Source organism: Sinohyriopsis cumingii, chromosome 10 (genome assembly GCF_028554795.1).
Source record: "Sinohyriopsis cumingii isolate HCF-2022 chromosome 10, ASM2855479v2, whole genome shotgun sequence".
NCBI classification, from domain to species: domain Eukaryota; kingdom Metazoa; phylum Mollusca; class Bivalvia; order Unionida; family Unionidae; genus Sinohyriopsis; species Sinohyriopsis cumingii.
In genome coordinates, this window is record NC_142970.1 from 1,812,391 (window position 1) to 1,884,479 (window position 72,089).

At 36.7% G+C, this 72,089-nt stretch overlaps 1 protein-coding gene across 1 annotated transcript; it reads right to left on the reverse strand.

Moving 5' to 3' along the window:
• Window positions 1-2,737: 2,737 nt before the first annotated feature.
• Window positions 2,738-58,215, reverse strand: LOC149789486 (uncharacterized). The gene is made up of 7 exons (XM_089971500.1): window positions 57,961-58,215; window positions 41,149-41,295; window positions 15,906-16,026; window positions 12,136-12,281; window positions 9,894-9,995; window positions 9,200-9,304; window positions 2,738-8,741 (listed from the first exon to the last, which is right to left on the reverse strand). Exons 1-6 carry the CDS (start codon window positions 58,064-58,066, stop codon window positions 9,222-9,224), a joined length of 705 nt encoding a protein of 234 aa, XP_089827626.1. The 5' UTR covers window positions 58,067-58,215; the 3' UTR covers window positions 2,738-8,741; window positions 9,200-9,221.
• Window positions 58,216-72,089: the final 13,874 nt, after the last annotated feature.

Here is a 72,089-nt window from a genome sequence, read left to right on the forward strand (position 1 = left end):
AAGATGGAAGACGACAACGTATACTGCAATCTGTAGTGTTGAAGTCTATAGTTCCTTGTAGAAACAATTATTATCACTCCGGTTTCTGATAGCTGAATAATTTTTTATATAAAAAGCTGTTCTTGTTTCCACAATATTACATGAGCACACGTATTTTCCAGAAAAACAACAGAAATTATCCTTTTGAATCCAAGAAATTTGAAATAACTCCAAACAGCACAAAATACAACTAACAGTTTAGCAACCCAGTTTCTACTGAAAACAATTCTCCCAAACATGGTTATATCGTATTATTAATGTAAACAATGGGTCACGTGATCATCTTCTCGAAGGTTATAGAAGGCAAGTACTTGTTACAGATCACGTTTACCCAGTGTGACCCTGACGAAAACTAATCATTTTAGTCTAAGAAATAAAAAATATAAAAAAATTGTTTACATCTTAAGCATGAAGTCCCATCATGACCTCGAGAACAACCAATCATTTTAAAATAAAATAGAACTTGTTTACGATGGTTGCTACAAATTTTGAAACAAGGTCAGGACTTAGATCAACACCTGGTGTTTATAAACTAACAGTGAAGGTCAAACTATTTTCTGACAAAATAATCATCTTTAGTGAATAAATTTACATTACAATATCATGTAATTGAAAAAAAACTGACAAACAATTAAATTGAAAGAAATATGTATTAAATCAGATATAATTAAATCAAATATACATAACAATACTTTCTCCTCGATATTTCCCAAATAGAACTGTACAAGCGTAAACAATTATGCCATATCCTCACTTCACGTGCAAAAGGAATGAACAACGTTCTCTGTAACTTATAGGTATCATTTAGTTCAAGCCATTTGTCAAATTTGGAAATTACTGTCAATATAATGCTGTCATTCCCATGCCAAATCCTCATCGGAGCCTCTCACACCACGTTTAGCGAGGCCTCAGAGGGAGGGAAACTATACCAGTCATTCAACTGCTGAACATTTTGAGAACTGCTCATCAACTGATATAGCCCGCTGCCGCCATGAGATTATGATTTCGTGTTACTAACACTGATCACAATAAAAAAATAGTGATTGTTGTTTCACGCTGTAACATTGTGAATTTTGCAGATGGATGTCAATTTTGCACATAATACTATTAAATTAATTTGTGTGAATTAAATCACGGAATCAAGTCCATGGCATGTTTGAGGATCCAGGACTTGAATTCATTTGGTATGGACATGACTGATTCTCAATGAGGTTCAATTTGAAACGTGAGTCAGGAGAAACTGGACAAGGGTAAATCTCTGGTTTTGTTGATCGAAATGCTAACGATTGAAATGACTGCTGAAATAATTGCATAAGTTGAAATTTTTAAGAGCCAGTTTTATTGAGGGAAGCGGGAAATATGTAAAAGAAATTCAAACCTAGAGGGGCGCATGTTAAAAACGGCGGTTAGATAAACCTAAATTCTGATTGGAGAAGTTAATCGTCTGGGGTTAATCATGACTGCTTCCATCATATCGTTATAAGTGTTAAATTTATTGAGGAAACTTCAAAGCTTACGATATAATAATTTCTGCCTAATCATCACAACAGGCCATCATGTCACCGCACCCTTACATCCGTCCCCATTCAGGAAAGGTATGGGTATGGAGTGGAATGGAGAGATGGTACAATAAAAACGAATTCCTTCAGTCCGTACGCGATATTGTTTCCGCGCGTTAACTTGAGTTTGATGCACATGTTTATGATTTTTTGTTCTTATATAGTGATAACCTGTAGTTAACATTTCCCTAATGGTTCTAAAGTTAGAAGAGTCACTGACGTTTACCCTAACGTTTTTTCTTTGGCTTGAAAATTTAAGCTTTTTTGCGATTACGTTTTCTTTAACATCCAAGATACGATTGCGTGCGCTTTGTGCACTTGAGTAAAAAGACCTGACTTTTAATTGTGGGCAAAAGGTCATGGTCACATTGGCGATATTGTAGTTTTGAGCAAATTCTAGCTTATTTCATGCAATTCACTCCAGATTAAATAGGCCGGTTCTTCTTGTGTATAGAAAGTACATAATAATATGGGAGTCAAAAAGAGACAACTTCCTGATTTATCTGATCGGGATGTGGGTAAAATGTTAAAAGTCATCAGTAACTATAATTGAAATTTTCATTTTGATTTTATCATGACCTTCAAATCATATTGGATGTGTTTTTTTCCATCATGTGTTTTATTCGCACTGCATCTGGTTCAAGAAAGTAGTGTTGATTCGTGGATCATACAGTTCAAGGTCAGGGGTTTGCTGGTTGGTCGAGTATCTCATCTGTTCACGGTTATTTTCAATACAAAGAAGTTCTTTTATTGACGACTGATTCTGTTCTTTCGGGGGCCCCGAGTGGCCGAGTGGTCTAAAGCGCTCTCCGTTACGGATCACTGTCATCTCACCTCTGTCTGCGTGGGTTCGAGTCCAGGATTCAGCCAATGTGGGTATGTGAGAAAGTTTGCCAGTGGCTTCTCGTGGGTCGGTAGTTCTTCCCGGGGTTTTCCCGGGTTCTTCCTCCACCATTAATACTGGCCGCCATGCATAGCCTATCGTGTGCTGAAATATGGCGTTAAACCCAACAACAACAACTGTTCTTTCGATTCTTTAAAGTTATTTTTGTCAAAAAAGGACGGAATTAGAAAAGATTTTAATTGAATTTTATCTAACTCGATTAAAACGCCAAAATAAATAAGAACGGAAAAAAAAATCAACATGTACATCTATTTAATTCTGATTTTTTAAAATACAACAAATGCATGCATACAAATTGAGAGTAAACATCGGCGCAATATATAAATACAATAGCATATAAAAAGGTAAAGGGGCCCCGAGTGGCCGAGTGGTCTAAAGCGCTCTTCGTTACGGATCACTGCCATCTCACCTCTGTCTGCGGCGGTTCGAGTCTAAGATTCAGCCAATGTGGGCATGTGAGAAAGCTTGCCAGTAGCTTCTCGTGGGTCGGTGGTTCTTTCCGGGGTTTTCCGGGTTCTTCCTCCACCATTAATACTGGCCGCCATGTATAGCCCATCGTGCTGAAAAATGGCGTTAAACCCCACAACAACAACAACAATAAAAAAGTAAAATATACATTCACTTGTTAAAAAAACAACTTTTCACCTGTATAAAAATAAGATGTGATAAACATGGATGATTTTGGAGAGGGAATTACTAATATATAGTTATCCATATGTTTTCCAAGAATATATGTACAGGACAGGGTATTAAAGGCTTACGTTTTCAGATATACGTGAATAATAGTTATTGAGATACATGACAATAAAAATAATGATACAAGGTAGCTATTAACCTATAGGAAGACGATGACGAAAATTTTATAAAGATGCAAGCGAAACGAACAACACAAACGAGCTATCCGTCATCAAACCCCCTCCCCCTGACACCAGGCCGACCAGTCCTAGCACTAACCTCTTAATGCTGAGCGCCAAGCGAGGCAGCTGTTAGTACCATTTTTGTTTTTGGTATGACTCTGCCGGGGATTGAACCCACGACCTCCCGCATCCGAGGTGGACGCTCTAACCACTAGGCCACCAGAGCGGTGGGTAATGTGACTGGGTTGGACATAATGCTACATGTCTGCGGCATGATGCCCCATTGCTAGACATCATTATAAACTGCCACACTGCAGATATCGTACCAATGTGACAAAAAAATAAAGCTACGTTAAAAAGGTGCAAAATCTAAATCCAAGTTGTTGAATGCAAATGAGCTATGACTTTATTTTGCATCATTACCCTATTTGTTGAAGGCACACGATGAGATATTTGTCTTATAATGTGAATGTTAAGCCATTACGTTGGAGGAACAAATATCTATGAATATGTCTAATATTTTAGCCATTACAAAGAAACAAACGAACTATGTCCGGTATTTTAGCCACTACAAAGAAACGTACGAAATACCTGAAATGCGAAAAACAAGTGTGTGATCACTTCTGCTGAAATGGCGAAATGGATGACATAATACCCTATGAAAGGTATATTATACATCACATTTGTCAACAAAAGCACACCAAACCAACAACAACTATAATAATAATAATAATAATAATAAATTAAATGTTGTCATAGGTTACAAACTATTAATGTTTACGAAACTGTTGATAATATAAAATAAGACACTAAATTTAGAGTTGGTAAAACTTACAGTCCACTACTGTTTGGTTGTGTTATGTCTAACGGCGAACATCACTGAACCTGGTGTGCCGTGGCATTTGCACCTCTGCGACACGCACTCTCGCCCATTTGACCTTTGGGTCACAGTCACATAGAAAATTGGCATTACATTTTAGTTAAATTTTAAATTTGCTTAATTTTTTTTTAATTTTGTTTTTTGTTGCTTAAATTATTATGAAGGTAAGATAATTAATACTGGAACATGCTCGCTCCACATTTGGGGAATGGGGTCAGGGTCACACCATTTACATCACTGTGTTGATCGTGATATCAAAATGCAAGCCCCGCCCTTGTGTTTAGTCGAGTTTATCAAGGGCTTTATGCGTCATACGCACCCTACTTTGTGTTGAGATGAGTCTTTTTGAGTACAATACACTAACACCAAGTATTTCCTTTCAATGGAAGACTGTAACAAAGGTGTGACAAACAAATAAGTACAATAGAATTGTACGCAGCAAAAATGTACAACATTTTGGTGCCATGAGCGGCACATCTCTGGCTCACTTAATTAATGACGTCACCCCACCCCACCCCCACTACGAGATTAGCCATTTTAGAATGGCGTCGCAGGCTTTTCTTTTTTCTTCTTCCTTTTACTGAACCAAGCCATTACATTTATTTTTGTATTTTACAATGTGCCAAGGGTTTTCCCAAAAATTTACCATTTCTTCAGCTGCAAAATGTCCCTTTTATTTTTCACAAACGTAAACATGAATTTTCTTTCCAATGGAATAACCACATATGCAACGTTGGATTTTTGAAATTGTAAATCAATGACTCCTTTATACATTATTCAACAATAATAACAACGACGACGACAATAATAATAATAACAACAACAACAACAACAATAATAATAATAATACCAATAATAATAATAATAATAATAATTATTATTATTATTAGTAGTAGTAGTAGTAAAAAAACAGCAACAATTCAAAGACAAATGGGATTTAGTAGCCAGCGACACTAACGTCCCTGTCCCCCCCTCCAAAAAAAAATTAAAAAATGAGCGCCTGGCAACTGGAATGTTTTCTATAGCACGTGTCTTTTACAGTTAGATGGCTAAAATTATGTCATGGAAACGCTTAAAATACAGAAGCTCCCCGAAACTATTTTTCTCGATCAGCCCCTTAATCCTAAAATGAGTTGTACTTTTTGATCATGAAATAAAAGTTTAAAGAGCCCTTTGGGGAGGATAATTCCCCTGCCCTGATTAAATCCAGGTGGAAATACTGTTGACTCACACTACATTTGTATTCCTCGAAAGGGGCGACAAAGTAAACATTTCGCCGCACGCACGCAAAAACGTTACAACGATTCATTTTTCCAACATTATACTACTATCAGAACCCTTTAATTGTAATGGTATACAAACATAAAAAGACAACATTTGTAATTGATATTTTGGTGACAAAAATTAACTCTGCAAGGACATAACTTAGAAGACATTTATGGACAAAAATGTCTTTAAATACATATGTATCAATGCAATAGCGGCCTTAGAAAATGCGAAAGTTGCATCGCATCGAGCTCGCATGCTAGGGGGTCTCTAAATTTTGTAATTCGTTTCAAACGCATTATAATTAAAGCAGATTATTTTGTTTTAAAAAACTTGATTTTCATAAACAAAACATTCATTTTTCCATGAATAGTTGACAGAATTTCTTCAGTGATATAGGAGTTATAATTTGGGACCCCATCGTCCTCATTTCGCCCTTTAGCATGTGAAATTGCATCTTCGCTAGGCAAGGTTTCGGTGTGTTAACCCTATCTACACCTTGGCAGATCGTTAAGATATTTCGGTGATTCGGGTCTGTGAATTTCATTCGATGCGGCGGCAATCCACTGCATCCAATCAAAATCAAGTTGTTCACATTTGAACACTGTTCCTACAAGATGGAAACAAGTTGAGCAAACAACCGGAATGTGTTTGTGCAAATACACATGTAATGGCTTCTCTCTGGTATATAATTATACTTTCGACATTAAACTTGCAAAGTATCCGTTTGAAGTCAGTTACCTCCATCATTTTCAGACGACGTACAACGCACCCTTGTTGCACGCTATTGGTTAATTGGCATTACATACTAAGGAAGACAACTCATGAAATCCAACAGTTGCCTTTACGACAAAGCTCTGAAATATATATACGAGCCGCCAAGCATTAGAAAGGGTTAACACATCGGAATCTTGGCTAGGGAAGATGGTGAAATTGGAATTATCGACGTAGGGAATGGAACTTCCAACTACCGCTGTGTAACTGTACAGATTAAAGCTAAAACATCGATATAGGAAATATAACTTTCAACCATTGCAGTGTAACTGAACAGATAAACTTCAACTCGACCAATAAAACGAAACTTTCAGCACAAACCGTTTGATTCAGCAGATGAAGCTGGAATTTGCATCATTCAACATTGCAATTTAAACCACACCTGAGTAATTACAAAATTAAAATCTAAAAACTGGACATAGGGAATAGAATCTTCCACCACGGCTGTGTAAATCAACATATAACATGTCAAAACAGACATGTGAGATAGAACTTTCGTTGCAAACAGTTTGATTGAACACGTGAAACTGAAGTTCCCAATACTTAATTTAAACACCACTGTGTACTTCAACCGTTAATGTAAAAGCTCCATATAGAAATGTAACCTTCATCCACCGCTATTTACGTCAACAATTAAAATTTCAAAAAATTAGCAACATCAACAATGGCAATCAACACGTATTACTGGAATTTCAACTGCTACTTTCTCGTTGGACCGACGTTTGTCCCCTACGGCGCCTCGTAGTAAAACTTCCACGTTCCAACTGTAATTAAGGAATAAAACAAGGTAATTTACAAGATACAAATATCCCCGCAATGTGGAGCTATATTTAACATACACGACTGTGTAAAAGTGCTCTGTGATTATGTTTATGGTGCTAACTCCATTTTTAGACAATGTTCAGTTTTCTCTCAACTTGATATCAAATCAAGTTTTCTCTCAACTGAATATCTATAACATATTATCGTGTATTTGTTACGCGATCAAAGAGAGCATATTTCATTAATTTTTTTTAGTCATTGTTCCTCCAACAAGCCCCCGTTTGTTGCTTTAAAAACATGTGACATCATTCGATCATCTTAACGGTACCATTGTGATTCTGCTTGGACAAAACTATACACAAAATATAAATTTAGCAATTTGAATTTCCCAAAAAGATATCTACCATATATATATATATATATATATATATATATATATATATATATATATATATATATATATATATATATATATATATATATATATATATATATATATAACTACCTCCAGAATGCAATTGTTACATATCCATAAATGCGACAAATAATGCACGTGAGTCAATGTCGTCTGCTAGGGATTCTAAATATAAAGAACATTTTATATTCTGAGGTGACGGCACATTGACTGCAGTTCCTGGTCTGTGATATCTGCAATTGATAACATACGGTGTACTGTAAAGTTATGGATTTTTCGACATAATGTAAGATGATTTGATTGATAGCTCCTCTGAGAACCATATTTCATTTGGTCAAATCTCCTGATACAGAATCAAATTGAGAAGCCGACCATGACTTAACTGTGTCATTTGTTTGATTCTTCATCCATGAATCTACTATATGTTCTCGATGCGTCAACGCCGCTTCCCTTTCTTAAGTCTGATGACAACCTGCTTTCACAGTCGAGCTCTTCAAAACTCAGCATAATGAAAGATTCTGTTGGATATGCATATGTTTCTTCAGTTGGTATTAAAACATAAGAGTGTCATCTGAAGGTGAGGACATAGTTGAAAGGCTTTGGTACCAAAAAGGAAGATCATAATCATGAATAATGAATTCAAGTGTAACAGTATCCGAATTCATGATCGTAAATGATCAGCATCTATTTCAACTAAGTGTCCCCAGCAATCAATAGTTGCCTTTTTCGTACGTTAGATTAAGCTTTTACCCATAATGCATTTGGACGACTCTGTGAACTCTTTCATACAAATATGTTTGGTTGTATAGAAATATATAGAATGTTTTACACAAGATATTAAAAGCCATAAAACAAACATGGATTTATACAAATTAATTCTGAAATTTTCACACACCACATCTATTTTCAGTTCAAGTAATAAAAATAAAAAATTACAACAAAACGTTAAAAAAATATAGGCCTAAGCATACAATGGGGAACTCTTTGAGTTTATGGGAAAGATAAAACACAACTAAAGAAAAATGTATACATCAAACTCCTGTATGGAGTTCGAAACAAAAAGAACATATAGTTCAAACGGATGCACAATTACACAAAGTCGGGGCTGACATGGCAGTAGAATTCAAAATAAAACTCTCAAAATTCAGGTCCGCTTTCCACCAGTTTTTGTTCCATAGCTGTCTCATTGTCTTGCGATATTTCGTTTAAAGACTTCTGGTTAAAAATCTCACAACCTTCTTCTTACAAGTAAAACTTTCCTCCATTCGTCATTGATTTGTTTCTTCTGAAAAAAAGAAGTATCTCGAGTAGTTTTTCAGAATACTTTTAAATAATTGATCCTCAAATCGTGTAAAGCCAAATATTAATTCATATTGTGGATTGACGTAAAAGAAAAGAGAAGAAAAGCAGTTATCTGACATTCTTTTCAAAGTTTCGCAATGAAGATTATATATATATATATATATATATATATATATATATATATATATATATATATATATATATATATATATATATATATATGTGTGTGTGTGTGTGTGTGTGTGTGTGTGTGTGTGTTTGTGTGTGTGTGTATGTATGTATGTGTTGTGTGTGTGTGTGTGAACCAAGTATCTCATGCTAAAGTGTACGCCATTAAAAGCACATCCGATTTTCTTTCTTTTCATTCATTCTTTCTTTTCTTTTTTTCTTTTCTTTCTCTCTGCTCTCTTTTTTCATCCGCTGCATTCAAACCTGCTTTACCTTGTTTCCTTGTCTCCAACAGTTACTGGTCAGCATTAATGTGTTCATTTGAAGGATTCGTGATAGTTATTTTCACCAGATTTAGTCTATCTTCATTTTTATCACCTGTCAACATATAATTATTAGATATGAAGGTAATGTTGAAAATCTTTAGGGTTGAAGTATGTTATAAAAGAAAACTCTACCATCTGATCCCAAAGGCAATATGATCTCGATGGCAATATGATCTCAAAGGCAATATGATCTCGATGGCAATATGATCCCAATGGCAATATTCAATCTAAAATAAGATTCGTAGCTCTGAACATGGATTGATAGGGCTCACATTTGATGAAATCATGAACATCCTCCAGAAAATCAAATTTTAGTGGAAAAAAGGCGATGATCTGGAATAAGATGCCTCAATGCTGACTTTATGTTCATATAATCTATCAAATTTTTTACCTAGTGACAAAAGGGACACATCCAAGTAAATGTCAATAATGGTAATATGCAAACTGTTCATGTAGACTCCTTGAATATATTTCTATCGGCAAATGTCTGCCAATAACTGCTTACAACAGACTGGAACGACCGCGAATTAGCTGCCAGTCATTTAGTAATGAAATCCGTCCGTTTGTCTGTCCAAGCCGTTTGAAAAAGCATTTCAACACCTAGTCAGTTTTCACCATATAATATATATGTAAATTCATACCTTTTTTCGTTTCTTTGCTTCCTTGATCTTCCGTAGGACTGTTTCCATTGCTACTGACCAGTAGGGTGCGATGCGTCCCAACCATATGGTTGTTTCTGTCCACTGAACAAAAACCAACACTGATATTACACACATTGAGAGAGAGAGAGAGAGAGAGTGAGTGATCCCAAAGTTGCAGTTCAAAGACGGTGAAAATGCACGGTTTTGTAGACTATATGGACATTCCAGATGGAATAAACGGGATAAGCTGCACCAGCCGGATAAATCGTTATTGCACTCTGCTGCTATTTTTAATAGACAGAAATAAACACCTAAATTACGGAAAATGAATAAAGGTTTATATTCAGACCATGTGGATGATGACATGATGTGGCCACTATTGCTTCGTCCTACATTCCTCTTACCTTCCAACCCTGTAACAGCAAAATATACCAAGTATCTATCACAGAGTAAGAAGGCAGAATAAAAACACGGCTGTCATACGTGTAATATGGCTGAAATTTCTCTGGATATTGTACTTGTGGAAAAATGTACATGATCTAAGCACACAGCTAACTAAAATGACTGCTCTCTTGTGCTAAATAATCAGCCTGAATTGGTATAAAGCAACAATCTTTAGCAGTTATTACCTTATGGAAAAGGAATTATGCCAGACAAGACAATACCAGCTTATGATAATGCCGCGAATGAATTATGAAATATCCTAAATGTAATAAAAAGGTTATCGGCTCTTTTTTACAGTTTACCTCTGAAGCCCAGGAAGTGAAAGTGACCAAACAGAGCTAGCATTTTTTTAAAGATGCACATTTGAAGTAAGGTCATGATGTACCCTCTATATCCATGTAACACACATCAATCATACACCACAATAAAGAGAATTAAGAGTTCCTTGCCTAAGATATACAAGGGCTTTGATACATAGCCAGTATCACCATTGAGGAAAACTGGGAAATTCTTTTCCTTAAACATCTAACTCTATGCAAAATACGAAACTGCAGAGCGCCACGTTAATGGAGAGTTCCTAGAGGTAATTCCTAATCAAGTGTATATGTTTAGACAGTAGATTCCTAAAGGTCATTCCGAACGAAGTGAATATTTTTAATGGTAGGCTCCTTAAGGTTATTCCGAATCAAGTGTACATTTTTTGTTATGGTGTGCTCCTAAATATAGCACAGTGAAAAGTAAGTTACTTGTATATTATTTCCATTTTTTATGTTGTTGATGAATTCCAACTCGTCTGTTGAGATTCATATACTACCTTACTTATGTTAAGTACTACCTTGGACAAAACTTATGAAAGATCAACTAAGGTTTGGTGTCATTTTAAGAAGATCCGCCCGGGTTAGGTGTCATTATAAAATAATCAGCTCAAGTAAGATGTCCTTTTCTGTGAATAGTTACTTCTGAACGAACTGACTTGAAATTTTTTAGAGCCAATGACTTTTCTAAAAATGACCGAATTAAATTCGTTTGCTTTGTCACCCTTGGCAAAAGCAAACATGCTGAAATCAATAGACATTCTCTCTTCTGTTTAGATCTTAATTAATGTTGCTTTCTGTTGAGTGTAAATTACATTCCTCACATGTTCGCTAATCTCCAGGAAACTCCAGGTAAAAGTTATGATTTTCTTAGGGAGTAGAAAAAAAAAATGCAATCGTGGGCGATTAAATCTGTTCGTGAGAATTTCAAATGTGCCATATTTTACCTTGATACAATTTTTTTCATGCAACCATACATTGACAATTTTACACCGCTCCGGTGGCCTAGTGGTTAGTGCGTCCGCCTCGGACACTGGAATTCGTGGTTTCGAACCCCGGCCGAGTCATACCAAAGACTTACAAAATATGGTACTAATAGCTTCCTCGCCTGGCGGTCAGCATTAAGAGGTTAGTGTTAGGATAATGTGACTGGGTGGGACATAATGCTACATGTCTGCGGCATGATGCCCCAGTGCTAGACGTCACTATAAACTGCCACACTGCAGACATCGTAGCGATATGACTGAAAAATTGTAAAAGCTACGTTAAAAATCCTAATCACACACACACACACACACACACACACACACACAGAGACAATTTTATGAATCGCAGCGAGGTTTCTTTTAAAAAAGAAACGCCTTAACATAATTGAGGCGAAAAGATGTGGTGAAAACCCAATTTTATTTCAATAAAAAAAGTGAGGACTTGGTAAGGCATTCCTTCTGATATGAGACCTAAAGTTCCAAATGTAGGTTACCTACACTGCTTGCCGAGAGACCGTCTGATCCACATGGTCTTGGCTCTAGAAGGATGCGACTCCCGTTTTTTCCGCTGACAGCAGCAACAATACAGGGTGAGGCACACTGTCACCGCTACTGCGCATGATACCGATATACTGACCGCCGTCCTGCAAAATAGGACAGGAAGAAACCACTGCCGAGCAAACAGTAAAAGAAATGTATTTATACACACTGCATAACCGGAAAGATTATTGAAAAACACGCTGGAATTTTGAATTGAGACTTAAGCTTTGATTCGATCATAATTGAGTCGATTTCAGTTCGTTTCAAACGTGCAGTTTTGTGACGTTTTCAAGGAATGGCTTTTAACAATGATCCAGTGGACAAAAGTTGTGCATATAGGCAATAATAGACGCGAGACAGGTCACTATGCCTAGCCCCTTGACCATGCCTACTCCAGGCATATATATATATATATATATATATATATATATATATATATATATATATATATATATATATATATATATGGTCCATTTATTACGTGGCGGTGGTTTAGTTTGGTTATCATTATCTAGGAGATGGTCGACCACGGTGTTATTCTCAAATCGAGTAAATAATAATATAACGTATGAAATCAATGGATGTAATAATGGATATCTAAGCAGATATACAGAATAGAACAACACAGTCCTCCGTATGTAAAATATAATAGCTTAATAAATTAAACAAATAATATGAAATTGAAGATGAGATTTGAAAGATAGACTTTCTCCTAGAAATGAAATTACAAAATTTATAAGAAATGCAATTAGCCGTTCTGTTACATCGATAAACCAAATTTCATCATAAAATCGAGTGAATGATCGAATTTATTTGCTCAGCATTCCTGCATAATCTGGTTGTTTCCGGTCCTTCCAAATTCAGCGTTGGTGACATGTCCTTTTCCTCTTCTCCCTCTTTTTCACTAGCCTCTTCTGGGTCATCTGCTATATGGTTGTCTGCTCTCATTTCCCATTGCGTGATGCACATATATAGTCATTTTTCCACTTTAACTTTTTTTTTTTAGATTTGCTGTCTTTTCCATGTTTCTCAGCATCCATACACCCGTCCCTTGGACAATTTTAAAGAGAAAATGCTTGTTATTTTCTCGGAGTTGACTTCTTCGCTCTCCGCTGAAACTTTGTTCAAACTTTCGGGAACAATGCTTAAAATAATGACTTTCGACTGGGAAACACCCTCTCATTTAGCTTAGCCAATTAGAATCAACTTTATCTAATCGCCAAAATTTTAACACGCCCATCACAGTTAGAATAATTCTCTCTATTCCGCTTTTATTAACAACTAATTTCTTTTGAAACACATTTTATGACACTTATTTTCAATGGCGCAATTTTTTTCCCAGGATTATTTAAACTTTGAGATTTTGCCGCTACTTAACCCCAAATTAACCTTACCTTATCTATGCCTTTAACCGTTATGTCAATTTAGAAATCAATCATGCCCCAAACAGGAACATAACCCCCATCGCAGGCTAGCGATTATTGTGGCCTAGGCCATACGTCAAAGTTAACTGTTATGTGTCACGCTGACCGCGACAAGATTTCCTGTTATGGCACAGTAATCATCTCTCAAAAAGCACCCTGTTATACAATGAATATATGATAATATACATTTGTATTTAGTATTTGACCTTGTCCAAAATCAAATTCACTTACCAGGAACATTTATTTTGTAAACAACATAATACAAAGCTAATATTTCTCTCTGAGTGTTGATTAAATATTAAGATCATTATTAATGTAAGTATGTTTTCCTGAATTTGAATTAAAAGATACAATCTTGATTCTGATCTCAGAATCTTCTAGAATAGAAACTTCCATAAAGTGATAGAGTATCTTCAGAAAAACGTTATTGCGACCTAGATCAAGCAGAGGGCTTTATCATCTTGTTTATCTAAACGTTACGCATTCTTGCCTTATCGTCTTGAAGCAGAATCAGTCTTAGTGTTGTGTTCAGTTTTCATACGGGTGGATTTATTTACTCAAATTATTAGTCACATAAAATGCAAAGTCTCATCGATAATATTCTTTGACTGGAACATTAATTTGGAATTATTGTAAGTTCAGAACATTTTTGCCTATATTATTGTGATGCATCAAAAAAGACTCTTAGCACGATCCTTTAGTTCAAAGTCTTACTATACAACACAACCCTTTAATTCGAAGTCTTACTATACAACACGAACCTTTAGTTCAAAGCCTTACTATACAACACGAACCATTAGTTCAAAGTCTTACTATACAACACAACTCTTTAGTTCAAAGTCTTACTATACAACACAACCCTTTAGTTCAAAGCCTTACTATACAACACGAACCTTTAGTTCAAAGCCTTACTATACAACACGACCCTTTAGTTCAAAGCCTTAATATACAACACGACCCTTTAGTTCAAAGTCTTACTATACAACACGACCCTTTAGTTCAAAGCCTTACTATACAAGACGACTCTTTTAGCCTTACTATACAACACGACCCTTTAGTTTAAAGCTTTATTATACAACACGAACTTTAGTTCAAAGCCTTACTATACAATACAAACAATTAGTTCAAAGTCTTACTATACAAAACGACCCTTTAGTTTATACAGCCTAGGATGTCCCGCTAAGTAATACCAAAGACATAAAATGGTACTAACAGCTGTCTCGTTTGGCCCTCAGCATTAAGAGGTTAGTGTTTGGACTGGTTGGCCTGGTGTCCGGATAATGTGACCGGGTGGGACATGATGTCATATGTCTGCGGCATGTTACCCCAGTGCTAGACATCACTAAACACTGACACAATGCAGACGATGTAGCGATGACTACAAAATTGTTAAAGCTACGTTAAAAATCCAAATCACACATACACACTATTCAGCACGACCCTTTATTTCAAAACCTTAACATACAATACGACCTTATTTAAATCCTGGATCATATAATATACTGCACGAATGTTTAATTCAAAGCACAGATCACTTACTATATAACACGAATTACAAAATATCCACTTCTGGTTCAGGTTTTGCCGTGGACGTTGTTTTCTCTGTGGTTTGTCCTTCCAAATTCAGCGTTGGTGACATGTCCTTTTCATCTTCTCCCTCTTTTTCACTAGTCTTTTCTGGATCATCTGCTATATGGTTGTCTGCTCTCATTTCCCATTGCGTGATGCACATATAGAGTCATTTTTCCCCTTTTACTTTTTTTGACTTGCTCTCATTTCTATGAAGCAGTGTCTCTCTTTTCCTTTAAGTTCCTTGTTCCTCAACATCCAGACACCCGTCCCTTGGACAATTTTAAAGAGAAAATGCTTGTTATTTTCTCGGAGTTGACTTTATACAGCCTAGGATGTCCGGCCAAGTAAAACCAAAGACAGAAAATGTTACTAACAGCTGTCTCGTTTGGCCCTCAGCATTAAGAGGTTAGTGTTTGGACTGGTCGACCTGGTGTCAGGATACTGTGACTGGGTGGGAAATGATGCCACATGTCTGCGGCATGGTACCCCAGTGCTTGACATCACTAAACACTGACACACTGCAGACATTGTAGCGATGACTAAAAATTGTTAAAGCTACGTTAAAAATCCAAATCTCACACACACACGCACACACACACACGCGCGCGCGCACACACACTATTCAGCACGACCATTTATTTCAAAACCTTAACATACATCACGACCCTTATGTAAATCACGGATCATGTAATGTACCGCACGAATGTTTCATTCAAAGCACACATCACTTACAAAATATCCACTTCTGGTTCGGGTTTTGCCGTGGACGTTGTTTTCTCTGTGGTTTGTCCTTCTTTAGTACATTTGAACGAGGGAGTAGTGCCATTTCCCAGGGTTCCATTGCACATCGTACCTGTCAGATGCAAGTGAACAAAGTTAGATCTCAGTTCTGCATACACTTGTAATCCATTATTTATCCACTTACATCATCTTTTAAAAAAACAAGGATCGGTCTCAGTCATTTCAAGTCTAAGGTTTGTTTGCGAATTGTGCAGAGTCGAAATAAACGAAATACCAATCGAGCAACGTATACCAACTGTTCCAACCATGGAGATAAGAGAAAAGGATGTACCTGTATTCTGACTTCTTCAAGATATTGTTGTCTTTCTCGATGACTTATCAACGATACAATTGCATTTCAAGAGAAAATAAGTTATGGTATCACTGCTAGATATCAGTTAAAAATGGTGATGTTAGTGTTATATTTAAATACATCGAATATATTGTGATATCGCTTGTGCAGTCGCGTGTCAAAGACAATTCATCGAAAAAAAAAAGAAAGAGATTAGAGTCTCATTTCTGTACTTATTTGCCATAAGTTAAGTAATAATTTTTTGGGTCATTTATTACACAAGAATACAAAATTCCAACTATCTACTTTACATACAGACAACTTCTGGAATAAATGTCTCCCTTGTGAAATAAAACAGACAAAAGCTTGTAGATTGAGCTGGAAGACAGGAGTCTTTATGAGTTTCATCAATTTGAATATATCGAAATAAACTGGTTATCACAAATGGCTTGTTTCTTGTAACGTGCTTAATTACATATTGTTCCGTGTTTTGCCTATTTCTGGATCTCTTGCCTGATTATTTACTATATTTTCAGTGAATATTTTACTTATAAAGATTTAAACTAAAAATATCTCTAATTATTTCAACTGCTGAAATACTTTTGTTTACCAGTATGAATTTATCGTGCATGCTCAGTATGTACAATGCATGTGTACAACTATATCTTTTTTCTGGAGTGGCCACTGCCTTGATATTGGTGTTTATGAAGGTCAATACCACCTAGACTAGGTTTAAGCTTTATCGATCCATCAATTCAACAGAAATATTGCCTTTTTCAATATATATATATATATATTACCTTTTCAATACTCTTCATCTTTTTTCAATATGTACTACGCCTGCTTACAAATTCATGTTCATTTCTCATATACTTCTTAAATCTTTCTCTTATGAGCTGTCATTTCTGGTTTTTACAAAAAAAGTTTAATTATTCAAATGAAAACATGGGCATATATCGAACTTAAGTCCGTGGGTGACAAGTCAGTTACCTTACCAACCGAGGTGCCGCTATAAGAGACAAAGAGATAACTAGGTGAAAATGGAGAGATCATGTTTGCGATTCACAATTTACAGTAATACATTATTTTAAAAACATATTTTGACAAAATATTGGACACTACATGTCTGTGGAAAACGCCAGAAACCCAGCGCCTTGACAGCACCGAGGTTTTCGAATTTATCAAGTATAATTTAACTAAACGAGTATAATTTAATTACAGATTTATACATACCATTTCCGGCTTGTTATTGGACTTATTAGGTTAGTAATTGGGACTAGCTTATTAATCATTGGGACTAGCTTTTTAGTAATTGGGACTAGCTTATTAGTAATTGGGACTAGCTTATTAATAATTGGGACTAGCTTGTTAATAATTGGGACTAGTTTGTTATCACAATTACATGCAAATCTGAAAGAAACACTAGCTGCAAATTGTGACAACTCAAAGTGAATCTTTTTATCTGATCATTTATTTACTGTCAAATATTTCAAATTTATAACGTGTATAAAAACTTTAAAGTTAGCTTTATAGAAGAAAGAAGTAACTGAAAAGTATTTACATTTTTTACAACCTGTACTAGCCCTCATTTGCTCCAACCCAATACATGAGCAAATATTTAGCATTTATCACCAGTGGTGCTTATTTTATCGCATAACCAGATGCTTATCTTTACAGATAAGTTTGAATATATCCACATTACAGATAAGTTTGAATATATCCACATTACAGATAAGTTTGAATATATCCACATTACAGATAAGTTTGAATATATCCACATTACACAAAAATGCACTTGGTGCGATTTTAACTTACAGTCTTGAATGCAGAGAGCTTAGATTTGATTTTAGTAATTTGGATTTGCCACAGTTGCAACACTTTACTATTAACATTTAAATTACCTTTCTGTTACAATAGTTTCAATAAATAGTTTTCAATGTGACAATATATGGTTTACACCTGCTTATACTAGCTCCAAAGAATTTCCCTGTTATATGCCCCTTACTAGTGTTTATATCAAATAGTGAATAACTGAATCAGACAGTCTGGGTTTGTATATTATCAGAAGACAAGAGTCAAGATGTGAGCTTATGATATGGCCTGGAGTCTAACCCTCTCCCAATTTATTTTCTCTCTGGAGGTCATATTTTAGAGTAAATATAGACCAAACATGGATACAATGTACTCATGATGGATCTTATTATTAAATAATGACAACAGAAAAATATCTTAAACAAGGACACACAGTAAAAGTTGATAATTGCTGGCAAAGGCGGGATTCAAATTTGAAACCCTTCGATTACTATTTTTGTCTCAGCCAATCAAGGCTGGTTTAGGCGAGATTTGAATTTGATACTGTTTGCTCTGCATTCTACTACTGAACTATCCTGTACCGTGTGTGAGACTCTTTACTCTGCACTCTACTACTGAACTATCCTGTACCGTGTGTGAGACTCTTTGCTCTGCACTCTACTACTGAACTATCCTGTACCGTGTGTGAGACTCTTGGCTCTGCAACCTACTACTGAACTATCCTGTGCCGTGTGAGACTCTTTGCTCTGCATTCTACTACTGAACTATCCTGTGCCGTGTGAGACTCTTTGCTCTGCACTCTACTACTGAACTATCCTGTGCCGTGTGAGACTCTTGGCTCTGCACTCTACTACTGAACTATCCTGTACCGTGTGTGACTCTTGGCTCTGCAATCTACTACAGAACTATCCTGTGCCGTGTGAGATTCTTTGCTCTGCACTCTACTACTGAACAATCCTGTACCGTGTGTGAGAAGAGAATTACTAATGAACTCATAGAAGGGAATTATCATGCTGAAGTCCTATTGAAATAGGAATAGAATGTGCATAAAGGACTTTTTACCCTGCACTTTTTATTTACAGATGACATGGATTAGCAAGAATAAATAAAATGCATTACGTACATGTGCACGTCATTACAATTAAGTACATGTACACGGCATTACATAATATGCAATTTAATCCACATTTCTGTTGAAACCGACTGAATTACTCAATAAAAAATATATACCGTATTTAGGTTAACCAAATACAACATACGTTTTGTTGTGGTTCATTGAATATATTGAAATATTCTGTGCATCTTTAGTGTGTGTGTATGTGTGTGTGTGTGTGATTGGATTTTTAACGTAGCTTTAACAATTTTTCAGTTTTATCGCCACAATGTCTGCAGTGTGACAGTTTATAGTGATGTCTAGCACTGGGGCATCATGCTGCAGACACGTAGCATAATGACCCACCCAGTAACATTATCCTGACACCAGGCCGACCAGTCCTAACACTAACATTTAAATGCTGAGCGCCAAGCGAGGCATTGCATCTTTATGTAATAAAGTCCATGATCAATGCAGTCCATACGAAGGATATACACGATTTAGTTTAAGTTTTTATGTAACACATGTGAGGAAACTAAAAAGGATCGCATTTTATTCGTACAAAGAAACTGATCAATGATGTTGATCTTCATATACATTTGTGTACAAATTTACAGTGTGTGTACAAATTTACAGTTTTTGCGTACAAATTTAGTGTTTGTGCACAAATTTACAGTGTTTGTGTACAAAAATTACGGTGTTTTTGTACAAAAATTGATAGTGATTTTGTATAAATTGACAGTGTTTTGTACAAATTTACGGTGTTTGTGTACAAATTTACAGTGTTTGTGTACAAATTTCGTGTTTGTATACAAATTGACAGAGTTTTTATACAATACAAATTGACAGTGTTTTTGTACAAATTTACGGTGTTTGTGTACAAATTAGCAGTGTTTGTGTACAAATTGACTGTTTTTGTACAAATTTACAGTGTTTGTGTACAAATATACAAATTTACAGTGCTTGTGTACAAATTTACAGTGTTTGTGTACACATTTAGTGATTCTTTTATACAAAATTTCAGTGTTTTGTACAAATTTACAGTGTTTTTGTACAAATTTACAGTGTTTGTGTACAATTTAGTGTTTCTTATATACAAAATTTCAATGTTTTGTACAAATTTACAGTGTTTTTGTACAAAATTACAGTGTTGTACAAATTTAGTGTTTGTGTACAAATTTAGTGTTGTACACATTTACAGTGTTTGTGTACAAATTTACCATGTTTGTGTACAAATTTACAGTGTTTGTGTACAGAACTAGTGTTTCTTTTATACAAAATTTCAGTGTTTTGTACAAATTTAGTGTTTTTGTACAAATTTACAGTGTTTGTGTACAAATGTAGTTTCTTTTATGCAACATTTCAGTGTTTTGTGCAAATTTATAATGTTTATGTAAAGATTTACAGTGTCTGTGTACAAATTTACAGTGTTTCTTTTATAGAAAATTTCAGTGTTTTGTACAAATTTACAGTGTGTACAAATTTACAGTGTCTGTACCAATTTACAGTGTTTTGTACAAATGTACAGTGTTTGTGTAAAGTGTTTGTGTACAAATTTACAGTGAATTTTTAAATACAAAATTTCAGTGTTTTTGTACAAACTTACAGTGTTTTTGTACACGTTCTTTCAGTTCCTGGTACAAATTTACAGTGTTTTTGCACATTCTCTCAGTTTTTGGTACAATTGTACAGTGTTTTGTATATTCTCTCAGTTTCTGGTTCAAAATTACAGTGTTTTGGTATAAATTGTCCCAGTTTCTGGTACAAATTTATTGTGTTTTTGTGCATTCTCTCAGTTTCTGTTACAAATTTACGATGTTTTTGTATAAATTCTTTCAGTTCCTGGTACAAATTTACATTGTTTTGGTATAAATTATCTCAGTTTCTGGTACAAATTTACAGTGTTTATAGTATAAATTCTTTCAATTCCTTGTACAAATTTACAGTGTTTTTGTGCATTCTTTCTGTTCCTGGTACAAATTTACAGTGATTTTTTGTATATTCTCTTAGTTTCTTGTACAAATTTACGGTGTTTTTGTGCATTCATTCGGATCCTGGTACAAATCTATAGTGTTATTGTATATTCTCTTAGTTCCTGGTACAAATTTACAGTGTTTTTGAATAATCACTTAGTTCCTTGTACAAATTCACAGTGTTTTTGTGCATTCTCTCGGTTCCTGTTACAAATTTACAGTGTTTTTGTATATTCTCGTAGTTCCTGATAAACATTTACAGTGTTTTTGTATATTCTCTTAGTTCCTGGTACAAATGTACAGTGTTTTTGTGCATTCTTTCATTTCCTGGTACAAATTTACATTGTTCTTGTATATTCTCTTAGTTCCAGTGTTTTGTATATTCTCTCAGTTCTTGGTACAAATATACAGCATTTTCGTATATTCTCTCAGTTCTAGGTACAAATGTACAGTGCTTTTGTATATTCTCTCAGTTCTTGGTACAACTGTGCAGTGTTTTGTATATTCTCTCAGTTCTTGGTAAAAATGTACAGTGTTTTTGTATATTCTCTCAGTTCTTGGTACAAATGTACAGTGTTTTCGTATTTTTTCTCAGTTCTTGGTATAAATGTACAGTGTTTTCGTATTTTCTCTCAGTTCTTGGTACAAATGTACAGTGTTTTCGTATTTTCTCTCAGTTCTTGATATAAATGTACAGTGTTTTCGTATTTTCTCTCAGTTATTGGTACAAATGTACAGTGTTTTCGAATATTCTCTCAGTTCTTGGTACAAATGTACAGCAATTTTGTAACTTCGCTCAGTTCCTAATACAAATAAGGATCTGCTGGATGGTCCTAGTCATCCTCGCACATCAGAATCAGACACAGCTTGTGTAAATCCTCCTCACAAGGCAGGTAATTTTTGCTTGGAGTACTTTCTAACAAACTTAAATATATAAACTGTCCACTTGGCGGATTAAACAAAGCAGTTCTGTCCCCAATAACTTCTGATGCGACGCGTGTTATACACTTTATTAGCAGCAGAGGGGGCGAATCGGACATTTTGTCCAATCGTCATTTGGCTTAATTAATACCTTCTGCACTCAGCGGATCCGGCGTCGTCAGCGCCTGGTAAAAAAAAAACGACATCGTCGTCGGGGGGATTGTCCGGAACGTCATTTGGTTTAATATACCTTCTGCACTCAGCGATCCCAGCGTTGTCAGCGTCGGGTAAAAAAGCGCGACGACCGCGTCGATGTCATCGCCCCCTCTGCTGCTAAGAGGTTATTTACAATTTAACCGAATATTTGGTCAAGTCCGATACGATATCGTGTCCGAGGATCATGTAAATTTATCGTTACAAATCCATGTGGGGTCGACTGAGCATGACTAAAAAAGTTTCGAAAAACATTAAAGTCCATGTCACCGCCGCACCATGTCTGCCAAATATTTCGTAGCGTGTGTGTATCAACGCCGTTGAATACAGCAAGAATATTACAGTTATCTCTGATTACTTTTGGAATCTGAGTGTATCGTTGAGTGACATATATCACGTCAGTGTTTTTATGCCTGCCTCTGGAAAATATCCTAGCTGGGTTTTTTTGATTGTCTAACATAACATCATCGTACACGACTAGATTGTTAACGTCGCCATCAATATCATCAATACCTGGTGCATCATTGATATCTGTAATAAACTCAATAACATTTTTTTCAGCGATCGCTGATGCATTCTCGTTGAAATCTTTCAACACCTCGTAGCATCGTTGATCATCTACGCTAGGGGCGATTAAATACAACTTATCCCACTTCATCCATCTCATTATTAAATTAAGTAACAATTCCGTCTTGCCCGATCCAGATGGTCCGATGATAATCATCCGGGTCGAGTTTGGTAACGCTGCAACATGCTTAACTGGTTCTCTTGTTTTAGTCGCCGAAAAATCAATTATATTCATATCTCTATACATAAGTTATGGATCTATATTGTGTGAAGTGTAGAGTGCGTACTGGCACAAATGATACGACAACCGTTACAACAAGAAATAACAGATCGGCGCTTACTGGTAAGTGTGTACAATGCGGTACAAAGAAATTTAGATTTATTTCTATTAGACCCGGGGACGCTTTAAAAAAAAGCGAGGAGGTGATATTGCAGCCAAGTTATCAAAACTCCCCGGAACACCGTGGGCAAAGTATCCAGGAGAAAAGCACCTCCCAGGATATAGCTACTGTGGCCCCGGAACACGATTAGATATCAGACTCGATGATCAAAATCAGCCCAAACCCGGTGAGTATCCAATAAACGCTATCGATAAGGCGTGTCATGCTCATGATGTTGCTTACTACAAAAGTAGCGATCTGCAACAGCGTCATATCGCGGATGTAAAATTAATTCACGCGTTAAATGCTATTCCTGATAAATCCTTCAAGGAAAAATTGGCCTCATGGTTGGTAAAATCGGCTATGAAAGGTAAATTAATGTTTGGAAGCGGAGCTTCTCGCGCTGATAATTGAAAACGCTAGCGTTTATAATAACAACATGGAATCCATCTATTATTCTCCGAGAGGATACTGGAAGGGAAAGGCCGCAATTGATAAACTCGCAAGCGCTGCAAAAGTAACAAAGGCCGCTGCGGCTAATTGGTTGTCCAAACAGGCTATATGGCAAATCTATCTACCACCGCCTAAACAAATCAACTTCTCGCGCTTTGACGTCAGCGTACCTAATGAAGTTCATCAGGCTGATATACTATTTCTGCCGCATGACAACGGTTACAAATACGTGCTAACTGTAGTTGATGTTGCGAGTCGATACAAACAAGCGGAACCGTTAAAAACAAAGTCAGCAACTGAAGTAGCCGATGCGTTTGAGCGGATTTATCGAAGAGGTCCTCTGCGCTGGCCAAATCTATTACAAGTTGATCCTGGTAGTGAATTTCGCGGTGCTGTTTTATCAACGCTGAAACGTCATAGCGTCGCGGTACGACGAGGTCATACTGCGCTACATCGTGATCAGGCAATTGTTGAACGATTCAATCGGACTGTTGCTGAACGGTTATTTGGATATCAGTACGCAAAAGAATTCATCCAAGAAAAACGATCTCGTGAATGGGTCAAAAGGTTGCCAGGCGTAATTGCAGCGTTAAATAACGAGATTACCCGAGCAATCAACATGAAGCCCAGCGACGCGATTAAAAAAAAGTATATACCCGGAAGATCAAAAATAGATAGCGTTTCCAAGCCGATTCTCGGCGATGTCACTGTTAGATATCTATATGAACCAGGAGAGCTTGAAGGCGGTAAAAAAAGAGCTACTGATCCTATCTGGAGTGTTACCACACATAACATATCAACGATAACACGATCAACTGGTAGACCACCGATCTATAGACTGGATTCAACTGCCCCACAGCGGGGGTTTACACGCGAGCAACTACAAGTGATACCTGACGATACTCAATTACCCCCGCGTGGTCTTAACTAGCGCCGTTGCGTCTATTGCACTCAAGACAGGTCAACCTCACATTGTTTTTGACATGACCGAGACTGTTATCGATCCTGTCCACGGTAAATTGGCGAGCGTCTTTATCCGAATAACGCCAACGCATTATACAATTACAACTCGCGCAGTGATTATTCTGTTGTTGTCGTAGCGAGATTATTAATTCGGCATCAATATCAAAACGCCGCTGTTTTTTTTTATCCTGTTGGCGGTAACCCGAGAGTTTTCTATCAATGACGCTTGCATCGATGATGTCGTTGGTGACTTTGTCGGTGACTCCGTCACTGGCTCCGTCACTGACTCCGTCAATAACAATTCTTTGAAGCTGATTTATCCTCCGTACTCGGGACACTGCAAGATAGACTAGATTTGACCATTCGATGCGATTATCAACCATCCAAACAATTGTGTCCGTGATAGTCAGTCCCTGCGAGGAATGTATTGTCGTTGCGTATCCTAGCGTCCACGGGGATTTATCAGCACGTAGCGCGTCCTCGACGACGTTGATATCAACGAGCACGATATCATTCAGCACGAGAATTTGTTTTTTCGTCCCCGACGCTGTCGGGCCCGGAATTTCAACTTCAGTGTTTTGCCACCGTGTATCCGCGGGTCTATAACATAACGGCACTGGGCGCGTTGGAAACTTTTCCTTATGCAACGTAAACAACTTCCGCTGAAGTGTGTCTCTGACTATCTTTCTACTCGCTACAATCAAATCGTTTGGTCTCCATGTTTCCCAGAATTCATTTAACGGCGTTTCCGGAATCACCTCGCGGACTATTTCACATTGAACTCTATCCGGCTGTAATCTGATTAATTTTTTAACCTCGCGCAGTTGTTCATCAAGTGCTCGGTAATCAGTATCGGTTTCTTCATAATAGTCCACAAAACCCTTTAACCAATCATGTGGGCCCTCGCCGACAAATGGTGGTGGTTGGCCATGGTCGCCACACATTATCACCGCTGTATTCGCGCGCAGCAACCACTCAAGAAACATTTGTAAAACATCTAACGAAACAGTACATATCTCATCCCAGATGATAACCTCAGGAATAAATTTTTCACCCATTCGATCAGGAGTCCATTCACCGCCGCTGTATCGAAAAAAGCTGTGATAAGTAACGGCGTCAACATTTCGTTGTTTTATCTCTCGCGCTAGTCTATGGGTTGGTGTAAGCACGATTATACTTGCCCGCGTTCGAAATAATTCAATTGCCCGAGTCGTCTTTCCCGACCCGCCACAGCCGCTTAAATAAACTGTTTTGTATCTACAAATTGGATCAGAACACGGTGGTGCATTAGACCATTCTGACAATTTATCACCGCGTAAGTAATTATTTTCAACGGTGACATCTGCTGACGGGGAATAATCGCGTCGTATTTCTTTTTTAATTCTCCATGTACCCCAACTCTCGTCCGGACTAGTAAACTCGGCTATGTTTCCCTTATACTTTACGTCTATATAAAATGAATCAACGGCTACTCTAACCGCGGTGTCGGGAAATCTATTTATCATCGAAAATAAATTTATGCAAGCATAACCCAGCATAGACGCCCTCAAATGCGGGTATGCCGGGCTGTCTCCATCATTGTAGGCAACAACTGTACCCAACCTTGTTTCATTGGACAAGAAAGCTGTTTTGCAGTTCACGTATCTATTTTTCGCCACTGCGTCCTTGATTACGAAATCATATTCTGCGTCATCTATAATCAGCCGTGAGCAATATCGTTTGTAATCGCAGTTTTTTCCACCTTGTGTGAACTTACCGATTATTCTTCTACCGAGATCTTTTGCCTCTCTGTTTCGTTGGTTGAATATCTTTTTGGACCATTCGATGATATATTCCTCGTCGGCATCAATGTGTTTTCTGGACTCGTCAATTATGCTATCTAGACGCTCCGGTTCTGGTAACCAGACTTCAGTCTGCGCCCGGTATGATATAATCGCGTCGCCGACAATCAACGAAACTAGCATTTTACAATCAATCATATACCGTAGCAGCGCTATTGGCAACCACTTCTTTTCAGACATGTGTCTACCGATCCAAATATAGCAACAGCGATGAAGTCCTGCCGCGAATTCAAATGATACTATGCGAGCGAATCCGGTTAAATCAAAATCAGGCAGTGGTCCATTAATAGCAACACGAGTCATTTCATGTCTGGGGTGTCCAAATCGTTTAAAGTACCCAGCGGCGGATCCATACCCGAGAAAACTCGCTGGATAACAGGCAACCATATCAACGGAAATCATAGCGTCGCGGTTGTATTCAGTGTTCCATAGTCCACCGTGATAGCATTCCAAACAACTGGATTGTACATCCGGTAGAAATTCCTTGCGCGTTGGTCTCCACGCATTTTTCCTTGCTGCAACATGAGCCGCAACCGATGGAATCGTAAAACAATTTGTTAGCAGTTGTTCATCATGCTCCTCAAATTCCATGGTGGTTTTTTTCATCTTGTTGTGAAACGCTTCAGTGCGATATAATTCACCGTTTGGTCTTACAAACTGATCAAAGGTATCCGCATCGTTTTCAGCGCTGCGAAGCAACCACACTGATACAGGGTCGTTTTTACATAAGCAGGCAATAGCATCAAATAGTTTCCTCTCCGCGAGAAAACAATCCTGTATAAATTCTTCAGGTATATACTTTACTGTTCTATCCCGTGGAAATATTGTGATCGCGGACGTCCATGCGTGTTCGTTATGATCAATAATTTTGATTGGGGCTCCCTTTGATTTATACTTTGATTCGTATAATACTTCACCGGTTATCGTTGTAACGGTTATTGGAAATCTCAGCGACGTTTCTAATCTCGCTATGTCGCTAATGGTTGCTCCTCGCTCGCGCACTGTCTCCTCCCATTGGTTGATTTTGCTACGTCGTAAATCAGTCAATTTGTTTCCTCGACATGCATTTGTAAAATGCTCTATTATTCGTTCTGCTACACAATTTATCCCCGTTGACTGTTTCATCGGCGCTAGTTTTCCGATATCAGGTTTCTTATTTAACGGGTATATTCCATAAACAACTGCTGTTTCAGGATACGCTCGTTCATAGTATGGTCTGTCAATTCCGGTTAACAATCCCGGCTTGGAGTCGCGGCTAACAATAACTGTTTTCTTGTCGCTGAGAACTGGTTCAAATTTATCACGTATGATCCAATTGCCTGATTCCACCCGGACAATAAATTTTACTCTGAAGAAATACTTGCTGGAGCCAAGTTGTGATATTATCGTTGCTGCGCGGTTGTCGTTCATGGTAGCATCAACAACACCATCAATTCGAAATGTTGACCAACTATGAGATGCACCATCACGCTTGAATTCATTGATACAATCACGTATTTTATTTAACAGGGTTTTATCGTTTATTGACGCTTTTGGTGCGTCCTTGAGGGCTCTATCGAGATTGAATTTAATATTTTTCCAGGGCTTAATTGCTGCTAGTTTCTTGAACTCCTCCTCCATATAATTAAAACAAGTATTTAAATGAAAGAATTACTCGGAGATGAGGATTTTGCTAAGCGCGCTATTGATTTACAATAGAATATGTTTCTGCGATCGCAAAAAACATCGTCGTATTCTAATTGATTTCCTGGGGTTTTCACCGACAAGAAAAAAATGACCATTTTGTGGCATTTTTGGTCATTTTCGGTAGATTTTTGGTCATTTTTTGGTATTTTTTGGCAATTTTGGTAAAAAACATCGTCGTATTCTAATTGATTTCCTGGGGTTTTTACCCGTAAAAATCTACCAAAAATGGTCAAAAAATGCCAGAAAATGACCAAAAATGGTCAAAAAATGACCAAAAATGCCAAAAGAATGCCACAAAAACAAATGAATTACAAAAAAAAAAACGGCGATGGATTACAAAAAAAATATTTACTGCGGCAGTAAAAAAATGTTATTGGACCCACGGCAAGTTACTTCTAGAACTAACCTTGCAATGGGGGCCCTATCGAGATTTTTCCAGGGGTTAATTTCTTGAACTCCTCCTCCATAATTAAAACAAGTATTTAAATAAAAGAATATAGTATAATGAATCACTGCAAATGGTTGATGATTGGGTCGACAACCCCGTGCAATAAATCATGTAGAGGTGAATTCTGCGGGTATCATTTACAAAGCGTTCGTAATGGTTCAAATGGCCCCCTCCCGTGCTTGGTTTGCCACGTTGGTGTAAGAGGAAAATCACAATTATGTATCAATTGTGGCGGAAAGCGATACAGAGAGTTAAAACGTTATTATGATAAACGAATTAAAAACTCCGTCATTGACCCCACCGCTGACTCCGTCAAGGACAAAATCATCAAAACTCCTCAAGACTACATTGAAAGGTTTATAATTAAACCAAATAATGAATTAGACAAGTAGTATTATTATACAAATGGACCAAGAATTTCTACCTCACCCTGTGCTCGTTAATTATGAAGCATCTCGCGACGGCGTTGTTAGACATCGTAGACTGAAGAAGCCGGTTGGTACCGTAAATAATCAGGGGTATTTGATGTTTGGTGCCGGAAAGAAGAAGTATTATGTTCATAGGATGGTATTTGAAGTATTTAACGGATTAATCGAGAATGGGCTTGTGATTGATCACATTGATTCTGATCGTCTAAATAACAAACTGTGTAATCTACGAGCTGTTACACCGAGTCAAAATTCCAAATTTGGAAAAACAGGGAAGCACGCAAAAAAAGCAAAGAGCGTCAAATCGTTTGATACAATAACGCACGAAGAAAAAATATTTCACTCTATGAATGAAGCCGGTAAATACTTTGACATTTGTAGAGCCTCGGTACAATTTGTTGCAAAAGGAATACAAAATTCAGCGATCTCAAAAAAGACCGGGCGCAGAATTCGATTTTCATATGTAACATCAAAGGGGAATAACTCGTGATAGTATATCACCGAGTGATAAAGTTGCCGACAGTGTGAACGCTACAGTCTACTACAATTAATAAATTGTTTCCTCCGGAAGAAAACTGATGGAATAAATTGTCTTTACAAACAACTGTAATATTCTGTTTTATGTTTCATCGAATGTTAACACACCTCGGGATTGATGCGCAGAGTTCATTTTGTAAAACATTTTTTTTTATATTAGAAATAAGATGTTTATAAGAATATGAATATCGAAGACATCAATAATATATTAATCGAGATTTCAAAATTAAAATATCAAGGAATTGAATTATCTGATGGTCTCAACAGCGAAAGAATATTATCCGATTATGAGATTATTAACGAACAATCGAAACGTGGGCGTTTTACCCTGGCCCGCGAGTACTCTTTTATAAAACGATTACAACATACGATTAATGAAAACCTGTACCTCAATGACGTAAATGCATTCATTGGACTATTCACTGCCGTTGAGACAGTACGAAAAAAACTTGGATGTGTTTATGAACGACGCCGGGAGATTTCTAGTAAAATTAAAAACATTAAAAGGATTATAGACGAAACCCCCGTGGAGCCCCCAGCGTAACGGAAGTGGCGCATCGTTGTATACATTTTTTTTCCCCCCGATAGGTCGTGGTAACGATAAGTCGATTGCGTCTGACGCGACAGATTCCTGCCACAGGGAAATTAGAAATTGCGGAGCAATTTGCAATAATGGTAGGTGAATCACTTACTACTCGGCTAGCCAGAGAGCGGCTAGCAGCGCTTAAAAAGTTCATACCGTTACGAGACAGGGTCCGAAAACAACTTCAAACGCGGCAACAACTACAAACTGATTTTGCTGTTGGAAGCGAACAACTCTTTGCCCCGGTAAAAAGCGCAACTGTGCCCGTCCTCGGTGCGCTTGAAAAGATAGCGGCTCAGACCGAGCAAACAAAAAAGTCTCTGGAAACACTTCCTGCGAAAATAGCGGTTGCTACAACACACCAATGGAGGGAGAGGCCACCACCACTCGCTATAACCGAACCACAAGAACCTTAGGTTACAATGGCCGATGAAGAAGAACCGGGTGCTACTGCAAGAGCACCAGAAGAAGAAATACAGGGAGAAATACCGGAGGAAATGGAAGAAAAACTAGAACAAAAAGATGAATTGCTGCGTCCACCCCGTACTGTACTTAAAAAGAGCACATTAGATAAAATTAGAGGCTTCGACAGCGAGGAAGAATTAGTTAATTTTACTGTTACAACATTTCCTAAGAGTATACGAGATACGTATATCAGTAGCGGTCACGAAAAGTATATAAATTCGGCGGAAAGATGGGCAAGAATAGTGTATTTAGCAAGTATACACAGCAGTATAATACCACCGCGCGATCCCAATTACAAAGCATTCCTCGAGAAAGTAAAAAGTAAGAGACCAAAAAGAGGAAAAGGATACTCCGTTGGTAAAGAATCCTACGGTTTCGTTACTTGTCCTGGTAATATTCTCAGTGATATATCACGGCTGGAGGTATTAATCGGAGGAAAACGAGCCGGAAATAACTCTCGTGAAATTATTAATGAAGCCGCTGATATTTGCAGGCGTTTATTTGCAGGCGGTATCATGGACATTAATGTATATCGAACGCTCATAGACGAACTCGTGGACGGTTTTGATGGCCACGGTCATTACAGCGATTGACCAATCAATCACTGGTGATCAATCACTGGTGATCAATCACTAATTGGAAAACACTGGTGTTTTTATAATAAAGATGATTATACACTACAACCATGATAAACCAGTCAGCGTCTACGTGGTAAACTCACGATTGCCTGTATACCGTGCGTGGTACGGAGATGGTCTCGGTAGCACCATTGCGGGGTTATTTACAAGAATGGCCCCAAAAGTGGCGCCGTTAGCCAAACAATTAGGAATGAAGGCCATTGATGTTATTCGTGATAAGGGAATCAGCGCTATTGGAGATGTTGCCGGAAAGGCGTTTTCTGCAGCATAGGACAAACTAATGTCGTTGGTAAAATCCAAAGGATTTTCAAGAAAAAAACAAACTCCTCTGCGTTCTACAACAGTAATGCCTGCAAATGTCAGTAAAGTAATAAATAACGCGGTGGAAAAAAAACTAGCGTCGATGGCAAAGCCATCCACCGAGTCATTGGCTTCGCCGCTGGCGACTCCGTCATTGGCGGCGACCCCGTCGTCGTTGATGGCGGAGCCGTCCACTGATGCAACAACCAACGCGCTCATGAACGCGATAGCGGGAAGTGGTCTTAAACAAAATTCAAAGAATTTACGACGAAGACAACGAAGCAATTTCAATTGAAAACATCAACATGATAAATAATAAAATGTTTGCGCGAACCGCTGATCCCGCGTTTGATATGGACGCCCCAGTGCGCAGGGATGATTCTGTCCGTGATTATCAATTTTATTCCTATCAACCACCACAAGCCGTCCTACGATCGCGAATTGAACTTCAAGTCCAAGATACCAGTAGATACTTTTTGCCGTGTGAAGCGTTTATCGAAATCGAAGGGGAACTTGTAACAAATGCTGCCGATAATGCACCGTACGCAGATGACCCTCGTGTTCGAGTTGGTTTCGTCAACAACGGTATTATGGCGTTATTTGAGAGCGCCAGATATCTTATTGACGGGCGAGAAATTGAATCAATAGAACGCGAGGTTGATGTTGCAACAACGATAATTGGGCTAGCAAGATACTCGGATGATTATACAAGATCGGCGGGCCCATCTATGATGTTCGCAAAGGACACCACTAATAACGCTGATCACATTCAGTACATTAACTTGCTGACGGCAAGAGATAACGCAGTTGACCCACAGGCTGAAGCAGCCAACCCAGACCGCAGGGCAAGACCAGGCGCTGATTTCACTGTTATAAGAAGTGTTAACAGTGATTTCAATCTAGGCTTCGCAACACGATTAGGGATGTTGCAAGGACAACGCCGACGTTTTTCATGCGCGATTCCGCTCCATCACATATTTGGATTTTGCAGAAATGTCAGAAAAGTTATCTATGGGGCCAAGCATACAATCGCGCTAACGCGAAGGGGCGATGATAACAATGCAATATGGCGTGCTGTTGGCGTCGCTAACGGTAAAGTCGTTTTAACTAAAATAGCATTGTGGATGCCGGTGTTGACTCCATCAGTTACCACGGAAGCACGATTGTTATCATTTATGGAACAGGGGGGAAAATCGTTGTTGAGTTGGCTAGCGGTAACAACTGATGCTAAAGAAGATAATGTCGCTGATACATTTACATGGCACTTGGCATCAAAACAAGGCGTTTCGGCCCCACGTCATATTTTTATAGCGCTACAGAATAGGAATCGATTGGGTAATCAAGAACGCAGCCATATGATATTTGATCGATTAGGAGTCAGGGAGGTTTCGCTGAGAATAAACGGACAACAGGAACCATCCGAGGATATACAGCTTAATTACGACAACAACCATGTCGCACGTGTGTACCATCGATTGCTGTCATATATGGGTCGTGATCAAAACGTTGACACCGGTTTGCAAATATCACAACTTGATTTTAAAAACCTGTATCCGATTTATTACTTTTCGTTGGAACATCTTGATTTAACGAGACAATCCGTCGTTGATATACACTTCCGAGCTCGTATAGACCCGGGTGGTGTTGATTATAGAGCGGTTGCTGTCATTCTCAGCGATAAATCAATGCTGTTGGAAGGTGTTGGTGGACGAATGAGAATCGTTGATGCGCCAGTGGAAAACGTAATTGAAAACACAAACGCGTTTACAATAAAAATGTCGTATAGTGTTGTCGGTGTAGAGTTGACCGATGGTCAAGTCAAGAAATTACGATCAAAGTCGGCTAAACAATGCGGGACCACAATAACGCTGAAGCCGTCACAGATGGCAGGTGGTAATCATAAGATATCGTTAACGGCGCGTCAAATAAAACATTTCAATGATGCAATGAAGAATAAAAAGGGTATTCAAATAACTTTCTCAGCCGCAGCAATCAAAAACATGGAAAAGACCGGTGGGATATTTCCGTTGTTAGCTGCAATTCCGGCGTTGATTGCCGCGGCCGCACCAGCAGTGGCTAAGGCGGCGGCGTTGGGGGCCGTTGGTACCGCGGCGGGAATGGCATTGAAGAAGGCAACCGGGAAAGGCTATAAAAAAAAGAAACGAGGACGACCCGTAGCCGGAAAGGGTCTAAGACTACCGGGAACCCCGTATTCATGGTACTCGGGGAAGGGTCTAAGACTACCGGGAACCGTTTATTAACGCAAGAGTCAATGACTCCTATGTCTAATTTTGATTTAATAGATGCCGCAGACGCGTTAGCGATAAAAAACTTCAGAGGTGTTTTTATGAGGGATCAATTACCGACAAAACCAAGGAATATTGAAACCGGTATAATTAACCTCGATAAATCCTCCGGAGCGGGAACTCATTGGGTTGCATACGCAATTGATCCGCGTGCGATCGTCTATTTTGATTCATACGGGTTAGCCCCGCCGAACGAATTCATGCGGTATATCCGGGCGTGTTCAGCCCCGGTTTTTTATTCCACGCTGCCAACACAGCAATTAAGTGACCCACCGATATGCGGCCGTGAGGTATTGAACGTACTCGCGGCGATTTCATCATCGCGGAAACCACCTCATGTGGTTGTAAACGAATACACTAGTGGGAAATTTAGAGACAATTACATTAGATAATAATGATTGATATCTGGGGACGACCGGTTTCGGCGCTGAAAAAACCCACGGAAACGCCCGCCACCGATGACATAAAAAAACTAATCGAGGATGAAATCGCTGATACGTTAAATTTAACCAGTGTTGACCCAGGTGAAATAGTTGTATTTCAAGACCGCCAGGGTAAATTAAAATCCAGTAATGTGTCGCTGGATGACGTTTTAATACGACAGCGTGATGCCGCCGAGAACACTATCGCGTTGTATACCAGCGACGGACGACTCAAACCGGGTGAACATCTATCGACAATAACGGATAGGGTAACATTAATCCAAGACGGTTTAATAAGGTTAGATAGATCGGTGACCGAACTTGACACGCAGGTGAATAAATTCGCCGAGGTGGAAAAATCTGTCACAGGTATGCAACTCACTACCGCTAGTTTTTTTGGGACCCCGACGGTAACCGAACCAAATCTCGCAGGGATAAAAAATACTATTTCGGAGTTTACAACGCTGTCGGGCCAATTTTACACGTTACGAAAAAATGTTAACAGGATCGATGACAACTTTGATAAATTCTTTGGTAAAAAAAATACCAAGCTGGATGAAATTACAACAACTATAAACGATATCACTGCGTATGGACAGGAAATAAGAACAATCAAAACTGATGTTGCAGCGAACAAAGGGAATATAGACGCGCATGGACGGAGAATAGAAACAATCGGCGTTAGTGTTGCATCGATCATAAATAATGTAGACGCGCATAGACGGAGAATAGAAACAATCGGCGTTAGTGTTGCATCGATCATAAATAATGTAGACGCGTATACAGGGGAAATAAGAACGATCAAAACTGATGTTGCAGCAAACAAAGGGAATATAGATGCGCATACAGGGGAAATAAGAACGATCAAAACTGATGTTGCAGTAAACAAAGTGAATATAGACGCGCATACAGGGGAAATAAGAACGATCAAAACTGATGTTGCAGCGATCAAGAATAGTGTAGACGCGCATGGACGGGAAATAAAAGCAGTCGACAATAATATTACAGCGATCAGGACTAATATAGACGTGCACGAACGGAAAATAAAAGCAGTCGACAATGATATTACAGCGATCAGGACTAATATAGACGTGCACGAACGGAAAATAAGAACAGTCGACAATGATATTGCAGATATCAGAGACAGACTACCGGAGGTGACAAGGCGATTTGAAAAAATAAAAATCCCTCATGAAAACACCATCAACTCGGTATACACAATTCGGCATGGATCATTCACTTGGACATCTTCTACACAGAATATAGTAAATATTACCGCAACTGTTAAGGGCATTTATCGATTGACACTGGTTTCAATGATGCAGTTTAATATATCATCGTCGAGTTCATCCGGGTTTAACAATACAATATCAACAATTATAGACAAGGACGCAACTGAACCGTTTACAATTAGAGCCGTTGATAGAAATTTAGTCAGGGCAAACATTACATGGTATGTGGAATTTGTAGTAGATCTAAGTAATTAAAAACACTAGCTCTTTTAAAATAAAAATGACCACCAAGGTAATTGAATCAGAGGTATCACCGACGTCACATCAATATCGATTCGATACCGTAAAAGAATTCTCCGCGAATTTGAAAACGCTTTCCGAACAATACCGTGTAAAAATAAAAAAATACCGTCGAAAAATAACCTCCATCGACGCGGCCGTGTACTCGGTGTCCGGTATAGTAGCCGGTACCGGTGTTATTTTATCCACGGTGACCATGATGGCCCCGATCGCTGTTCCAATCGCTATCTCCGCGGCGACAACAATTGCTGGAGTCGCCAACGCAATCACTAGAAAGATATCATCGTGTTCTCAGAAAAAACTCAACGAGTATACAGTAAAACATCAAATAGTATCCGACGCGTACTCGAAATTATCCGGGTTGATCTCGTTGGCGATAGATAATTCGTTTATATCCGATGTTGAATTCTCCACAATGGTCCAGTTGTATGACTCCGCGATGTCAAAAATCGAGGATTTTCAACTGGAAGCTGAAAACCACGTCGCTGAAACCACTTCAATGGGCTTAAAACATTCTCCTGAAAACAAGCAGGTTGTTAATATTCGGTGTTGAAATTGAACACTAAAAACAGCGAATAATAATAATGTCGCTGAACCCCGAAGGGTTTCAATTGCTTCAACGGATCGCGGAGAACACCACTCCGGTACAAACAAGTATGATATCGATAACGTCAACGAAACCCGAATTCAGTGTGAACTTCCCATCATCGGTTCCAGTGAAGGAAATAGCGCTGGCAAAATTGCGAGTATATCACAGTTGGCCTAATATCCGAGCGGATGCATTTAACGGACAACAACCTAATAACTCGCTGGTTTTTGCATGGACAAATAAACCCGATGGGACCCCAGACTGGAAGGAGGTTACAACACCAACTGGGTCATACCAAGTAGAACAAATCAATAAAGAATTTCAACGCAGGATAAAATCGATCACAGGAAAGGAATCAAAAATCGCTATTACGGTTCATGAACCGACGTTATCGTCGACGATTGAAATAAGCACACCGGGGTATATGGTTGATATTTATAACAGTTCAATAAGAACCATACTAGGTTGGCCTGAGAATCCACCTCATGAAATCCCCGCGGACTTGCACACGAATGCGCAATCGTATCACGAGATTAATCCCGGGTATCGAGATGATTTGTCTATTATAAAAAACACGTTATTACCCAGCAGGTTTATATTTCAAAACAGGAATACCATGCAATGGCATTTTCCGTATAAGGAAACTCCTGAATCGTCCGCCGTGGTCACAGTTAATTTAAATAATATCATTGGTACTTTTACCGAGATTAATTATATTTGCCAATCACAACTAGAACAGCTACGGAAAACAAAAGCACGAAAACACGTTGAGGTGTTAAATCAACTCATATCAGACATGGAATATATTAATGAGCGAATCGTTAAAACAATATCCGCTAACAGCGATGATAATAAACAAAAATTCCTAACCGAGTATAATATCACAGAAGCCGATTTACCCGATTTTAAGTTTCCAGGATACAACGCGCCAGAACTAAGAAAGTCTCTTAATGATTTTCTCGGTCCATCAATTATCCTCAGACACGATAACGGAGATGGTGGTAGGCATATTGCCCCGTACAACGTAAATATCTCATCGGTGATAGCAATCAATCTAGTGTGTGATGTTATCGAAGGGAGTTACCAGGTAGATACCAAGCAATCAAATCAAGCTCAACAGGGGTATATCCTTTATTCATTTTCACCAACAGCCCCTCCGGGATTTTTAATCGTTGAGAGTCCAATTAATCCGGTCTATATGCGATGCCATAATCGATTTTTAACGAGAATTAATTTCAGACTTACCGATCAGTCAAATAACCTGATTGATCTACAAGAGGAGGAGTTAGTGATCACTCTGTTTGTAAAATCATTGTAAATAACCTCTTAGCAGCAGAGGGGGCGATGACATCGACGCGGTCGTCGGGCTTTTTTACCCGACGCTGACAACGCTGGGATCGCTGAGTGCAGAAGGTATATTAAACCAAATGACGTTCCGGACAATCCCCCCGACGACGATGTCGTTTTTTTTTTACCAGGCGCTGACGACGCCGGATCCGCTGAGTGCAGAAGGTATTAATTAAGCCAAATGACGATTGGACAAAATGTCCGATTCGCCCCCTCTGCTGCTTTATTTGCTCTATCCAAATCAGCATGTTAGTGTGGTTTGATGCTTCACGGTAAGGTTATTAAGTACTCAGGCAATTGGAGTAAAGTGCTTTGCCCAAGGATACAGTCTGGTAGCTGACCCAGGCTGTTCCGATGGTAGGATTGGAACCGGCATCCTTTATGTCGTGAGTCCGACACGCTAACGAATTCTTCCAGTAAAACAGTCAATAAAATCACGTGAAATCATCCTCCCTACACCATATTTTTTAGTTTTAGTGTAGTAAACTGGTGGTGTTTGCTTTAAGCTCAACCAACCACATCCTATGAAAAGGGACTCCAAAATTAATCTAAAAGCACATTCACCACTCCCTCAGCATTAGGTATTGAAAGCGTCATAAAGTTACAAAGAGTAGTTTTACAGTTAATAGCATGAACAAAAAAGGAAAAAAAGGCCATATGAACATTGTGTTGACACAGTTGAAAAAACGGGCAACGATCATTATGTTCACACCTTTCACCCGAAAATATGGGGTGTTCTGATATTGACTTATTGAAGTCTGTGGAAAATTGGCTGATAAGCAAAGTGGTCAGCTTACATTCTTTTTCGATTCCATTTTTTCATAACTAATTTATGCGTACGATAAGACTTTAGTATTGAAAATAATCCTATACTAACAATTACTCACTTCAGTAATTTCCAGGAAGCAAAATAGTAATAAATGTTTAAAGTCACAGCTGAAATGAATATCTTGCTGGATTTGCCGGAATAGTTCGATCAAGAATTGTAGGCACTGTTTCCTGAGGACACTCCACCAGGATTTAACATGCTGTTTTACCTGCTTTCTCCACATACAACACTCTTCTCACCAGCAGTGTTCTCCATTCCCATGCCAGTACATATACACTTAACTACTTCTGTGAAATAATAGATAATACGTCACAAAATCCACCAAGGTAACCAGTAATGAATATTCAGTATTGGGTTAGTTTATCATCAGAATCTATATGACACGTGAAGTTGAGTCCATGACGAAAGTATATGCGGCGTCGCAAGCGACGGCTTTTCCGCGATTCGACTCCTTTAGGATCAAGAATTTGCAACAGAACTGTGACGCTTTCACTAAAAATTGTTGTGTGCATCCATCAGAATCGATGCAAAAAAAAAATCAGACTTCTCAATCTCTTTATGAAGAAATGCGGCAACCCGAATGAGATGTGTCTTATTTTTCCATTATATATATATATATATATATATATATATATATATATATATATATATATATATATATATATATATATATATATATATATATATATATATATTGCAAAACATTTAATTTAGAAAATAATCTCATCAAATCATAGATCTACGAAAGCTCCTCGAAAGACCATATGCCGTTACTCTACTTGATCCGACAGCTCCAGAGTTTCGGTCTCGGTGAGGAAGATTCATTTAAACAATGCAATACATGTTTCACTAAATGTCAAGCAATTCTGAAAGTAAATGTCGTCACTGTTAAAAACTTCTTGGTAACATCAGACTGTAGCATGCACACAGTGTGAAAAACAAAGAGGCCATATTGACACCCATTGCTGTTTCTATGTCAGTTGTTACTACATGCTGAACGACTCACGGCACTAATTCACGTCCATAATAAACCAGTATGGTTTTCAAAAAATTCAATAACTTCAAATTTCTAAACTTAAGACCGAATTTTAATGCAAGCGCGCGCGTGTGTGTGTGTGTGTGTGTGTGCAGAATGCAATATGTACCACGGTATTTTATTGATTTGCATGTGCTGAAACATGTTTTAAATATCGGACCAAAGAATCAGGTACAGATTTCAATAATGCGATTTCTTAAATTAGTTCTTTAAAATGACTAAAATTCCATCAATAAAATATTGTCTCTATTTTTTTTCAGTTGCAACGAGAAAAAGCTATTAAAAGATTTTTCTTACTAAAATTTTATTTTCATTATCAGCTAATTATGGCCAGCCAAACAATATATACTTTATTTTATATTCCTACATTTCTTGACTGGTTCTCATTCTTCATATAATTAGTACAATAATTGCCATATCCACCCTTGATTTGTTTGGTAGACCTGTACATGGCATGTTATGTGTATTTAATTTCTGTGTTGTGCTTGACTTTTGTCCGTGATTGAGGGTCATGCCTACATTAGTTTTGTCACATTTATAAGTGGTAAATAAGATGTTGACTAAAATTTGAGCTCAAGGTCCAACCTTGTTAACGCGCTTAGAATGTTCTTGATGCGAGCTTGTTGACAATTTGCTAGAACTCTACAACGGAATTTTTTGAATTTCAGAACAATCTATTGCAATGGGATTTAATTCACAATAATGTGTCTCTTAACCTTTCTTTTGTAATTGAGAGAACAAGACATTTTGTTGATTTTACTTGTTTATATTTTTTTCTGTTACATATTTTAAGACCTAGATTCGTAACAGATAGTAGAATGCACACGTAAAAAGTACGCAAAATATTATAAAAGCAGATACTATAATATATCCTATATTAGCATGACTATCCACCTTACCTTTTATAAAACCCTTGTTCATTATCATGCATTAATTTTGGCAAACATATTTTACTCTGCTAACCATAATTGATGTAGCTGTTTTATAGGAAATATTTACCAAAGTAATCGGTCTCTAATTTTAGATGAAATTCTCGAGATTTATTTTCCTCTGACAATAATGTAATAATTCCCTCCCTCCGTGTTACAGATAAAATCCTTTTATTAAGTCGTTGATTTATCGAATGTACCAAAAACTGTCATAAATCCTTCCAAAAGAATAAAATTGCCTCATTAGTGACTCCATCACCTCCTGGACTTTTACAATCAATGTTGTTTTTTAGGCTTTCTGAAGTTACTGCTATGAGAACTATATTCTGAACTACTATTGCTCTCATGACACGATATTGCGGAAGGAGACAAAGTCACAATAGGAACAGTGTCGACCTTTTCATGCGAACATACGTGATGCAGTTCGTTTGAAGCCAATTACCAAATGCTTCATATTTATGCGTATGTCTCCAACTACGAACGAGATTACTTATCGACTAGATCGAAATGGCCGAGCTGGACAAATAGATAACCATGCAATGAAATTCATTTTGGACCCTCTTACTGAAAAAGGAAATAGCTTTTATTATATACGAATTATGCATACCTTACCTCGCGAGTAGTTTTGCTCCCGTAATGGTCTCTGGTCGAGATCGATAACTGTTGAGTTCGTTTCAAACTCTCTCCTGTCCCTCGTATACCATTTAAGGACAGGAAAATCCTGTTGCATATCCATTTTAATTACTCCGATGAAGAGTTCTGAAACAGAAATGGAATACGTACATATAAAAGAATTGTGTTGAAAACTGATTTTCGCCTACTGACTGCACTTTGATGTTCCCGTCCTGCAGATGACATTCAAAACTTTAACAAAATATCTTAAGTTGATGACAACGGAGACGATGATGTTGACGCTGGAAAATGATGCAAATGGGTCGCTATTTGCTAACATAGACTAGATGCTACATATATTACAATGTTTCTTTTATGTATATTTAATTTGCATTTTTTGTTAGTTTTTTGGTGTTTATTTTTTATTTTTTTATTTCATTGTATGCAATGGACAATTGCATTTGGACTTGACCTTGTCCAAAATCAAGTTAATTTTATACCGTACCAGAATCTCTGACCTTTCGAAAATTCTGTAAACAACTAATACATAGTCAATTTTTGCTCTCTGAGTATGGGTTAACTCTATCTTGGCCTGAGTCAAGGACATTGAGTTTACCCTATTTTTTTATTATAATATTAGTAATAGACTGTCTAATTATAAATAAAATGTTACCTTGCAAACTTTTGGAACCTCTTGAATGAAAATTTTCATTTGGTAATATTTTTTTAAAATAAAAGTTAATTATAACCTGGGGTAAAGTAGAGGGCTATATAATCTTTTTTCCCCCCAGAAATTATTTGTTCTTTGTTAGATCTGAGCAGAGTCAGTTGTATTAATTTCAGTGGTCAGTATTTTATTGGCTGAATTTATTTATTCAAATTACTTAATTCAAATTATTTATTCACTGGGAATACAAAGTGCTTATTATTTAAAATTATATATTCTTGGAAAGTGACATTAACATGGAATTATAGTGAAAGTCAGGTAAGGATATATTATTGGATTGTATTATTGTGATTCAACAAAAGAATGTTGGCACATCAGTACGACACAGGTCATCACAGGCACAACAATACTTCTAACATTGGATTTATTATATAATACCACTTCTAACATTGGATTTATTATATAATAAAACTTCTAACATTGGATTTTTATATAATACCACTAAAGTTAGTTCATAACTTTAATCATTAGGACTTGTGTTTGAAATTCTAAGATTATTTGGGATTTATTATGCAATACTGTAAGTTCTTTTCACATTTTGCACTTTGCTTTGTAGGGAAATAAATTATTTGTTGAATTTTACAAAGCTTTCTGGTTCTCACTCTTTTGTATTATTTATGTTAAGACCATGGTGTCATAATACTTCTGTATCTTCGGAATCTGTACTATAAAGTATATTCTGATATTTACTTTACTGGCCACATCACTACGTGGGTGATAACATACATTTTAATTTTTTCTGGGTCGCTCTAATTACTTCATCTCTGACATTTTTAGGGTAAGCAAGGGAAGCGCATCCTAATATTGTACATGCCAATATTGATCTTTACAGACAAAGACCTCTACCGTTTATGCCTATCTAGAATTTCTATTCATGCACTAGAGCTGCAACAAATTAGAATACTTTTTGCGAATATTCACATATAAATTTAGTTTGTTTACCCCGCGATTTTGTAAAAGAAACAAAGATGACGAAATGTAAATAATGCAACGCTGAATTAATTAGTTAGCAAGGGAACAACTTAAAACCCGATAAATACCTGAAATTAAAATTCCGACTCAAATGGTATCATAAGATTTCAGTTCTGAATGGTTTGTAATATGGCAAGTTGACGCAAAACACGGTATAGTATAGGGGTCATGTCAATGACTACTTGAACTAGAATATGGATTATATCAAGGTCGAAATGGCATAGAATAGGGGTCATGACAAAGACGACATGGTATAGAATACGGGTCATATTCAAAAGATGGCATGGTATATAATAGGGGTAATGTCAAACATAACAAAGCCTTTTCATATCAATTAACTAGAGCTCCAAACAATTTGTGAGGGACTGTTATCTGACTTTCATTGTAGCAGGAGTTGCTAACAATTTGTGAGGGACTGTTGTCTGACTTTCATTGTAGCAGGAGCTCCAAACAATTAGTGAGTGACGGTTGTCTGACTTTCATTGTAGCAGGAGCTCCAAACAATTTGTGAGTGACGGTTGTCTGACTCTCATTGTAGCAGGAGCTCCAAACAATTTGTGAGTGACGGTTGTCTGACTTTCATTGTAGCAGGAGCTCCAAGCAATTTGTGAGTGACGTTGTCTGACTTTCACTGTATCAGGAGCTCCAAACAATTTGTGACTGTTGTCTGACTTTCAATGAAGCAGTTGTAGTGAATTCCCATCTCTGATAATCTTACCACTGTCTCAATTATGGTTCTACGTTTGTTTTTTGTTTTATTCAAGTTTGGAAGTCATTATGCAGCTATGGAATTACCAATATGCTTAAAACCTGACACTATCCATTTCTTTAATTTCCTTCAAAGTCCATGATGTAGATGTTAGTTTCGTATCACAGGGCTGGTTCATTCGACATGTCTTTGGAATGGAGTCATTTAAGTAGTAGAGGTCTTAAGTTTGATTGTGCAATAAAGCTAGTTACTCACTGTTTTACTGTGTGTTAGTACAAAACCATAGTTATCACTATACGTAGCAATTTGTGAAGGCATTATTTCATTTTTTTCTTTCCTGTGCTTGTTGAGAATCTCTCTTTATCCATGATACGATTAGTCCACTTCCAGACTAGTTCCCAGGTACCTGGCACTTGCAAACATACAATTTGATGTCACTATCGATATATGGATTTCAGCTAAAACCTTTACTTATCAATCGTAAGTTTTTTTTTATAGCTTATCAGAAATTGCCAATGACTTAAATGGGCATGTTATAGTGAGTCAAAAGCCAGTCTAATGGGCATGTTATAGTCAGTCAAAAGCCAGTCTCTTCAAGCATGTCAGACATATATTGGTATGACAAAATCCAGTGATCAGCAATCAACGTTTCCAAAATTCAATGAAATTGGCAACATATCTACGTGATCTTGTGAACAAAACACTTCTCCAATAATTTGTCCGATCGTATCCGCGTGGAAATGAACAGGTAATCGAGTTTCCGCCCGTTATTGTCCGTCTTTTGCACTAAAGAAACGTTTATTACTAGTGTCGTTTGCTAAATGACGAAAGTAAGCTTTGTGATTTCAAGACTGCTCCTGCTCATGTTGGAATCTCGTGTCCAGGGAACTAAACAACTCATCCAATTCCATTCGTATCGGATGTTGCTGAGAAACACAATTTTGAGGATAAAGCTGAATCTTTGTGCAGCACATGGCCTAATTTTAGCAAACTGATTGCAGAAGCGGTCTCACAACCATTGGAAAAGTGATGTGGTTATCAATGATTCATCAGCTCTTATGCCAATGATCTGTCCTCTGGCTTGCAGCCAAGTATATAAACAATCATATTCAGCAAATAAATCGATTGATTTAATTGTCATAGAAAATATTCTCTTTGTAAACGGATCGTCTTCGGATCCATACAGACATAATAAAGCGAGAACAGCGTGGCTCTTGAAAACTCACCAGGGAAATTGGATTTTCATCTCAAATTACATGGGAGTAATTATTGGAAAATGCCTGCAAGACCGGATCGATAAATAAAGACAATAGGCGGAAATTAACATTATAGCCGGTCTTTTTGGCCTTGTAGAATGGTCGTACAAGTAAACGTGTAAGCCTAAGGGACTGCGACTCCTATAGAATTTTATGAGGGAGCGCGGCAGGATTCACACCCCCCCCCCCCATGATATTGTGATCAATACGGACAGTTTTAAAAAATGTTTACCAAATTTTTTAGATGATGTTTACAAGGTTTGGCCTGTCAGATTTTCTTCCAATTTCGTGTAGAGAAATGCAAATTAAGGTACTTAATCTCCATATGCGTGTCGGTTTTTGGAAACTTCGTTGTCAGAACAGGGACATGGCAAAACTAAAAAATAAAAGCTTTTTTCAGAATCAGTTTAGCTAGTTTACGACCTACGTTTAAAGGGCTCAAGAATAAGAATGACTTTAAAATACGATAAAATCCCCAACTACACTAATAGCCAATGCTGTTTTGGATTTTATGAGATGATAACGTCCCAGTTTGGGTCAATTTTCGCCACAAAGTTTGAACCTCAGACAGACTACATACGTACCAGAGAGTGATTTTTTTTGGAAAACGTAAGGACCTAAGCCCAATATCACTTTATTCGTATGCTTTTTAATTTGTTTGGATAACTTATGAGTCATTACTATTCACAAATGGAAGTAGTTCGAAATATTCTTAAATATTCGTGAATGTTCGGTAATTATGATACCTGAATTTCATTTTTCGGAAAACATTCGTGGGAAAAACTTGCTTATTTGTTTTTTTATTTCGCCACAGCATTTGTGCGTAAAATAGTTCCCCGCATTGCGTATACATGTTGTGGGTAAATAAAAGACAAATACCCTAGTCCCCCCCCCCCACGCAATGTTTTCCTAAAACGGAAAATACATGCTTGATAGTTTCTGTGGAAAAGATTTTATACAGGAACTATAAATAAGTGTCAATATTGTCAATCTGACCGATCCTTCCTACGTGAAGATCTGACAGCGACCGTTATGGGGTCATATTTCGGTGACCTTTGAATTAGCCATTTGAAATGTATGCAGAAATTTGAAAGTGATTCAAATCGTTCGGCACACGTTGATACTCTTCAGCCAAACTGCTTATAATGCGAAGATGTAAGACTACAACTATTTAGCTGATAAAATTATCGAATATGGTAATAATATAGGTCAACAAAACACGACCCCCAAGTAGTTGCTAATCAAAGTACTCATACACAAATAAAAAACTTATACTCATATACCAATCAAAATACTTATACTCATATACCAATCAAAATACTTATATACCAATCAAAATGCGTATACTCAAATGCTAATCAAAATACTTATACTCACATACCAATCAAAATAATAATAATAATAATAATACCAATAATAATAATATCGAGGACTTTGTATAGCGCCTGATCTTTAGACGCTCTCAGCGCTTTACAGCATAAGACAACACATATAACATGAAAAACATATAATGATATGATTACAAAAAACAAACACCATGAAATTAGAAAATATGAAAAACATGCTGAAAATATATATGGTAGGAAACATTATTAGGTCTTTAAGTTTGTTCTTGCAGTCGAAATAGGTGAGTTTTAAGAGCACACTTGAATGGGATCACTGCGTCTTTGTGTCTAAGTTCAGTTGGCAATTTGTTCCACGTTGCTGGGCCTTGGTATGCAAAAGAACGTTGTCCATATGACTTCGTTTTCATAGTGGGAATAATGAATATACGATTGTCAGAAGAGGAGCGTAGGTATCTTGCTGGTGTGTAACCATGGGTGAGGTCGGATAGGTATGTTGGGCTGGAGTCCGTTAGTGAAACGTAGCACAGAGAACACATTTTGTGTTTGATTCTGGATCGAATGGATAGCCAGTGTAGGGTATAGAGCAGCGGGGAGGTGTGTTCTGATTGTGGTACTGATCCGGGCAGCTGTGTTTTTAACTTTTTGATGTTTCTGGAGTATATATTGAGATGAACCAGACAGAACTGAGCTACAATAGTCCAGTCTTGAAAGTACTAATGAACACACAAGCGTTTTAGTGGCATCAATTGAAAGATATTTGCGAATGGAGCTGATACGTCTCAGCTCAAAATATGCAGCCTTGCATATGTTCATGACATGTTGGTGCAATGTGAGAGTACTGTCCAGAGTATCACCTAGGTTTCGTACTGATTGTGTGAATTAAATGTTGGTGTTGCTGATATTTATTGTTTGAGGTAAAGGATGTGAATGAGAAAGTCTTTCTATTGTGATCAGAATGACTTCAGTTTTATCATCATTCATCCGCAGCGTGTTACATGCCATCCATGATTTCGCATCAGAAATGCACCTCTCTACACTTTTGATGGTAGCATCAATTTCAGTTGGGTGGCTAGATTTGTATATTTGGGTGTCATCAGCCTACAATTGGTGAGACACTGGATGATGATATATGACACTTGAGACCGGCTGAGTGCATAGAATGAAGAGAACAGGTCCAAGAACAGACCCCTGTGGAACACCACAATATAGATCAACTGGGCTGGAGTGTATTCCATTTGCGGACTCAATTTGTGTCCTGTTGACCAAGTAGGACTTGAACCACAGTAAGGCTGTATCATGAATGCCAAATACATGCTGGAGACGGTGAAGTAATATATCAGGGTCTATTGTGTCAAATGCTGCAGAAAAATCAAGAAGGGTAAGGACTGTACTCTTTCCGCTATCCAAAGCAGAGAGAATGTCATTAACTACTTTTAGAAGAGTAGTTTCAATACGGTGGCAAGGGCGGTATGCAGATTGTACATTGCTAAAAAGACTCTTTGAATCCAGTTGAGATACAGGCTGGGATAGAACAATGTTTTCTAAGATTTGTATATGAATGAGAGATTAGAAACTGGGCGGTAGTTCTTTAAACCATTATGGTCGAGTGTTGGTTTCTTCAGCAGAGGCTTTACAATGGCAGTTTTGAAAATTGATGGGAATTCCCCGGATGAGAGAGAGGTATTAATAACATCAGTTAGTAAAGGCAATACTGGATCTAAGCACTCAAGCAACAGTGATGTTGGAATTGGATCAAATTCACATGACTTTGGTGCACTCTTCACGATTGTACGTACTAAATCCACAGAGACAGGTTCAAATGCTGCTAATGGTTGCCGTTCAAATTCTGTATCCCAATTGTATGGTGATCACGAGTCAGTTGAGATTGTGGTGTCAAGCTTATCTCTAATCGTTTGTACTTTGTCACGGAAGAAATTTGCAAACATGTCCGGAAGGTCGACTGGAGAGAAGGTAGTTGGAAGTGGTGTACATTTGTTCCTTACATTAGCTTGTTAGTAATCTCGAAGAGCTCTTTGCAGCTTTAACTTTTCATGATCTTAGTACTGTGGTGGGCTGATTTTGCTGCATGGACTATGTTTTTGACGTTCTTCTTAGCGGCTTGATAAATTTGCTTATGAACAGTTAGTCTGGTGGAAAGCCAAAGCCTTTCAGCTTTACGGCGGTCTCTTTTAGCAGTGCGATGCTGGTCCCGAACACTGCTATACCATGGAGACCACTTTTGAATTGATACTCTGCACTTGGTGGCTGGGGAACGTTTGTCGAGCAATGAACGCAGGCAGTTATCGAGTTGTTCTGCAGTAGGAGGTAAGCAAGTTGTTAGGTTTATTTGTATGTCATGCATTAGTTTGGTTCTATTTATTATACGGAGGTTTCTCTTAGTAGCAAATAAAGGTGGAGGGTTAGGGACTGATACGTCAAGATGGCATACAATGCAGAGGTGATCTTATGCAAGTTCGTGGAACACCAGGGAGGACCGTAGAATATTGTCATCAGGTGTATGAAGAATCCAGTCTAAAATGTGACCATGTTTATGGGTGGGTTGGTTAACTGACTGTTTGAGGTTGAAAACATTAATGGAATCTAGGAGTTTTGATGTGTTTGGGTTTTCGGGACAGTCAAAGTGAAAGCTAAAATCTCCAAGAATAATCAGGTTGCCATCTATCGAATTTCCATATTCTAGGAGATTCGGAAACTGCTCCAAAAGGAGAGATTCAGTCAGTTTGTTTTTTCACCTAGAAGGAGGGCGGTAGAAGCAGAAAAAAATGGACTGACCTTTGTTCCAGTATGAGTGTGGTTTGAACTAGTTCAAACGATATGTGGTAGAAATTGAAAGTTATGGTGTAGTTAAGACGTTTGATCATGGAGTTCTTTGTGATGACAGCAATTCCACCTCCGCTAGAGTGGCGGAGGAAGGATTTGACGAAGTAACCGGTTGGTGTTAAATCAGCGCACTTAGACTCATAGCCTGATGTTTTTAGCCATGTTTCTGTCAGGAAAAAGACGTTGATATTCTGATCGTTGATAAAATTAACTATTTCTGTGCGCTTTTCCGGTGGTCCTACTGCTTGTGCGTTGAATAATGCAATAAGTAGAGGTATCTCTTGTACAGTTGACTCAAAAATTGACGATTTAATAGGGATTTGAATTAGGTTATCTAAATTAACGGTCGAATTTTTAAATTGTTGAGCCGGAAAGGGTATAAGGGAGATAACTGGAATTCTTCTTCCTGTTCTACGCCGGCCAGCTTTGAATCAACGTTTCTTTTTTCGTTTCTGTTTACATTTAATTAATGATGAATGTAGTCCAATTCGTTTAGTCTTGAGCACAGTGTGGTGTGGAGAGTCTAGGAGTGGTCATTTAAAGCAATTAATGAAGGTCCATCATAGCCTAAACGGGATGACTCTCGAGTATCACGTGATGGCAGTTTGTTCAACAACAAAAGACGTTGTAGCAGTGGAGCAATACAGCTGAGAAAAAGTCTAATTGTTCTCGTTTCCAAAACAAGGAGATGAAGAAACACATACGAACTGAACAGCCAATGCATGATGAACACAAAAACGTAGACGAAGACAGACAACACGCACATACATTATGAAAAACGGCACAAACAAACGGAACAGCTGCTTCAAGCCGGTTATGCGATAGCGGTCATCTTGATATATCATATATATACTTATACTCACATACCAATCAAAATACTTATATACCAATCAAAATACTTATACTGATATATTAATCAAAATACTTATACTCATATACCATTCAAAATACTTAAATACTTATCAAAATACTTATATACCAATCACAATACTTATAATTATATACCAATCTAAATACTTATACTCACATACCATTCAAAATACTTATATACCAACCAAATACTTATAAACTAATAACTCGATACGAATCAAAATACTTATATTAATGTCCTTATAAAATACTTACATGCATATACCAATCAAAACACTTATATTCATAATAATCAAACTACTTATACTCGTATACAAATACTTACATTAATATATTAATAAAAACTTACATGCATATAATAATTAAAATGCTTATACACGTGACTAATGAATTAACCTCATATACTAATCAATATACTTTGATATTTAAAAAATAATATATTCTCTGTCTTTCAGATAAATCATCATCAAAGTTAATGTGGAATGAATGCGTCTGTGTATAATATGCATACAGAGAGAGAGAGAGAGAGAGAGAGAGAGAGAGAGAACAACAGAGGTCAGTTGAAACAGGAGTGATTCAATCACATTATATACATCTAGTGTGACTGACATATTTCAAAGCCTTCATTTTTTTCCTATGCTTTTCCTGTTCTGAACGAAAATTATGTAGTATTGCAGAGATCGATTCGAGACACGGTGATCACCACTAACAAATGTTGCACATCCTCTTTTGTTCATAAGTCAGCGGTAGATCACGTAGCCTAAAGTAATAAACTTTGGAACGTACATGAAATTTTCTTCTGTGACTAGAATAAATTGCGGAATTCTCATGGTTAATTGGTCAATACTTTTTTCCCCTTCATTTTTGAGTCATACTTGACACTTATTTCATCGAGAATCATAACAGTAGTATGGGGGATCTCTGGAGACACGATGAATATAACATTATGATTTTGGCTTTGAAAACGGAATGTATTATTTGTACGCATCGTCGAAGATTACGATGTGGTTGATATCGAACCTTTGAAACAGAGCGTCATTTAGGCTTTATTGTATCCTTGGGTGGGTATATATGCTCGATTCCCTACCGGTCACATTTAAATTTTGTCAGAACACGTCGATGTGGAACACATTCGTCAGTAGGAAGATTTGATTAAATGTAAAGTTCCACTCACCAATTTTGTACCATTCTGTTTTACCTCATAATAGACAGGGAAAAGTAATGTTTCTTCAGGTCATATATGTGCTTAAACGTGTAATCAAGATCAGATTTGTCGCCACGAGGACTATGAAAATGCTTTGATAGGAATGTGGGTAAGTGCTGAATTATTTCATGCTTTCAGTCGTGGATACTCATTGCAAAAGTATACGAAATGTGTCGTTTTTCTGCCACAGAAAATACCAACAATGCAGTCATGGCATTTTTCCAGCATTTATTACGAAATTCTGAAACTGAAGGAAGAAGCTAGACGTTATTCTTCTTGCTGTCAGATCAATTCAACGGACGGTACAAGTTCTTAGGAGGCATCAACTTAAAACAGTTTTGCTAATGGCGAACCTAAAATTTATGGTTACCAGGACTCACCCTCAACTTTCGTTCCAGTCATTTGGCAAACTTTTACATCGTAAAAAATAGCCTCAGGTCAAGATCAAGAGCTTTGTGTGTCAAAATGGTGGAACCTTACAAAACCATACGTTTATCAGATCATCAAATCGCCCGTCATGCTTTGAAAAGTGTATCACAACACGTTAGCATACGAGTACAGTACTTGCCAAGTCACGACTTCTGTCAACAATGTTGTACCATATTTCATGGATGTAAGTCAATGACAGCTGTTACCACTCTATTCTTATGTTATGTGTTTAGGCTCGAATAAACAATAACACAAGAAAGAGTGAAAACAACAAGCTTTGTAAAAATATAATAATTTATTTCCCTGGAAAAATACTGTGAAAATAAAAAAACAAAATGAACTTACGGTTTTAAGTATCAAATCCAAAACTAATCCAAGAATAATCCACGAATAAAATTTTAGAAGTCCTAATAATAAAATTTTCTAATTAATTAAAGATGGAAGGCGATGACGTATGATGTAACCTGTACTATGCTGAAGTATACAGTTCCTTGTAGAAACAAGAAATATCACTCAGGTTTTGGAAATCCGAATAAATTTTTTATGAAATGTCTTTGTTCAAGAATTTCGTATGAGCACACGTACATTTTCAGGAAAAAAGAATTAATCCTTTTGAATCCAAATAATTTGAAATAACTCCAGACGTCACAACAGACACTTTCCAGTGTAAAAGCCCAAATGAGATTATTTCTCGAAAACGATAGTTTAAAACTTGAATTTTACGCCTCGGATAAGGGTCACGTGATCATGTTTACATATTAAAAAAATCAAGTAGCCCCTGTGTGTCCTTGATAAGAACCAATCATTTTACTCCGAGAATAAAAGTTGTTTACTTCACTAAAAACTCTTTACAAATCTATGGTCACGTATTCAGTACAGCCTCGATCTCACTCTTATTATTCCCGCAATAAAAATGAACGAATAAAAAGAACTTGTTGACATAATTTTTACTAAATTTTAATTAAGGTCGGGAACCAGGTCAGCCTTATTTTTATAGAAATGAACAGTCACGGTCAAACTATTTTCTGAAAAAAGTATGAGTTCCAAATAAACAGAACTTCATTATTTTGACAATATAATGAAATTAAAAAAAATAGAAAGATTTTAAAACCTACAAACAATTAAATCAGATATAAAATGAATCAAATATATATAACACTATGATCTAAACTTAGTAACAAAACAAAGAGGGAGAAACCAACATGTTTTGTACAATTCAACAAAATGATTTATCTCCATAGAACACAAGTGAAAATTTAAAGAGAACTTATAGTATTGCGAATTCACAAATAGTCCTAAAAGTTATATCACAATTCCAAAAGTATAGAGTATTCGAAATGAATTCCATTGGTGTTTCGAATAATTCGAAATCTTGAATGCGCTGATGTACCAATAACCTGGAATAGTATTGGTGTGCTAATAGTCTTGATGACTCACAATGATATAATCCAAAATGTTTCTAAATGAATTCACAATAATTCCAAAAGAGTGATTTAGTCCGAAATAATAATGAGCACTTTGCAATTCAAATGAATAACTTAATAAATAAATCCTCTCTCAAATTAAAATTGAACACAACTAAAAGACTGATTCCACTTCAGCTGTTATAATAGGAATAAAATAATTCTCCTTACATAAAACTTTTATGAAAATCGAATACGCAATATGAGGAAAATGATGAGGGTCAAAAGTTCATTTCCAAAACATTTTAAGTTGCAAACGTGGGCAGATCGTTTATTGAAATTGTAATAAAGAACATGAAAAACATCAGGTAGAATTTCCGATTGGAAAACCAATGTCCTGAACTAAAATCCAAATAAGCATGTTCACATACATGTGATAATTATCTTAAAATATAATCTACCAGGACAGACAAAAGTAACGCAATAACACTGACGGTACATGCAAAAACATGAACACCAAAGCTTTGTCGGTGTAAGAAATACTAAATGTGTTAAAAAGAAATGCTGCGATAAATGATGAATGCAATTTTTGGTCCAACGAAAGAATAAACACGAAATGTAGCACATAATTTTGTTTTTTAAAATGTAAATTTGTTGCAAAATAAAGAAATCATTAAACATATTTTTCGAAGTGATGATATTATTATACACCAAGGATGCAAAATTAATTTGTCTTTTCTTTCAAATGTAAATATGTTGTACTATGAAACATTGGTCTTTGAAACGTGAACCTTCTTTTATCATCAAAGAAAAATTTGAAATTTGTTGGGTTTTTTCCCCTTGAAACGTACATTGTTTTGCATCGTGAACAACTGTGTTTATTTAAATGTAGATATGCTTCTGTTGTACAATAGGAAACATGAAATTCGTTTTTTGGGATGTAAATTTGTTGCACCTTGAAGAAAACATGGTCTCTAAGTTGTAAAATTTATATATCTTTTATATGATAGTAAAAACATGTCCTTTTTAATGTGAATATTCTGTACCATAAAAGAATAATAACTGTTTTAAGTGTGTTTGCACAACGAAACAACACACACCCGCAAACAAACATGAACTTTCTCATCGATGTGTAAATTTGTTGCACCATGAAGAAAGCATTATATGTGCCTTTGAAACGTAAACATGTTTATTTTGCATAATAAAACATGGACTTTGTAAATGCAAATATCATGAAGGAAATATGAACTTTATTTTTTAAGTGCAGATATTTTATATCATGAAGGAAATATGAACTTTATTTTTTAAGTGCAGATATTTTATATCATGAAGGAAATATGAACTTTATTTTTTAAGTGCAGATATTTTATATCATGAAGGAAATATGAACTTTATTTTTAAAGTGCAGATATTTTATATCGCGAAGGAAATATGAACTTATCATGGAGGAAAAGCATATTGTTTTAGATGTGAATTTGTTGCTTCACGAAAGAAAAAAACACGAAAGTTTGAAATGTGCTATTGTTGCACATGCAAAAAAAGATAACTTTTGTTTTCTGTTTTAAGGTAAATAAGTTTGTGTTGCACCATAAACAAAAACAAATATAGGATCTATCATTTGTTTTGAATTCATTAAACTGTAATGTTGATTTTGAATAATAATAATAATAATAATAATAAGCCAACAACAACAATAAATAAATAAATGCATAACTAATGCTAACAGTGACGACGGATATTTCAAACCACATAACAATCTAAAGAAGAGACTTATTTGACCGTTGCATTAGAATACAATTTGTCTATACATGCATTTTTGCTGCGGTATAATTTAATTATTATGATGGCGATTATACACCTCTCCAGATTATCAGATTATCAAAAAGCAATTTAAAACGAGATTCAGTCTAAGTGTGATGAATTGCAATAACTTGCACAAGTTCGGTTACATCTTTTAATTAAACAGGGACATGTATCCAGTCCACTTTACTATTTGAAACAAGTTCACACAGGGAATTAGTACAGTATCTGGATGAATATAAATAATTAAGCAAGAAAACATAACAGATGATTTCAAAGCTGTGTAACACCTTCAATATAACAATTCTAACACCGACAATAAGAAGCGAAATGAGATTTGAAATATTTCCCCATTTCAGTTCTTCAGGCGCCACTAGCCCTTGTCTGAAAGGAAATGCACACATCTCCGACCCAATGTAGTCTAAAGAAAAAAATTCATCTGACAAAAGAAAGCGGGAATTTCATTGGATTAATATGTCATAATATGAAAAAGATGTCCAAACATAATGTATAACAGACATTTTCAAATGAAGTAGATTTATGTGGGGATTGTTGACATTAATGAAAACTCACTGACATAAGTAATGGAAGGAATCCTTTCAAGTTTTGATTTTGAACCAAATATGCACACGTACAAATTCGTTTCCAAGATATATCAAGATTAATGTGGGAAATATTAACGAATACGACATTTCAGCTTGTATTTAGGGATAAACGATAAGACCCGAGTAGACGTATATTTCCACAAACCCGAATCAGGGTTCTAGCCGCATGCAGCAGTTATTGATAGTGGATTACGGCACAGGAGTGAACAATCGTGGTGATATGGACACCAGTGTATGGGTTGTTGATTGTATAATTAATGTTTTGTTAACATGGAGGCAGAATGTAATCCATTTAATTTAACGACGTAATTTAAATTCCATTAGAGTGTGTTTCTGTATATTTTGGTTACTAATGATATATTTAAGACTTCGAACAAGTGAAAGGTTTCGTCTGTGGACCGAGCTTGACATTAGTTCAACATCTGATCGTTTTGGAGCATCGTCAGTTAAAATTTAGTTGCATGTAAAGCTCAAGATTCAGAATGAAAATGAGCTTTGTCTTCGTTTTCAATTCCTGCTTGAGAGGCAACCATGAATTTTACATTGAGCATTGAGCATGTATTAACGGCGATTTAAATAAAGCTATATCTCATTGAATTATCCTGCAAAGAACATTTGTGTAATTTTTCAGGAGAACTGATAGGTTTGTTCCTGTTGAATGAATTATAGAACCTTTCTTTCTAGAATAAACAAGATTCCAATGTGTATAATTCTTGAATTGTAACGTTACTTTTCATCTGTTTTATAACACCAGCTGTAACAAAATAATGTAAAATCTCAATTAGAGGAAGAATTCTGAGAAATTTAGTAAACCAGTCCTTGACATCATCCATCACCATACTACAACTACGTTTCAATCTTCCAATCTATTATAATATTTGTATGCGCTACACCTTAGTACTTTATCGAGAAAATGAATTCGTAAATGTTCATGGACCCGTTTCCTCTTCTTTTCTGGCAAGGATTTTGCTTGATATTGACAGTGAGATGCCACGATGGTTGTCACAGAATTGTATGATGCCTTTCTGGTTGTACAAGGGGACGATGATATGTCCTTGTACTATAGGGGTATAGTTCACAGAATCCAAAATAACTAGAAGAGTTCACTCAGTTTTTGTGCCATGTACGATGCTCCTACTTTGTAAACATCCTCTGGTATAACATCTGCTCCAGGCCGACCAGTCCTAACACTAACCTCTTAGTGCTGAGCGCCAAGCGAGGCAGCTGTTAGTACCATTTTTTTTGGGTAAGTCTTTGGTATGACTCGGTCGGGGATCGAACACACGACCTCCCGCTTCCGAGGCGTACACTCTTGACCACTAGGCCAGCGGAGCGGTAGAAAGTTAAGTAGCAGTTGTATAATTAAATTAGGGATATGGAGAAAGTTAAGTAATAGTTGAATGATTAAATCAGGGATATGGAGAAAGTTGAGTAAAAAGTCTGATTAAATTAGGGATACGGATATGGTTAAGTAATATTTCACTGATTAAATCAGGGATATGGAGAAAGTTAAGTAAAAAGTATGTGATTAAATTAGGGATACGGATAAGGTTAAGTAATATTTCTATGACTAAATTAGGGATATGGATAAGGAATCTTTTCTAAAGCACATAGACACGTATTTATTCACTTACTTTGCCAAATAAAAAATGTCAGTTCTATTTTAAGTATGTCAGGCAAATCTACATGAACCAAATTATAATAAATTAAAGATCGTTCGTCCCGGATTTTTTTCTTTTCATGATTAATATTGGAAATTTATGAACTACACTACAGGCGAAAGATAAATTCTCTTGATGATTGCATACCATTGACGATCAGGTTTCTTAAGAAACTTATCGCAGAAAAGCCATTTTTCTGTTGTGTTTTTAGACAGTGTGTATTTATATTTAAATTTACATAATTTATAAATTGGACAAAGGCTATATTATGGCTTTTTTTAACAGATCACTTTAACAAAATTTGAACTGATAACTTCCCTTTCTAGTGAACTTGGTTTGAAAATGATCACTGCAGAAAAAAATTAGTCTGTGGATTCTATTTCCTAAAACAAAGTAACTCTGCATTTATCCCCGACTATCCACTACTTCCAGCCTGTCTTATTATGTGACTGCTATTTACATATGATATGAACCAATATTTTCAGCAATTCATATATCATTGCTGTCAACAAACGATTTGATGATTCTCCCGTCCACCGATCATCGAGCCATATGATTCTACCATCTATTGATCAGAAACAGAATGAAAATCTTTACAGAATTTGTTTATAAAGTTAAATTTTCTCTGGTATTTTTCTTCTTCTCGTTCCAGTATAATCGACAAAACAGGAAGAATTTCAGTGGACATAATATACTATCGCTTTTCAAAATCATTAATTACCCCCATAACATGAATCGTACCTAACAGGTTGATGTAACTTCATATAATTCTTTTATATTATATTTGTGGTACATGTCTATTTTCTGACAGTGGAATAAAAGAGAAATGACACCTATTCTACATAACTATAAGATTTGCTACTAAAGAAAAACGCCATCGTGAACGATACTTTGTTAGAATATTAAAGTGTGCTATCTTACGCACACACACACACACACACACACACACACACACACACACACGTGTGCAATGTTTTGTGTTTACTTACCAAAAAGTGCGAATACAAATATAAACACGCCGTTATACGAAGGATCCATTGCAAAGGAAACTACCGCAGTCCACAACGTACCTGACTTGTTTTGCATCGAACGCATCAACCTCAAAGTATCATTCCGCTAATAGCCATTGAATATCTCTGTAACATGTCCCAGCGGATGGGGCTTTTTACGTATTGTACACTCGACGCTACATCAGTCATGAGAGCTAGAATAATTGACAAATTTGATACTGGGTTACTCGATTATATTCTCTGAGTAATGATATACCATGGGTTAAATGGATTCTATACATGAATTATTTAATACTATCGATATTCAGAGCACTTGCGATTAAGCCTGGTTGTGAATGTTTGCAGTCAGTCCCCTGAATCGAGCGTGCGTGCTTTAGAAGTCGACTGCTGCAAATGTCACAATAATTCAGCCATGTCGCGGCAACATAACTGACGGGGTTCGTTTACTGGTCCCCATAACAAACATTTCCGTAAACACACACACACACACACACACACACAGAGGGTCAGAGGGATATTCTTTACTGTTACTTTAAGCAAGATCTTTTCTGACATATTTAATAATGGTATATACACGTGGGCGGAAGACAATGGTCTGGATTTTGTCAAGAAGGAACGAAGCAAATGCATATTTATAACTTGAATAATACAGATGAACCAAACAGACAAACCTTTTTTGAGTGGACATTCTGTACTATAGATAAACATAAGTCAATGTAATAGACCAAGAGAAAGTGGCGTAGAAATAAAAGAGTAAAACCCTGTATATGGGGAAGATTTAGGGGTAGGGCGGGCTGGTTACTCGCTCTAAACATTTTCCCAAAAATAATGGTATACTTTTCGAAGTAAAAACGGCACAATGTGGCTATTTCATGCACACAAAAAATCACAATTTTAAAACTAGTTCCTTGCGTACAGGAAAAATCCTTGATCCGTCCTTGTTACTACAATTGTTGTGACATTTTCCAGTGATTTGGTTTTATATTTATCGTCATCTGTGTTGTAAATATTGAAGGTATTCATTTTCTTTCATTTCAGTTTCCATTACTCTCATCCATCTCATCGTTATTTAAATAGTGAAGGAAAGGATAAATCACAGCTAGAAAAGTAAGTAACAATTACGTAGTATCACATAAGGTGAATTTCATAGTTCTACAGAATTGGAAGACTACAATAATAAATATAACATAAATAGTGTGTGTGTGTGTGTGTGTGTAATTTGGAATTTTAACGTAGCTTTAACAATTTTTTAGTCATATCGCTACGATGTCTGCAGTGTGACAGTTTATAGTGATGTCTAGCATTGGGGCATCATGCCACAAACATGTAGCACGATGTCCACTCATTCATTAGCCCTGACACCAGGCCGACCAGTCCTAACACTAACCTCTTAATGCTGAGCGCCAAGCGAGGCAGCTGTAAGTACCACTTTTATAAGTTTTTGCTATGACTCGGCCGGGGATCTAACCCACGTTCTCCCGCATCCGAGGCGGACGCTCTAACTAAATATTGTAAACGGAATGTACCAAGAGATAACAAATAAAGCCTGAATATAACAATTTAGACAAGATGAACAAAACATAAACTAAGAAGACACAACAAAAAAAAAACCATTGGAAATGATGGGGCTGCTAAAATAAGTAAATTTTTAATAGCCATTAATAGAAACAATTTAATAGAACTTAAAGTCTATCTTTTTATAGTGAAATAAATAATAAGCTGTCCAGGGAAACAAAAATAGAAACAAACAAACAAAAATATTATCAACTTACACCTCGATATATAGTTGATCATCAAGTATATTATAGCCAGTTCACAGTCGACTACCTGAAACCAAATGGGCTTCACTTGTTAAAATGTCACTCAACGAATATAGTAGCCGTTAGTGTTAATGAGTGAAAGGGTATAAAAAATAGCACAAAGGTAAAGAGATAACATTGTGTTTGATCTTGGATATTGAACAATATAAAAATTCAGAACGCGATACAAAATGTCATACAAAGTTTGGAACTGGTTAAAGCCAGATATGAAATCAGCTTCAGCTCATTCAGGTGTTTCTGCAGCTGGATCGTGTTTATCGGGTATAACTAGTTGTTTCACTAACCTTCACCAGATTTTAGTACAAGAGTCATAACAATTGTTTAAAAAACTTTGAATGATAAGCTATACAGTTAGTACGTTGAACAGTGTCAATGATACGACTGTCGTCAGCAAAAATAAAATTAACCATGGGGGGGTTCTTTTGAGCATCAACGAGTACAGCAAATGTATAAACACACTCGGGGAAAATAATTAATACAGACACAAAAGGCAAAGAAGCTGGAAGGAAATTAAAAGAGAAACTCACAGAAAAGAATGCATGTTGAAAAAATCTTAACGGCCTGTCACTTCGTTATCGCCTTGTGTGTGTTTGTGTGTGTGTGTGTGTGTGTGGTGATCTGGATTTTTAATGTACCTTTAAAAAGTATTCAGTCATATAGCTACGATGTCTGCAGTGTAGCAGTTTATAGTGATGTCTAGCACAGGGACATCATGCCGCAGACATGTAGTACGTTGTCCCACCCAGTCACATTATCCTGACATCACGCCAATCATTCCAAACACTAACCTCCTAATGCTGAGCGCCTAGCGAGATAGCTGTTATTGCCATTTTTTGTAAGTCTTTGGTATGACTCGGCCGGGAATCGAACACACGACCTCCCTCTTCTGAGGCGTACACTCTTGACCAATAGGTCACCGGAGCGGTAGAAAGTTAAGTAGCAGTTGTATAATTAAATTAGGGATATGGAGAAAGTTAAGTAAAGTTCTGTGATTAAATGAGGGATATGGAGAAAGTTAAGTAAAAATTCTGTGATTAAATTAGGGATACGGATAAGGTTAAGTAATATTTCTGTGATTAAATTAGGGATATTGAGAAAGTTAAGTAACCGTTCTATGATCAAATTAGGGATATGGAACCCGACACCTTCCGCACCCGAGGCGGACGTTCTAACCAGTAGGCCGCCGGAGCGGTCATCGCTTAAGGTAACAAGGTCTCTTGAATGGAGATTAGCAGAACTCTAGCTACACTAATTGCTCCTATGCAAATGTTTTTCATAAGCAAATATACAGGAATTGTGCTTGTCTATAGGCAACCTATATTGTGTTACGAGTATATGCTCTTAAAATAAGTAACAGAAAAGAGTGAAGACAACAAGTTTTGTAAAATTTAACAAATAATTTATTTCCTTAGAATAAAAAGTGAAAAAATAAGAAGAAAAAACTTACGGTATTAAGAATTAAATCCAAATTGTAATCCAAGAATTAAAATAACACAAGTCCTATCTATGAACAGTTCTATGTGAATCACAGTTCAAATCCCTATGAAAATCAAAGATGGAAGGCGATGACGTATGAGATAGTCAACGTCGTACTGATGAGTCAATAGGCTCTTGTTGAATCACATAAAATATTATTCCAGTTTTTGAAATCTATAAATTCCAGTAAATGTCTTTGTCCAATTATTATCAGAGCACTTTTGTGTTTCCAGGTAAATTCAATAATTTGAAGAAAATAAAAATTCAGCCCCAAATTGGTCACAACATAAAACAACTTGACTTTTCAAGTGTTAAGGCACAACTGAAAGAATTCTTATTATAGCATCAGTTATAAGACTACCTAAAACGCAAAACAGATTCCCGGATGGGGGTCAAGAGTTCATACTTCTAGAAAAAATAGAAGTTTGTTTAAGAATTAACACGTGCTTCACGTCACGTAGTCCAGGTATAACCTCGACTCAACTAAATGATTCTTACTCTGAGAGAATAAAAAAGAAACAAAGTTGTTTACCAAAACTGTCACTGATTTTAAGGTCAGCGACTAAATACAATGTCCTATTATTAGGTATTTACAATAATGAAATAAATTAAAAACCAAATAAATCAAGCCAAACAGAACTGAACTTAGTTCTGAAAAAAGTTCAGTAAACAATATTACATTACAATAGCATGTAATGAAATATATAAAATTCTAACAAACAAACAATTAATCTAAATATACATAGCAATTGCTAGATAACTGACCGGTGCAGCCTTGGCATAGTAATGGCTCTATATTAAAATAGATCTTTTTGAAGAAAGAACTCCTCAACTTTGAGTATTGACTCCTTGGCAAAAATATATGATTCACAAATCCAGTTGATAACAAATATGATTAAAACTAACAACTTCATTAAAGAGAAATTATTTTATGCTTGATATTACAAAAAAAAACAAAAAAAAAACAACAAACCATAACATATTTACTTGCATACATGACAGTTATGTAGCAACCACTATTTCAAAACCACACGGCTATTACAAGTATGACATGTTTATGAATAAAGTGATGGCTGTTACAAGTATGATATGTTTATGAATACAGTGATGGCTATTACAAGTATGACATGTTTATGAATAAAGTGATGGCTGTTACAAGTATGACATGTTTATGAATAAAGTGATGGCTGTTACAACTATGACATGTTTATGAATAAAGTGATGGCTATTACAAGTATGACATGTTTATGAATAAAGTGATGGCTATTACGAGTATGACATGTTTATGAATAAAGTGATGGTTATTACAAGTATGATATGTTTATGAATAAAGTGATGGCTATTACAAGTATGACATGTTTATGAATAAATATGATATGTTTATGAATACAGTGATGGCTATTACGAGTATGACATGTTTATGAATAAAGTGATGGTTATTACAAGTATGATATGTTTATGAATAAAGTGATGGCTATTACAAGTATGATATGTTTATGAATAAAGTGATGGCTGTTACAAGTATGACAGGTTTATGAATAAAGTGATGGCGATTACAAGTATGACATGTTTATGAATAAAGTGATGGCTGTTACAAGTATGACATGTTTATGAATAAAGTGATGGTTGTTACAAGTATGACATGTTTATGAATAAAGTGATGGCTATTACAAGCATATGTTTATGAATAAAGTGATGGTTATTACAAGTATGATATGTTTATGAATAAAGTGATGGCTGTTACAAGTATGACATGTTTATGAATAAAGTGATGGCGATTACAAGTATGACATGTTTATGAATAAAGTGATGGCTGTTACAAGTATGACATGTTTATGAATAAAGTGATGGTTGTTACAAGTATGACATGTTTATGAATAAAGTGATGGTTATTACAAGTATGATATGTTTATGAATAAAGTGATGGCTGTTACAAGTATGACATGTTTATGAATAAAGTGATGGTTATTACAAGTATGATATGTTTATGAATAAAGTGATAGCTGTTACAAGTATGACATGTTTATGAATAAAGTGATGGCTGTTACAAGTATGACATGTTTATGAATAAAGTGATGGCTGTTACAAGTATGACATGTTTATGAATAAAGTGATGGCTGTTACAAGTATGGTATGTTTATGAATAAAGTGATGGCTGTTACAAGTATGACATGTTTATGAATAAAGTGATGGCTGTTACGAGTATGACATGTTTATGAATAAAGTGATGGCTGTTACAAGTATGATATGTTTATGAATAAAGTGATGGCTGTTACAAGTATGATATGTTCATGAATAAAGTGATGGCTATTACAAGTATGGTATGTTTATGAAAAGAGTCAGAAATGGAATGACTGCAGATGGTGACAAGAAAGAAAGCATTAATGTTTAATGTTTTAATCGCAACTCAAAAGTAAAAGTCACGCCAATTTACAATTGCACGGCGCGCATCACAGCTATAGTACAAATCATACAGGGCATGTGTACGCATTTACTCATCTTCAATTCAATAAAAAAATTGTTGCTTAAAATTTAATACCAATTTAGTTTAAACAAAGTCTATTCAATCCTAATTACTGAATGATCAACACCTTAAATGTGATATATAAAAAAACTACCAGAAGAAAATTATCGATCGCTATAGACAAATGTGGCCAGGTACTAAACTGGGGAAAGAAATTAGCACGTTGAGCCAAATAATGACAATATAGGGTAGTACGAATCTGTTGATCAAGATGCATAACTTTCCTTGTGACATCATGGCTCTCTACTTTAAATCCAGATTGTATTGGATAACACCTTTTTGTTGATTTCGTCCAAAAATGTCCACGTACTTTAACATTTATTTTCTCTCATTTACTTCTCGGGGAGTATAAATAATGACCTTGGAAATGAATATGGGTGAATTAAGATCAAAATTAAGTTAACAATTGAGATTTAAAGGTATGTAGAATCAAATTCTTAAAAACAAGAGACTCATTACTGAAATAATCAGCGATGAACACATACATGACCTGTATGTCTTTAACATGATACATTGCTAGGATTCAATAGCAAGACAACTATGCAGTTTTCTGCAAAATCTGATGCAGTTTGTGTTTCGAAACCTAAACTTTTGCACATTTATCTTAAGCTGATCAGTAACACAGGACATAATAAAATCGTTATTATTTATGTTTAACAGAGTATTTGCCTGTAATAAAAATGTTTATTACGGAGACATTCTTTTTATATCATGTTAATAGCTATTATCAGATACAATCATTTGCAGATGGATTATCAACATCGAAAATGAAGACGAAAAGTGATTATCTTGACGGCATGCTTTTTAACGGGTGCTGGTGTCTTATTTTGCTCTTAGCACTATGTCAATAACGGATGGGAAAGATCCTGAGCTAGACGACACTAAACGAAACCTTACTAATCTGCCAGATCCAGAACAATCAAAGTTTGCGGTCAAGAATCGGTTTGTACTAATTAGAGGTATTGACAATCACATATGCCAAACTGTAGAGGAAAACATTCATTGAATTCTAAAAGAGGAAAGAAAATGTAGATAAGAATTTAACATATAAAACAGTATTGCTGAAAGAGCTAAACAATTTCAGAGCTACACATTTTTTATATATACAAAAATCAACAATGAGATGATATCAGAAGAAGACACATATCTGGATGCACATTAAGACAGGATAAATACTTTATCTATTGCTGTTCAAGAGCAAAGACCCGTAAAGAGAAGAACAGATGTTTTCCTAATGGAGACCTTGAGAAAGGCGACCAGGAAAGGGAAGAACATATGTTTTCTTGAATGGAGACTTTAACAAATGCGACCAGGAAAGAGAAGAGTATATGTTCTTCTGAATGGAAATTTTGAGAAAGGCGACCAGGAAAAGAGAAGAACAGATGTTTACCTGAATGGAAACCTTGAGAAAGGCGACCAGTAAATATAAAAATAGACGTTTTCTTGAATGAGACCTTGAGAAAGGTGACCAGGAAAGACAAAAGCAGGTGTTTTCCTGAATGAAAACATTGTTAAAGGCAATCCTGGCGGAAGCTAAATCACAACATCTGAAAGATGTCACAATATGGTGGGCATTTAATGTGATTGTGCAACTTTAGTGGAGATTGTAATGCTCACAGCAAACAACTGATGCAGTCTCTTGGATAGGAGAGGGAAAAAATTCGAAAAGTGGGTCACTCAGGCCAACATATTAGTGTTAAACACTGGTTCACGTACTAAAATAAATCAAAAAAAAAAACCCCCCAAAAACACAAAACAAAAAACACAAAACAAAACAAAACATGGAACAGCAATGACCTAACAATACGTACATTCAAAATAACAGACATTGCTGATTGGGAAGTAAATCAATCAATATGGGTGTATTCGGTAGGAAGTGACAACATTCCAGTATTCATCACCCTCAATATATCAAACACATTGCTAAAACTATCAATATTACAAAATGGAGATATGATAAATCAGACTGGTAAGCATTTCGATCCATCTGTGAGGGTATGGCCTATGACCAGCTATACGACAATATAGATAAATTCAACAAAACATGGTCCAAAACTGTCTTTGTCTTCTCCAAGCATGCCCAAAACAGGGGGAGAAGTGTAAAACAAAGTGTCCATCGTGGAATAACAAATGTGAACAGGCAATTAAGAATAATAAACATGCTCTTAACAAATTCAAATAAATTCAAACATACTTAGCAAGCACATGACGTTTTGAAATATAAAGAAAAGGAAGAAAAAACATGGAAGGAATACTGCTCGTCGTTAAACTTTAAAACGAACGCCAAACAAGTATGTGTAAAAATTAAATCAATAAAGGGAAAATCAACCTTCTCTACCCTAAAAATCCCAAGCACTGTAACAAATAACGATTTAATTAAATAAATTAGCAACACACTTTGCAGAGATGATCAGCAATTCCAATTATACTACCATGTTCCAAAATCACCTGAAAGTTGTGTAACAAATATACCCCCATTGTTCGCTAAGAAAGGAGCACAGATAAGTTCTCTAAATATAGATTTCACCATTCATGAATAGATAAAGGCGATTAGCCAGAAAAAGACCACCTCACCTGGAGAGGATACATTAGGATATGACATCATAAGAACCAATCAAAACAAAAATAAAAACAACTGGTGATTTATGGATTTGCCGTGTGCGATCTGGAGATCGTGAGCAATTCCATTAAATTGGAAAATTCATGTCCCGAAACATCCGGCTGATGTAAATACACACAGACAAATGTCACTTAAAGACAATATCACTTACGACAATATATACAAAGTAATGGAGACAAGTATAAATGCTGGAGTAAAGCATCAATTATTATCAAAGTGGATTCAGCAATAGCTGGAAAAGTGAATACCCCGGGGAAGTCTCACGTTATTTAGTATTATGATTACCGACCTGAAAAAATAGGTAGACAAGTCTCGAATAGAGCGAAATCAAGTTGATTACTTATTCCTTATTCCCGATTCAATAAGGAATAAGTAACCAGTTACTTATTCCCGATTCAAATATTTTCAAGTACATTTGAATATTTATTGCTTATTCACATCGAGTTTTTATTTATTTATTCATTATTCCCAATTCAGTATGTAATTGGTTACCACTTAGTAAATACAGATGCAAGCTCTTTAGGGCATGCATTGGTGTAATTCTAACCTGAATGGAGAAATACGAGTGCTATATGAAGCTAATTATAGACAGATCACGGACGATATGTAGGAATGGTTTATGATATTGATAGGAATACGTGTTTAGTAATTTGATATAGGATTAATTAGTTGTATTAGGCATTTGGGTCGTGTCTTGTGATGGCGTTAAGTATTAGTATTCGGGTTCGAACAGCTTACTAATGACTCAAGTAAAAGGAAGACCACAAAAAACATAGAAGTGTGAAATTGGAGATTTCTCTTGTGTGGTCGTCATGTACTGATGGAGAATTTAGTGGAGTATTTACGAGTTTAAGAAGCCTTCGGTTGACTTGAATATTGTCTGGAAGTCCTTGGAACTGGGGAACTTAGCATACTTGTAACCGAGCAGCAGGGAGGGCGAACCCTACAAACTTTAGAAGGTTCCAAATGTCGAAATAAGATCTCCACAAAAAAGGATTAACAACACGAAAACAAACAGCTAACTTTTTTTAGGGCCCGAAAAAGAGTATCTCTGAGAACCCTCTCCGAGTTAGCTGTGCTGTTTTTCTTTGGAAAACGACCAAGTGTGCGAATATGATTTACAAAAAGTGAACCAACTCGTTGTCGTCGCCCTCCCTGCTGCTATTATCCAAAAATTGTATCAAGACCGATTCGATACCGTGTTCTAGGATCATGTAAATTTATCGTGATAAAACCATGCGGAGTAGCTTGTGCTCGTGAAAAGAAGTTTCTAAACTTATTTATATCCATATCACCACTACACCAGGTCTGATGAATATTTCGTAACGTGTGAGTATCAACTCCGTTGAAGACAGTAAGAATATTACAGTTATCCCTGATCACTTTAGGAATTTGTGTATACCGCTGAGTTACATAAATCACGTCAGTGTTTTTGTGTCTACCTCTGAAAAATATCCTAGCTGGATTTGATTGTTTATCCAACATTACAGCATCGTAAACAACTAAATTATTAATAAATCCATCAATATCATCAATACTTGGTGCTTCATTAATGTCAGTTATAAATTCAACAACATCATCTCCGCTCTCATTTAACGATTTTGCACTTTCATTAAAATCTTTTAACACTTCGTAGCATCGTTGATCATCAACTGACGGGGCTACCAAATACAACTTGTCCCACTTCATCCACTTCATTATTAAATTCAACAGTAATTGTGTTTTACCACTCCCAGATGGACCTATAATAATCATACGAACATAATTTGGTAGCGCTGCGTGATGCTTAACTGGTTCTCGTTTCCTTGTAGCAGAAAAGTCAGTGATTTCCATTAGAATAATATAAAATAAATATGGACTTATATTGTGTGAAATGCAGGGCGCGCACGCCAACAAGTGATCTAACAACCATTACAACATGCAATAACAGATCTGCGGTTACGGGCAAGTGTGAACGATGCGGTACAAAGAAATTTAAATTTATTCCCAAATCAGGTGATAAACCAAAGCCAAAGATAAAGCCAAGTAAAAAAAAGCAATACGGAGGTGATATTGCAGCAAAATTAACAAAATTACCTGGGACTCCGTGGGCTAAATACCCAGGAGAAAAACATCTTCCAGGATATAATTACTGTGGCCCTGGAACCAGACTTGATATCAGACTTGATGACCAAGATCAACCAAAACCAGGTGAGTATCCAATAAACGCTATTGATAAGGCGTGTCATGCTCATGATGTAGCTTATAAAAGTAAAAATCTACAAGATAAGCATCTCGCAGATGTGAAATTAATTCACGCGCTAAATTCCATCACTGATAAATCTTTCAAGGAGAGGTTAGCTAGTTGGTTAATAAAATCCGCAATGAAAGGTAAATTAGCGCTCGGTGCTGGGTAATTAATTATAATGGAGTCGATTTATTATTCCCCAAGAGGATACTGGAAGGGTACCACAGCGATTAGTAAACTCGCTGAAGCAGCAAAAGTTACACGCGTTACTGCTAAAAAGTGGTTATCCAAACAGGCAATATAGCAAATTTACCAACCACCGCCTAAACAAATTCACTTTGCACATTTCAATGTCAGTGTTCCTAATGAAGTTCATCAGGCTGATATTTTATTTTTACCTCATGATACCGTTAAAATACAAAGACGTCAAATTACGCGCTAACTGTAGTTGATGTTGCAAGTAGATACAAAGATGCAGAACCGTTAACAACTAAAACAGCATCTGAGGTTGCTTCTGCGTTTGAACGAATTTATCAACGAGGTGGTCTACGATGGCCACAGCTGCTACAAGTTGATCCAGGCCAGGAATTTTAGGGCCCAGGATCATCGTTGATGAAGCAACGTAATGTCACCATCAGACGAGGACATAGTGAAATTCACCTTGATCAGGCAATTGTTGAGCGATTTAATCGAACTCTTGCTGAGCGGTTATTTGGATATCAGTACGCGAAGGAATTCATTCAGGCCAAGAGATCTCGTGAATGGGTTGCAAGATTACCAGGTGTGATAGCTGTATTAAATAATGAAATAACTCGAACAACCAACATGAAACCTATTAACGCAATTACCCAAAAAAATATACCCGTACAACGACGTGATTTTTCAACACAGCCAATACTGGGCAATGTCACTGTGAGATATTTATATGAACCAGTTGAACTTGAAGGTGATATAAAAAGAGCGACTGATCCTATTTGGTGCATCACCACACACAATATATCTAACATAACTAGATCTACTGGTAGACCAGCAATCTACAGACTGGATTCAACTGCTCCTCAGCGTGGGTTTACACGCGAGCAATTACAAGTAATTCCCGAAGACACACAATTACCCCCCAGATCACTTAACTAGCGCCCCTACGTCGATTACATTCAAGACAGGTCAACATTGTATTTCTCGTGTATGACCACGGCTGTTATCCTTTCTATCTACGGTGAATTGTCTTGGATTATTACTCAAATACTGCGACAACATTATATAATTACAGCTTGCACAATGATTATTCTGCTGTTGTTTCAGTGTCATGATAAATTCAACATCAAGGTCAAAATCGCGATTATTTTTTTGTCACTTTGTTTATAACCGGTTAATTGTTTTCTTATCATATCGACTTGACATTTATCGTTGTCATCGATCACTGGCTCATCCAAGACAATTCTCCGCAGTTAAGATATTCTTCTGACTCTGGACACAGCCAAGTAAACTAAGTTTGACCACTCGATTCGATCATCAACGATCCAAACAACTGTATCAGAGATAGTCAGTCCTTGAGATGAATGTATCGTCACTGCGTATCCAAGCGTCCACGGGGACTTATCAGCGCGCAGTGCATCTTCAACAACATTGACATCAACTGTGACAATGTCATTTAATACGAGATTTTGTTTCTCGGTCTGTCCTGTTATATCAACGTCAATATTTTGCCGTCGTGTATCAGCTGGTCATTAAACACAACGGCACTGGCAACGTTGGAAACTTCTCCTGTTGTAACTGAAACAACCGCTGTTGAAGTGTGTCTCTGACTATCTTTCTACTTGCCACTATCAAGTCGTTTGGTCTCCACGTTTGCAGAAAGTCGCTCATTGAAGTCTCTGAAATTATTTTACGCATAATTTCACATAGAATTTTATTCGGTTGTAGTCTCATTAATTTCTTAAACTCGTTTAATTCTGCATCTAGCGCTCTATAATCATCAGTTATCTCCTCGTAATAATCAACAAAATCTTTTAACCACAAATGTGGAGAGATGGTCCAACAAAGGGTGGTGGCTGGTCATGATCGCCACACATTATCACAGCTGTATTTTTTGTTAATAACCAATCGAAAAATATTTTTAATGTTTCTAACGGTACCATGCATATTTCATCCCAGATTATAATCCTTGGAATATATTTCTCTCCCATTCGATCAGGAGTCCATGCGTCGCCCTTGTATCTGAAAAAGCTGCGATAAGTGCATGAGTTAACCCCTCGTTGTTTCATCTCTCGCGCGAGTCTATGTGTAGGTGTTAACACGATCATATCTGAATTCCGAAATAATTCAATCGCTCGAGTCGTCTTACCAGACCCTCCCGGCCCAATTGAGATAAACAGTCTTGTGTCTGGATACTGGATCGTACACAGACGGTGCACTTGACATTTCTGATAATTCTGATTTATAATAACTGTCTTTGATCTCAACATCTGCGGACTCACAATAATCATATACCATTTCTTCTTTTATTCTCCACGAACCCCATGATGCATCATCAGTTGTAAAACGAGTTACCGAATTCAGGTATTTCTTGTTAATGTAAAACGAATCCGTTGCAACTCTAACTGTAGTGTCAGGGAATCTATTTATCATCGATAGCAAATTGATGGAAACATAAGCTAGCATCGAAGATCTTAAATGAGTATACTGAGGTGACTCGCCATCAGTATAACTTACAATTGTACCCAGCCGAGTTCCGTCAGATAAATAAGCGTTTTCTCGACATACAAATATATCTCTCGCAGTTGCATCAGCGATTATAAGGTCGTATTCAGCATCGTCCATAATTAGTCGTGCATAATGTCGTTTATGATCATATGCACCATCCTGAGTAAACTTGCCAATTATTCTTCTACCGAGATCCTTCGCGTTTCTTTTCTCTTCGAGGTTGGCGATTAATGTACTGTAATCATCACTTTCGCAATCAACCAGTTCAGGTGTTGATAACCAAACTTCAGTCTGTGCCCGATATGGTATGATTGCCTCACTGACCGTCAACGATATCAGTATTTTACAGTCAAGCATATATCGTAACAGCACTATTGGTACCCAGCGCTTTTCACTAAAATGCCGACCAAACCAAACATAACAAACAACATGAAGACCCTTAGCGAATTCAAATGACGCTACAAGAGCAAATCCTGTCAGATCAAAATCGGGCAATGGCCCATTAATGGCCACTCGCGTCATCGAGTTCGTGGGGTGTCCAAATCTTTAAAAATACTCGCAAAATTCTCCCATCCCGAGAAAACTTCCTGGATAACAGGCAACCATATCAACTGATATCATTTCCTTGTAATTATACTTGGTATTCCACAATCCGCCGTGTCCGTATTCACAGTAACTTAATTGTATATCTTCGAGAAACTCACTTCGGGTTGGCTTCCAGGAATTTTTTTCTCTGGC

Excerpts from the sequence above, each read along its gene's own strand:
- LOC149789486 (XM_089971500.1), bottom strand. The coding sequence starts at position 58,066 with ATGCGTTCGATGCAAAACAAGTCAGGTACGTTGTGGACTGCGGTAGTT. Across the intron at positions 41,296-57,960 it reads ATTTGTATTCGCACTTTTTG|AACTCTTCATCGGAGTAATT; the intron begins GTAAGTAAACAC and ends TTTCTGTTTCAG. Across the intron at positions 9,996-12,135 it reads ACGGTCTCTCGGCAAGCAGT|TGGACAGAAACAACCATATG; the intron begins GTAGGTAACCTA and ends GTTTTTGTTCAG.